This window comes from Eleutherodactylus coqui, chromosome 13, assembly GCF_035609145.1.
Source record: "Eleutherodactylus coqui strain aEleCoq1 chromosome 13, aEleCoq1.hap1, whole genome shotgun sequence".
Lineage (NCBI taxonomy): Eukaryota > Metazoa > Chordata > Amphibia > Anura > Eleutherodactylidae > Eleutherodactylus > Eleutherodactylus coqui.
Window position 1 is genome coordinate 2,905,055 of NC_089849.1, and position 70,614 is coordinate 2,975,668.

The 70,614-nt window shown below is 50.5% G+C and overlaps 2 protein-coding genes across 5 annotated transcripts; both read left to right on the forward strand.

Moving 5' to 3' along the window:
- Window positions 1-9,411: 9,411 nt before the first annotated feature.
- On the forward strand, window positions 9,412-38,527 carry LOC136587960 (signal-regulatory protein beta-1-like). The gene is made up of 7 exons (XM_066586816.1): window positions 9,412-9,762; window positions 9,837-10,178; window positions 11,336-11,656; window positions 12,650-12,754; window positions 16,870-17,229; window positions 26,778-27,086; window positions 37,229-38,527. Exons 1-7 carry the CDS (start codon window positions 9,720-9,722, stop codon window positions 37,561-37,563), a joined length of 1,815 nt encoding a protein of 604 aa, XP_066442913.1. The 5' UTR covers window positions 9,412-9,719; the 3' UTR covers window positions 37,564-38,527.
- Window positions 38,528-45,776: 7,249 nt separating this feature from the next.
- LOC136588464 (oocyte zinc finger protein XlCOF28-like) lies at window positions 45,777-59,533 on the forward strand. 4 transcript variants are annotated; one of them, XM_066587690.1, is made up of 15 exons: window positions 45,777-45,922; window positions 46,110-46,446; window positions 46,588-46,663; window positions 46,988-47,152; window positions 48,971-49,104; window positions 49,443-49,563; window positions 49,822-49,971; window positions 50,232-50,386; window positions 50,768-51,109; window positions 51,183-51,285; window positions 53,714-53,847; window positions 54,129-54,249; window positions 55,140-55,289; window positions 57,277-57,446; window positions 58,206-59,533. In XM_066587690.1, the coding sequence occupies exons 2-15, from the start codon at window positions 46,111-46,113 to the stop codon at window positions 58,476-58,478; spliced, it is 2,430 nt and encodes an 809-aa protein (XP_066443787.1). In that variant the 5' UTR covers window positions 45,777-45,922; window position 46,110; the 3' UTR covers window positions 58,479-59,533. The 4 variants fall into 4 exon arrangements, with proteins under 4 accessions (XP_066443787.1, XP_066443784.1, XP_066443786.1 ...); XM_066587687.1 differs by having other exon boundaries at window positions 45,778-45,965; XM_066587689.1 differs by having other exon boundaries at window positions 45,778-45,965; window positions 46,591-46,663.
- Window positions 59,534-70,614: the final 11,081 nt, after the last annotated feature.

Consider the following 70,614-nt stretch of genomic DNA (forward strand, 5'->3'; position numbering starts at 1 on the left):
TGCTGACAGGACCTGTCGGCGGCCGCGTCCCTGAGACGCTACAAGGGTGGCTCTCTTGGCAGCTTATCCCCTCTAAGTGCGCCAGGTATGGCGTCGAATCATACAGCGTCAGCTCTACGGGCGCGCCGGCAACTTCTTCATAGACGAAGGCATTAAGGGGAAGCCTGGGAGCTCATGGGGCCGTGTTTACACAAGGGGTACCATGTATACACGGACAATTACTACACTGGGGCCCCTCCACGACACATACAGGGGCCTGCGGGATTCCCACAACCCTGGGTGGACAGGGGGCGTCATACACACTGGCAAGTGACCCACCGCTCACAGGGAAGGGGCACAGCAAAAAGGATATCTACACCCAGACCCCTCTAGTAGTAGTAAGGGAGAGGGGCTGCCACGGGCAAGAGAACCTGTCTGCGTCAGACTACAGCATGTAGACCCGTCCGACCGGGTGCTTCAGCCGTACCTGGCGAAGCGAAAGCCTGGGCCGGGCACCAAAAGGTAATGATCCGCTTTATTCAGACCGCTACCGGTAATTTACAAGAAGCCCCGGGAGCGCCCGCCTTCCTGCAGCCCCGGGAGCAGCTTGTTGGGACCGCAGCAAGCTTACGGAGCCTCAGAGCGACGCTTTACACCCCATCCCGGCCGCTGGGGTCAAGGAATACCCCCCAAAAATGTGTCACGGAGGAGGAGTTATTGCCCCATGTGCCCATCCCAGCCAGCCCCCGTGGTTACCCGTCTGCGGACCACACAGCTTACATCATTACTTTTATCTAACATTTACGGAGCGCCAATAAGGGTGCGGAGAGGGGGAGGGGATTATATTTGGGGAGTCATTTTTTTCTGCACTAGTGACAGTGGGGCCGGAATGTATTCAGTTGTGTCCTGAAACCAGCGGGCGTCCCTCCATTACAGGCCGAGCCGTGCGTCCTGTAAGCATTAGGGCCACAACGGGACGGGACACGGGGTCCATCTTGGGGTGTAAATCCTCATTTTCATGTAAACTATAGAAAAAACTGCCTCTAAAATAAAATTGTATTTTTGTCTCCTCTAAACTCCATAAATCCTCCGGCCCCCCGCAGTGAGTGCATTAGGGGGTGTCTCTGAACCTGCCGGCGTGTCTGACGTGGCCGCCCCTGCTGTCTTATAACGACCCGCAGCTCTCATACCCCGAGGCGGAGGAGTGTAAGGAAGAGAGACCCAAAAACAAGGCGGCTTCAACCAAAACGTCCGGTTATAGAGCGGACCTCACGCTGCCCACCACCACTACCCTTCCTCTACCGCTAGGGGGCTCTGTTCCTTATGCCTTTAACACCGCTTGGAGCTCCAACCTCTCCTCGCAGACAGATGAGACACTGAGTAGTTGCTCGTCTCCCCCCATAATGCACCTACCAGGTCATCCCCCCTGTACCCTCACTCCCTTTCCCATCATTTGAGGTACATACGCTACGGCTTTTCCGCCCGCTGTCCATGCGAGTAGCAGTTATCTATCGCCCCCCAGGTGCTCCTCGCCTGTTTCTGGACCACTTTGCCGCCTGGCTCCCCCACTTCCTATCCTGCGAAATCCCAACCCTCGTCCTAGGAGACTTTAACATCCCCACTAATGACCCCAACTCCCCATCTGCCCCCCAGCTTCTATCGCTCACCTCCTCCCTCGGTCTCTCCCGCTCACAGGGATGGAAACTCTCTTGATCTGGTCTTCCTCCACTTCACTAACTCCCCTCTCCCGCTCTCGGACCATAACCTCCTCTCTTTCTCTGTCACGCTCCCTAACATCTCTCCAGACCCACCTACCTACCGTACCTACAGGAAGCTTCAGGCCTTTGCTGAGTCCCTATAGTCCTCTCTGTCCCCTATCTCTCTCCTCTCCTGTGTGTGTGTGTGTGTGTATATATATATATAATTACAAGTTCACAGGTCCCACTATTAAGCCACAATAGCGGCAAGAGTGCCCCCCCCCCTCCCAACAATTTTTACTTTGGACAAACCCTCATTAGCATGGCATACCTTAGCTAAGCACCACACTACCTCCAACAAAGCACAATCACTGCCTGCATGACACTCCGCTGCTGCTTCTCCTGGGTTACATGCTGACCAACCGCCCCCCCCCCCTGCACGACCCAGTGTCCACAGTGCACACCAAATTGTCCCTGCCCAGCCTTCAGCTGCCCTCATGCCACACCACCCTCATGTCTATTTATGAGTGCGTCTGCCATGAGGAGGAACCGCAGGCACACACTGCAGAGGGTTGGCACGGCTAGGCAGCGACCCTCTTTTAATAGATTGACTTTCGATCTTCATTCCAATCCTGTGCCACCTCCGTCAGGAGCTGCAAACGTGGGCATAAAGGGGAGCCCGCTGCCAGCCCAGCACTTCTACACATCTCCACAATGCAGCAATACTCGGTGTGGGTTGTATGTGGCGGGCCCTGGGTCAGCCTCTGTCCCAGCAAACACCTTGTGTGGCCCAAGGTGCTGCGAGTGACATAGCAATGGGAACTCCATGTGTTCACACACTACTCAATCTGTTTGGGTGTCGGATACCTCATCAACAACGCGAGGGGTAAACCATCTGCACTCTGCACCCTACCCAAGTCACTCCGTGTTTTGGGGACAAACAGGTAAAACACCTCAATGGCAAGTCTCTGTGCACCCACAGCATGGGTGGGTCCAAGGAACCCAGAGAAGGTACATAAAGAAATCCTATTGCAGTGCCCCAGATAGCTGTAGTAACGTGAGAGAAAATACATGTTGGCCTCGGCCCACACGGCATGCCCTAGTCAGTCTGGGTTTTATTGGGGCCAGATAGGTAGAACACCGCGATGGGAAGACTTAGTGCACCCATAATATACACAGACCCCTGTAATATTCCTGTAGCAAAGGTAGAAGCTGACCCCAGTAACATTTCTGTAGCAGAAGTATAGGCAGACCCCTGTAACATTTCCGTGGCAGCAGTATAGGCGGACCCCTGTAACATTTTTGTAGCAGAAGTATACGCAGACCCCTGTAACATTTATGTAGCAGCAGTATAGGCAGACCCCAGCACCATTTCTGTAGTAGAAGTATAGGCAGACCCCTGTAAAATGTACGTGGCAGCAGTATAGGCAGACCCCAGTAACATTTTTGTAGCAGAAGTATACGCAGACCCCTGTAACATTTCTGTAGTAACACTATAGACAGATCCCAGTAACATTTCTGTAGCAGACGTATAGGCAGACCCCTGTAACATTAACGTGGCAGCAGTATTGGCAGACCCCTGTAACATCCTTCTGGCAGCAGTATAGGCAAACCCCTGGATAATTAACAGGGCAGCAGTATAGGCAGACCCCAGTAACATCCTTGTGGCAGCAGTATAGGAAGACCCCTGTAACATTTACGTGCCAGAAGTATAGGCAGATCCCTGTAACATTCAAGTGGCAGTAGTATTGCAGACCCCTGTAACATGTAAGTGGCAGAAGTATAGGCAGACCCCTGTAACTTTCTTGTAGCAGAAGTATAGGCAGACAGGCAGACCCCAGTAAAATGTCTCTAGTAATAGTATAGGCCTACCTCTGAAACATTGGGATACCATGAGCGTAGGTGAAGGCCGGAAAAATTAGTTGGATAAGAGTGTAGGCGAGGGCCAGAAAAATAAGTGTACGAAGAGTACAAGTGTACCTCTGAAAAATTTATCAACCGAGAGGGCAGGTGAAACCCATAAACCTTTTTTTTTTTAAAGATACAGCTCGCTGTTGCTTAATTTGTAACAGAGCCTGGAGGCAGCCCTGGTGAAAAAATTGGTTCATGTTACAGTCTCAATACTTTTGAAACTTAGCAAAATTGTAAAAACATTGGTAGATGTAGAGGAGCCTTTTGGGCCACAGAAAAATTGGCCGTTCAGCGCGATGACATGTTGTTTCTGGAGGGGGAGTAGCAGGAGGAGGACTAATGTCAGAGACAGATTGACAAAGAGAAATGCCGTTTTCCCGGTGACATAGAAGAGTGCTTTTATCTGCGGTTGCAGCGAAAAGAATCTTTAGGTTCCGCTGCTCTCTGCTGGTGGAGAAGAGAAGTCTGGGGAAATCCAGGCTTTGTTCATCTTTATAAGCATGTCGGCACTGGCAGTTGACAGGCGGGTACGCTTATCCGTGATGATTCCCCCAGCTGCACTAAACACCCTCTCTGACAAAACACTAGCAGCAGGGCAAGCCAGCACCTGCAGGGCATACAGCGCAGGTTCGTGCCACTTGTCCAGCTTTGACACCCAATAGTTGTATGGAGCAGAGGCGTCACAGAGGACGGTGGTACGATCGACTGCGTACTCCCTCACCATCTTTTTACAGTGCACCCTCCGACTCAGCCTTGACTGGGGAGTGGTGACGCAGTCTTGCTGGGGAGCCATAAAGCTGGCAAAGGCCTTGGAGAGTGTTCCCCTGCCTGCGCTGAAAATGCTGCCTGATCTCCGCGCCTCCCCTGCTACTTGGCCCTCGGAACTGCGCCTTCTGCCGCTAGCGCTGTCAGATGGGAAGTTTACCATCAGTTTGTCCACCAGGGCCCTGTCATATTACATCACTCTCGAACCCCTTTCCTCTTCGGGAATGAGAGCGGAAAGGTTCTCCTTATACCGTGGGTCGAGAAGGGTGTACACCCAGTAATCCGTAGTGGCCAGAATGCGTGTAACGCAAGGGTCACGAGAAAGGCAGCCTAACATGAAGTCAGCCATGTGTGCCAGGGTACCAGTACGCAACACATCGCTGTCCTCACTAGGAAGATTACTTTCAGGATCCTCCTCCCCCTCGTCCACAGGCCATACACGCTGAACAGATGGGAGGCAAGCAGCATGGGTACCCTCTGCAGTGTGCCCAGCTGTCTCTTCCCCCTCTTCCTCCTCCTCCTCCTCCTCCTCCTCCTCCCCCAAAACCCGCTGAGATATAGACATGAGGGTGCTCTGACTATCAAGCGACATACTCTCTTCCCCCGTCTCCTGTTCCGACCGCAAAGCATCAGCCTTTATGCTTTGCAGCGAACTTCTCAGCAGGCATAGCAGAGGAATGGTGACGCTAATAATTGCAGCATCGCCGCTCACCATCTGGGTAGACTCCTCAAAGTTTCCAAGGACCTGGCAGATATCTGCCTTGCATGCCCACTCCTCAGTAAAGAATTGGGGAGGCTGACTACCACTACGCCGCCCATGTTGGAGTTAGTATTCCTCTAATGCTCTACGCTGCTCATAGAGCCTGGCCAACATGTGGAGCGTAGAATTCCACCGTGTGGGTACGTCGCACAGCGGTCGGTGCTCTGGCAGATTAAACCGATGTTGCAGGGTCCGCAGGGTGGCAGCGTCCGTGGTGGACTTGCGGAAATGTACGCAGACGTGGCACACCTTCTGAGCAGGTCTGACAAGTGCGGGTAGTTTTTCAGAAACCGCTGAACCACCAGATTGAAGACGTGGGCCAGGCATGGCACGTGTGTGAGGCTTCCGAGCTGCAGAGCCGCTACCAGGTTACGGCCGTTGCCACACACGACCATGCCCGGTTGGAGGCTCAGAGGAGAAAGCCATGAGGTCGGTCTGCTCAGTTAGACCCTGCAACAGCTTGGGGGCCGTGTGCCTCTTGTCACCTAGGCTGAGTAGTTTCAGCACGGCCTGCTGACGCTTTCCCACCGCTGTGCTGCCGTGCCGCGCGACACCGACTGCTGGCGACGTGCTGCTCACTTTTCTTAATTGAGAGGTAGAGGTTGCGTAGGAAGAGGAGGAGGGGGAGGGTTTAGAGGAGGTGGCATAGACCGCAGCAGATACCAGAACCAAGGAAGGACCCGCAATTCTGGGTGTGGGTAGGACGTATGCGGTCCCAGGCTCTGACTCGGTCCCAGCCTCCACCAAATTCACGCAATGTGCCGTCAGGGAGATATAGTGGCCCTGCCCGCCTGTGCTTGTCCACATGTCCATGGTTAAGTTGACCTTCCCAGTAACCGCGTTGGTGAGGGCACGATTGATGTTGCGGGAGACGTGCTGGTGTAGGGCTGGGACGACACACCAGGAGAAATAGTGGCGACTGGGGACCGAGTAGCGTGGGACCGCCGCCGCCATCATGTTTTTGAAAGCCTCCGTTTCCACAAGCCTATACGGCAGCATCTCCAGGCTGATAAATTTGGCAATGTGCATGTTTAATGCTTGAGCGTGCAGATGCGTGGCGGCGTATTTGCGCTTGCACTAGCGACAGCTGGACGCTGTGCTGTGAGGCATTGCTGGATGGGGCCGAGGACAGCGGAGGTGAGGCTGTGGGTGCAGGCCGGGAGGCGCTCGTGCCTGTGTCCTGAGCGGCGGGTTGGATCTCAGTGGCAGGTTGGGGCACAGGGAGAGAGGCAATGGTGCAGCCTGGAGGCGGTGAACGTCCTTCGTCCCACCTTGTGGGGTGCTTGGCCATCATATGCCTGCGCATGCTGGTGGTGGTGAGGCTGGTACTGGTGGCTCCCCGGCTGATCTTGGCGCGACACAGGTTGCACACCACTGTTCGTCGGTCGTCCGCGCTCTCACTGAAAAACATCCACACCTTTGAACACCTAGCCCTCTGCACGGTGGCTTGCCGCGATGGGGTGCTTTGGGAAACAGCTGGGGGATTATTCGCTCTGGCCCTGCATCTACCCCTGGCCTCCCCACTGCCTCTTCCAACCTGTCCTGCTGCTGCACTTGCCTCCCCCTCTGAAGCCCTGTCCTCAGTTGGCTTAGCGAACCAGGTGGGGTCAGTCACCTCATCGTCCAGCTGCTCTTCCTCCGAATCCTCTGTGCGCTCCTCCCTCGGACTTACTCCAATTACTACTACCTCACTGATAGACAACTGTGTCTCATCATCAGCCTCACCCACTGGAAGCTCTTTAGACAGTTGCCGGAAGTCCCCAGCCTCATCCCCCGGACCCCGGGAACTTTCCAAAGGTTGGGCATCGGTCACGACAAACTCCTCAGCTGAGAGAGGAACCATTTTTTCCCAATCTGGGCAGGGGCCCGAGAACAGTTCCTGGGAGTCTGCCTGCTCCTCAGAATGTGTCATTGTAATGGAGTGAGGAGGCTGGGAGGAAGGAGGAGCAGCAGCCAGAGGATTCAGAGTTGCAGCAGTGGACGGCGTAGAAGACTGGGTGGTCGATACATTGCTGGACACGTTTTGTGCCATCCATGACAGGACCTGCTCACACTGCTCTGCTTGTAATAAAGGTCTACCACGTGTATGCAAAAATTGGGATATGAAGCTGGGGAGCCCAGAAACTATCCTCTCTCCTAATCCCGCAGCAGCCGGCTGCGATTCACCTGGAGCAGGAACTCGGCCTGTGCCCACACCCTCACTTGGCCCTCCGCGTCCTCGCCCGTGTTCACGTCCACGTCCTTTAGGCCTACCCCTACCCCTAAGCATGGTGGATTACGAATAGAGCAGAGACAGAGCGGTCTGAATAATTATGCAATTAGTGGCGTGCACTTGGAGGCTGACAGCGGTTATGTTACGCACACTGCAGTCCCCAAAAAATTATACGCTAGGCTGCAGAAAGCCTAGCTGGGTAATAGTGAGCCACTACAACTCCCAGCGGCCACGCAGTAAAATGCACACGGTCACAGGTAGCCCTAAGAAGGAGTTTTTTTGGGGTACTTGTTGACAGGATTCTACACTAGCACTGTCCCTGCCTGACCAGTACTGCCCCTATACTCTGTAGAATTGGCTGCAGACTGAGAACGCAAAATTGTGCAAAACTGCTCCCAGCTGCCACAACAATAATGCACACGGTCAGATGTGGCCCTAAGAAGGACCGTTGGGGTTCTTGAAGATGCTAACAGTAGCCCAACACTCTCCCTATAGCAGGAACAGCACCTTCCCTAATCTCTGCCAGCGTGTGTCTGAGGCGAGCCATGGGCGGGACCGCTTTAAATACTCAGCGGTCACCTGATCTCGCCAGCCACTCACTGCAGGGGGGTGGGATAGGGCTGGCACGTCACAGGAGGAAGTGGTAATGCCTTCCCCGCATGTCTATTGGCCAGAAAATGGAGCGAAACATGCGGGGAAGGAAATGGAATTGACTCGAGTACCGCGTGGTGCTCGTCTCGATTAACGAGCATCTCGAGTACCCTAATACTCGAGCGAGCATCAAGCTCGGACGAATACGCTCGCTCATCTCTAATTGTAAACCTTTTTTGTGCACTTTCTCCTCTTTGATTAAAAGCACCACATTTGGTAACATTGCGTCCACACCGACCCGTACAATAAGCGAACATTAAAAAAAAGAAAATTATAAAATGGAGTCGAGCTTTTTTTGCGCACTTCAGCTCCTAAAAAACTGAATGTAAGGCTCCTTCAGACTCGCGGCTTTTTACCCACAAGCGGTTTTTTTTTCGCTGCCATTTTCCCCCCCAAATGTCAGTAGGATTCTCTAATGTTAAAATCACACGTTTGCGCTTCTGCGATATTTGTGCGATGCGAGTTTAACATTAGAGAGTCCTAGTGATATTTGGGAAAAACGCAGCGAAATCGCAGTGAAAAAAAATCTAGTGGGTAAAAACGTGACGCGAGAGTGAAAACACAGAGTTATGAAGAATCATTTTAATGGTTTCATTCCCAATTGCGACGTTTTCAGTCACGCGGCGGAGCGCTGAGATTCGGCGTGTCCTATCTTTCTGCGTTTAGCGATTTATTATTTTTCCTCCTCGCCCGTGTTTTCCCATGGCGCCTCCTTTTTTCTATCGCATCGCACGAACTTGTGATTTTTGTGCAATGAGTTTTTAACATTAGAGACCCCGAGAAAATTGTGGGCAGCAGCGATGCGATGCGATGCGCCATTCTTCTGATGCTCCAAAATCACCTAAACAAAACTGCAATTTTCTCGTAGCGATATCGCGATCGCCAGTGCGGAGGAGCCCAAAAAGTGATCCGAAAAGCCATCTGTCACCAGAAATGGTACCAATAAAGATGCAGCTTGTGACGCACGACACGGTCTGTCCTCGCGGAGCTCCGCCCACGGCAAAAGAAAAACTTATGGGACTTTCAATGCAGCAGTTCAAAAAAATATATATATTTTCCCAAAAAGTGTTTTGATTGTGCAAAAGTTGGAAAAACTTTAAGACTGCTATATAATTCTGGTATTGTTGGGCGGTGGCGGCCGAGCGAAGGGGCGGAGCTCAGGTCATCTATGCTGCATCATTAACGCTAGCAAAAAAAACAGCGGTAGAATTGATGATTTTTCTCCCCGTCTACAAAAAAAATAATAAATATATGTTATATGAACCCAAAAACAGAGCCAATAGAAACTGCAGCTCGCCGCGCAAAAACCTCCCTCTTACGGCCCCAAATATTGTTGCATCCTTTGCATCACTAAGGGGTTAATATACGGGCACTGCAGCCAGAGGGTCTGATCCCGATGCAACGCCTGTGTGGGGAGTTCTGGAGCTGGGAGGGCACTGTCCTCATGTAGCTCAGGCAGTAGAGCTGCCGCCTCCCATCCTCCTGCTCTGAGTTCGAGTCCCACATGCAGCTGAGCAAGACGTCCTAGCGCTGCAGGCTCCCCGTGTCTGCTGTGTATTTACACGCTTGCTAGAGCAACGCTTGGATCTAGTGCCGCGCTCTTCGCCTGTGGGGCTGCGGTTCCACCGGTCCATGGACAATTTTACACGTCCAGCGCCGTGGACTATCCTGGTGCTATATGTACCTGCAGTACTTCCGGTCTCCTCCCCAGTGATCAGAGTCCAGCACACACACCTGGAGGCTCATGGCGAGGATCGTTGTCCTGGGCGCTCTGTGTGCGCTGACAGGTACAGGCTGTAGTCATGGCCGCCAGGTGAGTCTACCTGTAGCGAGAAGCACTCACACCTGTATCTCTCTCCAGAATGCCTGGAAGTGAGGACGTCCGCACCGCAGCTTCTGGCCCTCGTGGACGAGGATGCTTTACTTCACTGCTATTTCACCTCTCTAGCCCCGATCAGAACTGAAGATGTCGCAGTGAAGTGGTCAGTGAGGCGCGGCGGCACGGTGCGCTCTGTGTGCACGTTTGATGGCGTTCATATTGATTCCCTGCGACAAGAGAGCTCCATCGATCAGCAGCTCCTGCAGATCGGCAACGCCTCCTTATACCTGCCCAGCCTGACGCTGGAGGATGAGGGCGACTACACCTGCACTGTGCTGATATCACCAGAGGCGGGGGAAGCTACGCTGGCGCTCAGACTCACAGGTGAGCACTTGGAATACTAACAGGAGATCCATCTGTCCTGACCTGCTTATCTCCAGCAGAGAGAGGGTAAATGTGTACCCTGCCGTCCTGCCCTAACATGGGTTGTGGTACCACCTGAGTGCAGGGTGCCCCTTGCCATTATACTGTCTGAGGAGAAGTGTGAAATAGCGCCCCCCAGGTACTGAGAGCGCCAATACACAAAATTAGAAGCACTGAGACTGGTGTGAAATGACAAAGTAATAGTGACCCCATAGTAAAAGTGACCCCAATAGTTATACTGCCCCCAATAGTAAGTGTCACGCTTAGTGACCCCTATAGTAATAGTGACCCCATAGTAATAGGGATCCCAATAGAAAGTGTCCTGCATAGTGACCCCGGACCTCCAGCTGGGCAGCAACCTGATAGGCATTTCAGTCATTCAGCTGCTGCTCCGGCTCTGAGTGGTTGTGCGGCTGCTGCTTCAGCTCTGAGTGGTTGTGCAGCTGCTGCTTCGGCTCTCAGTGGTTGTGCGGCTGCTGCTTCGGCTCTGAGTGGTTGTGCGGCTGCTGCTTCGGCTCTGAGTGGTTATGCGGCTGCTGCTCCGGCTCTGAGTGGTTGTGCGGCTGCTGCTCCGGCTCTGAGTGGTTGTGCGGCTGCTGCTCCGGCTCTGAGTGGTTGTGCGGCTGCTGCTCCGGCTCTGAGTGGTTGTGCGGCTGCTGCTCCGGCTCTGAGTGGTTGTGCGGCTGCTGCTCCGGCTCTGAGTGGTTGTGCGGCTGCTGCTCTCTGCTCTTGGCTGGCAATTATTTTCTACTGGTCAATAATATAGCCAGTAAAACATAATTATCGGACGAGGGGAACCCGCCACCCTTCTGGGGTTCCCCAGACCACCACTGGAGTCGCAGGTTGCCTCGTGGTAGGGAAATTGGGTGGGGGATTTTCAATATTTCTGGGAAATTGCAGCTCTGAAGCCTGCAGAATTGTGACTGCAGCTATGTACTACGGCAGTGGCTGTCATTCCGGATGCCACTGAGTGGCTCTCGTTGTACCACCTGCCTCCATTCACTAGCTACACATATGGGGCCGCCGGAGAGCTCCGTGGATGCAGCTCTGGATGTGACTGGAGTATTAGACGTAGATGTAACGCTTAGCACCAATGTAACCTCCGGTATTGTGTACAGCGCAGCCCGCCATCTACCTGCTCCCGGAGAACCCGCACCTGAGCCTCGGGGAGATGAAGACCTTTATTTGTAAGCTCCGCCATTTCTACCCGCAAGAACTTGATATAAAGTGGATAATGAAGAAGGAGAAAAGAGAAGCGGTGCTGATGAAGGAGATCTGCACGGGCGTCCCGTACCGCGGCGAGAACGGGACCTTCACCGCCGACAGTCAGGTGTCCATCGTGTTCGCCGATGAGGATGACGGCAGCGAGATCCTGTGTGAGGTCAGACACCAGTCCCTGCCACAGCCGCTGCGGAGGGGTACCAGCATCCACCTCACCGGTAAGTGAGCGCTCATACGGCCATGTGACCAGACGCAGCGCTGACTCAGTAGGCTGCTTTCACACGCCCGAGAAAATTTCGCAAGGTTTATGTGTTGCGAGATGCACGAATACGAACCTCATTCTTTTGTCTAATATCTTTTCTATATACTTGAGAGATGCATTTTTTTCTCTGCATCACATGGCGCTGCAGGCGGAGTCGCAGCACGTCCTGTCTTTGAGCGTTCCCTCGGAACGCCTCGCCCATTGGGGCCATGCGGCGTGCGTGCGATGCGCTGTCTCCCCCTGAAAACAATGGGAAACACTTGCTGCCCCTCCGCCGCGGCTGGAAGCCTCCCTGCAGCATCGCAACTGTTTGACACACAACCGGCTGGCATCCGCAGGGACATTGCACGTTCCTGGTTGCACGGCCTGACATGGCGCTCGGCTGTGTGAAACTCCTCTGCCCCTCAAGGACCGTCTTTTTTTTTTTTTTCCTCCTCTTGTTTTTTCTCTCCACTTATTTATTCACCGCCATCTAAACGCTGTTATGAGAACTGACCGTGGCATTTAAAAGGTTAATAGCATCGATCAGTGTGATCACTAATCGCAGCTGTTGTGGTCGGACGTCAGCCACCCCATACAGACCCCGCACCCCAAGACGTAAATGTACATCCTGAGTGTGAAGGGCTGGCAGGGGTATAAAGTAGTATGAAGCCGCACCCCTCTTGCCCTCAATGCAGCGTCGCCATTCTGGTCCATGCCGCTCAGATCTGAAAGCCGTTCTTTGCCCATGTGACTGCTTAGCCAATCACCAGCCCCCGTGGTCACCCATCACACGTGTAATCTACTGCGGATTGTGATGTTCTGTGCCAGGAAAGAAATCGTTCAGAGACGGAGCCGATAATGCGACTGGCACTGTACAGAATGGCGCCAATGTGAGATTCCCTAAGAATGCCCTGGAGCGCTGACGTGGCGATGCGTTGATGACGTGTTGTTCTCTCTCCATTGGCAGTTGTGCAGGCGCCCAGCAGTGTGGCGGTCATCCTCAGCACGCTAGTCATGGTGATGGCGCTGATCTTCGCAATTGCGCTGTTATCCTGGAAGTTTCTGGCATCAGGTAACTTTCCTTCTCTCATCCTCGACCTGCTAAATCTATCAGGAGAAGGGGGAAGGGCAACATGAGCAAACCTGGCGCGAGAGGAGGAGTCACCCGTACAACCAATCAGCTGTCAGTGTGCTAAAAGCCCTAAGCTACAGCCTGACTGTGAACATACCTGATATCAGCCGCACCTCTTATAACGCTCCAGTACTGATATAACCCCCAGAGACATCATATATATGATATCGGTCACACCCCCAGAGACATCATACAGTGGTTCCCCGAAAATAAGCCCTACCCTGATAATAAGCCCTACCCCTAAATAAGCCCTAGCTACACAGGTTAAAAAAAAGCAATAGTCACCTAGCTACCGGCATCAGTATCCCTCGCACTGGTCCCCAGTGCTGCGGAAGTCTGCAGTTCTTAGTGCTGACAGGGTTCTCTTTTGGTAACTGGGCTTTGAATAGCCCACCTCCGGTAAGCGCTGTGATTGGATTGAGCACCAGCCAATCAGAGCCGGCATTCGATGAACCAATTACAACACTGACTGGAGGTGGGTTATTCAAAGCCCAGGAGAAGAGAATCCTATCAGCGCTCAGAACTGCAGTAGTGCAGGGACCAGCGTGAGGGACACAGACACCGGCGGCTGGATAAGTATAAGACACCCCCCGAAAATAAGACACTGTGCCTCTTTTGAGAGAAAAAATTAATATAAGCCAGTGTCTTATTTTCGGGGAAACACAGTATGTTTGATATCAGCCCCTCTTCTTATAACATTCCAGTACTGCTATAACCTCCAAACATCGTATATGGGATATCAGCCGCTCCTCTTTTCCTAGAACCATAGAATGGCAGCAATGGAAGGGTCCTCCAAGGTCATCGGGTCCAACCCCCTGCTCTGCAGGATGACTATATCATCCCAGACAGATGTCTGCCCAGCCTTTGTTTGAAGACTTCCATTGTAGGAGAACTCCCCACCTGGCGTGGCAACCTGTTCCACTCATTGATCCCCCTCACTGTCTAATATCTAATCTGTGTCTCCTCCCTTTCAGTTTCATCCCATTGCTTCTAGTCTTTCCTTGTACAGATGAGAATAGGGCTGATCCCTCTGCACTGTGACGGCCCTTCAGATATTTGTAGGCAGCTATTAAGTCTCCTCTCAGCCTTCTCTTCTGCTAAACATTCCCAGATCCTTTAACCGTTCCTCATAGGACATGATTTGCAGACCGCTCACCATCTTGGTAACTCTTCCCTGAACTTGCTCCAGTTTGTCTATGTCTGTTATAAAGTGGGGTGCCCAGAACTGGACCCAGTATTCCAGATGAGGTCTGACTAAGGAAGAGTAGAGGGGATAATGACCTCACGTGATCTAGACTCTCTGCTTCTCTTAATACATCCCAGAATTGTGTTTGCCTTTTTGGCTGCTGCATCACACTGTTGACTCATGTTCAGTCTGTGATCTATTAGTATACCCAAGTCTTTTCCACATGTGCTGCTGCTTAGCCCAATTCCTCCCATTCTGTATGTGCTTTTTTCATTTTTCTTGCCCAGATGTGGGACTTTGCATTTCCCCTTGTTAAATACCATTCTGTTAGTCGCCGACCACTGTGCAAGCTTTTCTAGATCTCTTTGAATCCTCCCTCTCTCTTCCCTAGTGTTAGCTATCCCTCCTAGATTTGTGTCTGCAAATTTGATTAGTTTCCCATCAATTCCCTCCTCCAGATCATTTATAACAATGTTGGCCAACACTGGGCCCAGGACAGAGCCTTATGGTCCCCACTTGATACATTCTTCCACTTGGATGTGCAGCCATTTATGACCACTCTTGGAGTACGATCACTCAGCCAGTTGTGAATCCACCTAACAGCTGCCTTGTCAATCACAGATTTGGTCATTTTTTCAATAAGTATGGTATGAGATACTTTGTCAAATGCTTTACTAAAGCCAAGATATACTATATCCACCGCATTTCACTGACCAACCCAGTCAGTGATACTATCCTAGAAGGAAATTAGATTCGCCTGGCATGACTTGTTTGTTACAAACCCATGCTGGCTCTGGTTAATTACTCCATTCTCATCCAAGTACTTGCATACATGCTGTTTAATAATCTGTTCAAAGATCTTTCCCGGTATAGAAGTCAGGCTCACAGGCCTGTAGTTTCCTGGATCCACCTTCTTCCCTTTTTTGAATATAGGGACAACATTTGCACTTTTCAATCTTCTGGGACTTCTCCTGTTCTCCAGGAATTGTCAATGATTATGGCGAGTGGTTCAGCAATTACCTCTGCTGCTTCCTTTAGTATCCTAGGATGTAATTCATCTTGAATTCATGTAAGTTAGCTAAGTGTTCCCTCACCATCTCTCTGCTTACAGATAGCCTGCATTCTTTTATTCCCCCACTAACACAGGGAAGATCAGTTGATGTTCCATCTACTTTCTGAGAGAAAACAGATACATTATAGGAATTTAAAAGTTCTTCCTTCTCAACATCATTCTTAACCAATTCACTATTTTCATCCTGTAAGCATCTAATAGCATCTTTGACTTTTCTTTTGACCCCCCCAAATCCTTTTTATTGCTTTTGGCCTCTGTTACAAGCCTCAATTCATTATCAGCTTTACCTTTTCTGACCCTTGCCCTACAGTTTCTGCAGACCCCATTATGTTCTTCTTTAGATATTTCCCCCTCTTTCCATTTGATAAACATATCTTTCTTCCTCTTTAACATGGGTACAAGTTCTGTGTTCATCCATCCTGGTCTCTTTAAACTCTTCCCGTTCTTCCTTCTTTTAGGGATTGGTAACGATTGTGTTTTGAGAATCTCATTTCACAATATTTCCCAACCTTCTTGGACATTTCTGTCCTTAAGAACATCCAGCCATTGGATTCTTCCTCTCCTCCTTCTGAGTTAATTAAAATCTGCCTTTCTGAAATCCAACCTTGAGGTCTGAGTTTTCTCAGGTCTTCCTCCCCTTGTTATCCAACATCCAAGGATATCATGATCACTGCCTCCTAAGGTCCCAGCCACCCTTACTTCCTCAACCATTCCCTCCAGTACTGATATAACCTCCAGATACATCATATATGTAATATCAGCCTCTCCTCTTATAACACTCCAGTACAGATATAATCTACAGACATCATATATGTGATATCAACACTCCAGTACTGATGCAACAACCAAGACACGAGGCACATCACTGAGGAGATGGTGGGGGTAGTTGTTAGGAGTGTCACGGTGGCACTACCAAACTCCTCCCCTGAGGGACGCATGTAACCCTGGCCAAGGCGCCGCCAGGCCTCTTCCAGACAATGCTGAGGCAGCGGTTACCTGAATAGGTGGTGTAGTGGACTTGAAGAAATGTCACAGGTGACGCCACCATTCCTTACTCTGTAGGATGTCCAACAGGAAAAGTAAGAGAGTCCACACACAAGTAACTTGACAACTTCAGTCACTGGGAACAGTCAGTGACTGGACTTGACTTGCAGGATGACACCGGGCCCACAGTCTGAGTTATCTGTATGACTCCGCTCCTGGACACACACACCAGCGGAGGACACGACACTCCACTGACACTCACTTTTGGGCGGGTTTCTGAACACTGCACGGTGGATTCTTTCTCTCTCTTCCCTCTCTCCTAGGATAGGGGTCCTGTAATTAGGTCATCAGGGTACCTTCCTTCCTCTTCCATTCTTCACTACGAGGGTTGAAGGTACCCGCATGTGGCCGGCACTCTCTCTCCACACTCAGTTATTGAAGCAATGAAACCCCTTGCTCTCCTCTTGCACTCACATATATATTGCATACCCACGTGACAACATAAATTGTTACAATTTCCAGACATATCCCAGACATTCACAGACATTAACCTCTTACATGCTGCAGCTGTATAATACACATACCTAGAGACAAGACAATTTGCACAGTGCATCCACACTGAAGACCTGACATGTACGACAGTTATGGAGGGGCCAGATATATAGACTTCGGGCCACTGCACCGGTATAACCTCCAGAGTCATCATATATGTGATATCAGCCGCTCTCATTATAACGCTCCAGTAGTGATATAAGCTCTGTGGCTGCAGATTATGTTGGGTTGTGTATAATCTTCTGCTTTTCTCTCCTGCAGTTCCTCCTCGGGTGTCATCGCTGATTCTGCCAGAGATGAACATGGCGGGTGAGGAGCTGGTTGCCATATGTAACCTCAACGGCTTCAGACCTAGAGCAGTAGATGTGTGCTGGTACATTGGTAAGAGCGGGCAGCAGCAGGCAGGCAGCAGTCACTGCGGAGATGACCCTCTATTGCAAGCTACCGATATAACCAGCTACGCCAAGCACCCGGTCAGCAAACATGGCAACCTGTTTAATGCCACCTCCCAGCTGTCATACACTCCCTCGGTGCAGGATGATGGCGCCATGCTGGTGTGTGTGGTGCGACACAAGGCCCTGAGTGCTGCTGCCAGGCGGGAGAGTCACATCAATGTAGCGGGTAAGTGCGGGTGATCAACACTGCAGCAGTGGACGGAAGCTCTTGCAGGAGCTGTTAACCCTGTTAGGGGCGTCACAAGGGGACCCATCAGCTGATGCTGTCTGCTTCCGGATTAGTCTTAGATGTGAGTACTCAGACGATGCAAATGGACAGCCACATGCACCATGGGATTGTCATAAGCGAAGCGAAGGTTTATTCAGCAGAGGTTACAGTTATAGAAGAAATTTGCTTACGTAGTTATTTAATTACTGCGCATGCCCAAGGTCGCTGGACATCTGCAGATTTTAATGAACAATATTTCTTTCAAAGACGTCTCCTACATAAACAATATATCAACGCTCGGTGACAGTTGTATCAAAGCAGACTATGTCCTTGGATAAGATTCTCGGAACATGAATAGGGAAACAGGATATCATATGTGAAAGGACAGATAAGGTAAGTTTCACGGTCACCTAGCGGGAACAGGACAGATAAGGAGTAAGTTTGGAAGAGAAATTAAATGTATTTTCCGTATTTATTCTGAGACAGGGAAAAATCTAGAATTAACCCCTCACATTCCCCCATTTGGACATAGGGTCCACCATCGTGCTATGTACGTTCACCCGAGTGGTGCCAGCTCCTGCCAGATTCCCTAGAGTCATGTGGTGGTCCCAAAGTCCATCTGGGTTAATAGTTTAGCAAAAGCCTTTTTACTACAACGTGTGGTACAATACATGATTAACTTTAAAGCAATATATATGACAAGCAAAATCATTACTACTTGAAGCATACTTTATAAAATTCCCATGAACCACCCTCCTAAACCAGAGAACCAATTGGCAGGGTTCAAAGAACTAAATGTGTTACCCCACCAGCTATCTCTGGTTTCCGAGTTTTCATTTGTCCATGCAAGCAGTTCTTTTGACGGAACAGGAACAGCCAAGAAAGGAAAACTAGTGGCATCAGGTGTGGAGGCGTGGGTACAAGTCCAACAGTCTTTCACCTGTGAGGTGTTCAGTCCATCTACCAGTATTTGGTGGTGTCTAACAAAGTGGTTCTGGGCATTGTCTTTTTGCACCCTCTCATAAGGGTGAAGCATGGAGTGAGGAGTCCAAAAGTCCATCAATAAGCAAAATGTCTTTAGTGAGGAGTCCAAAAGTCCATCGATAAACAAAGTGTCCTTCTCATGGGGGGGAGGGGGGGGCAAAGTAGGGCGTGAAAAGTCCCATTAGTCTCAAGACAAGCAACAGTTCCTTCAACTTTACTGAAGTAGGTGTGGTCAGCAGGACTTGATAGGGCCCCTTGAATCTGGGCCCTAGGGATTTCCAGACACGCCTCTTTACGACCACCCAGTCTACAGGTTGTAGGGAGTGAGATCCCTTTAAGTTGTCTGGGTCTACATATCTGCAGATTACCTCATTCATGAGCTCCTGTGTGATTACCTGCTTATTTACTTTGGTAACGGGGTAGGTGTCCGACCTGAAAAGAAATCAACAAGCACGTATTCATACTTCCCAACAAGTGGGAGCTGAATGTAGTCAATTTGCAATCCCTGAAATGGGTAGAATGGTCTAGGCAAGTGTGATGTGGCAAATTTACTTCTGCCCTGTTGCTTACGGCAAAGATCATGCAAAATTGGACAAATGATGATGCAGCAGCTACAGAAAACCCAGGAGCTACCTGTCCTCGTTCAAGCGTCGACATCTTATTTACTTTGAGGGGTGCGTCTTTCCGTGCATCAGCTGGGCCATTACAGGGCACAGGGACTGTGGTAGGCAAGTTCTGTTGACTGTTCGCCATACACCGTCCTGTTTCTGCTGCTCCCATATTTAGTCCATTTGTCTTTTTCTTCCTTGCTGGCTTGTAACTGTAAAGTCTTTAGCATATCAAAGTCCAAGTTTTTATCAAAGTCCAAGTTTTTATCAAAGTCCAAGTTTTTATCAAAGTCTAAGTTTTTATCAAAGTCCAAGTTTTTATCAAAGTCCAAGTTTTTATCAAAGTCCAAGTTTTTATCAAAGTCCAAGTTTTTATCAAAGTCCAAGTTTTTATCAAAGTCCAAGTTTTTATCAAAGTCCAAGTTTTTATCAAAGTCCAAGTTTTTATCAAAGTCCAAAGTTTAGTCAAAGTCCAAAGTTATTGTTAAATTCTTCTTTTCTTCAATGGCTTGAGGGCCGCTGCTTTTGCTGTGTGGTCTGTGATGGCGTTGCCTCTTGCTTCTCTGGTGTAGGAATTGATGTGAGCTCTCCACTTTGTCAGGTAGGAGTAGGGCTTCCAAGAGACTCTGCACCGCTGCACCATTCTTAATTGACTGTCCTACTGAGATAACAAGCTGTCTGGCCTTCCATATTGGGCCATAATCATGATCTATGACAAATGCATACCGAGAGTCAGTGTAAAGGGTTGCCGCCTTACCTTCTGCCACTCTACACGTCTCAGTGAGGGCCTCCAGTTCCGCTTCTTGTGCTGAGACATGCGGAGGCATTCTGCTTTTTAGGACATTTTGTTGTGTGATCACTGCATATCCAGTGTGGAGTTGTCCATCACCTTGGTACCATCTATTAAAAAAAACAACTCAAAATATGCATTTGTTAACAGGGGCTTCAGTAACCTTTATTATGGCCACCTGTTCTGGCAACATGATGGCTTCCATTAATAAACTTACAGCTTTTCTATTCTTGATGGAGGAAACACAAAAGGCTTAGTGATGCATTGAGGTAACTATTTGGGTCAGGAGTACATTAAAAAAAAGTAAATCATCAACATATTACAAGAGGGTGGTGCCCTCGGGAATTGGCCAGGCATCTAATATCAGCTTCATGCATCTGGTGAAATGGTTTTGGGCTATTCTGAGCCCCTTTGTGGCAGCACTATCCAACAGTACTGCTTTCCTCTGAAAATAAATGCAAACAAATACTGACAGTCTGACTGGCCCTTTAAACTCTTTCTCTTTAACGGGGAACAAAAGGGGTATTGGCTGGGAAGACACATTCCTTAAGGGCTTTAAATTAACATAAAGAAGAGACAGTGTCTGCAATTGCATCTTCCTGGACATGTGCCAGGGGGTACTGACGGACCAAGGGGGCTAAGAGCTTGTTCCTCTGCGTGCGTAAGAGTGAGGACAGGGAGAGGTGTCGTTTGGTCTGCTGCCATCCGACAGAAGGTCGGGTGACTTTCAGACTTGGGGTGTATACGAGCCTCACCGGACGGGTGAAGTTTGATACAACATCCCAAGGGTCCCATCACGTCAGTTCCCAATATGCTTTCAGGACCTTCCAGCACAAGGAAGTGCGTGAGGTATCGTGACCCTTTAAACATTACCTCAAGCGGTTCAGTTTCTGCCAGCTGAATTGGCACTTCTGAAACCTCTTGTACCGATTACCGCTAGACAATCAGGCTAGTATTCTATTTAAAATAGATTAGAACCTTATTAAAAAAAAAACATTTTAAAAATAGCTGACCTGCAATACCTAGATCACCTATGTCTTCTCCTCCCCCCCTTTGAACTAGGGTACTTAATTGGACGAGTAGCCGGGTTCAAGGTAGTAGCAACATTGAAAAGAATGACAAGAGCACATTGTAGCTGGATTTGACGGGCCTGAAATAAGTGCTTGGGTTGCACTTGCGTGTATATGCTCCGGGTGTCATGAGGGGGGTGAGGACCACTAGGGGTAGTTCAATACCAACTCCGAAGATTTGTCAACCATTGCCTGTACTGCTGCCACCGCACAAACACATGAGGGAGCTCCTCGAGCCACTGGATCCAGCCTCATGGAGTAGTATCCAAGTGGCCGTGGTTGTCCTCCGTGCTTTTGTGTCAACACTGTCGTCATAGGGCCAGAAAATTCAGTACAGAAAAGAATAAAGAATAAAGTGTAAAAGGGTGAGAAATGAGTAGTTGCATAAGAGAGGAAACAGAGTGGATCCATGGGCGGCAGTATGAAACAAGGCCCAGAAAGGTGCGGAGTTTGGCAGCAGGTGTAAGTACAGGTATGGCCGTTTGCGCGTTTCTTCTACAGAACATTCTCTCAGAGACAGTATAATTGTGGCTTGTTGGCAGGCTTCCAGATTATCAGCACACAGCGCCTACATGCGGTGGGTGGCTGACTAACACCTCATCAGCACACAACAGCCCTACATCACACATTTTACATTCATTACAGTCTGAACACGGGTCATTAACTCTCATCCGTTCATGCGGTCAAGTCTCATTCAAATGTTAGTAAGAGTTCACACAGGACGTAACGCGTATGATGCAACTGTCCTCATCTTGCAAACAAATGCATTCAATCACTCCCACCTCCCCCTGAAATCAGTCAAACTTTAACTGTTTGTAACACTAGAGAAGTATACCAGATTCCACAACAACCACTTCACTGATATTTTCCAAAAAAAAAAGAACACACATTTTGCAATCATGCACATGTCCAACCAATCACAGAACTGACATTTACATAAAAAGCAAAAATATACCTTAAAATCCCTATATATATTCTATTTTTAAAACCATATAATTCACGTAATTCATTCAACGTCTTTCTTTCTTCTATGACCTTAAATTTTATATCTCTATGAAACAGAACAACAACTAAGATTTTTGGAAAACAGCCAGAACATTCAGACTTCAAACAACACCAATCATTAGCAACAACAAAGGTATATTTCTCTGCACAGACTATCAAACCCGGACGGCAGAGGAATAGTTAAACACATAGAAGAAAAAAAAACCAACATGCTAAGCGCTTCTAACAGCGCAACATTCTCCGCATTTTTAACCCTTGTATTCTTAAAAGCTCCCACAGATATGAGTGGGGTATAACTTTCTTACACTTTCTTACACTTTGTTGTAGAAGACTAAGACGTACAACAAAGATTAGATTACATAACATAAAGACATACGAGACAAACAATATTGGTTATTTGTCACGTAATTATCCACAGATTCTGCATGAACTTGCTTTATGTCCCAAAGGAACACAGACTATAAAGGATTCCCTTTCTCTGATAACTGCCGTATCTACACTTGCCTCAATCCATCTGTCTAACATACTTTTATTCAACCTTTGACTATCTCTGAATCTTTCCCAAACTTGCTAGTTGAAGACTCCCAGAATTCTAAAACACCTGCTTTTCTCAACAATTCGCTACATTCTTTCCCCACAGCTGACTTGCTTTGTCTGACCTTTGCTATTTCTCTAGCTGTTTCCATATTGTCTGTTCCTTCTTCTAAACCGGCATCTCTGATATCTTTCATGCTTTTTTTCCCCCTCGTACTGTTGCCAGAACTCATAGTTAAAGGTTCCTGTCGTTTTACCTGTCTGTTTATATATTTCATAGGCTTGCCTACAGATGTCCTTCCCTTCCCCCAATCTTATTATTTCAATGGGTGTCAGGAAAGCCTGAGACCCCATTCTGACTATGGACTTATCTCCTACAGATGTCCCTATTGCCGAGTCCGCAACTGGCAGGATACTATGGACTTTTCAGTCCCTTCCGCCACGTCCGCAACGGGCAGGATATTTGTTTAGGGCCCTCCTGCCAAGTATTGGCAGGATATTCTCTTCTGCGAGTCCGCAACTGCAGAAATACTTTGGACTTTTCAGTCCCTTCCGCCACGTCCACAACAGGCAGGATATTTTGGACTTTTCAGTCCTTTCCACCACGTCCGCAACGGGCAGGATATTTATTCGCAATATATTACGAATATCTTACTACTATACTTACGGGGATAGAGGAAGGACCACGGCTTGCCTTGCTGGGCGGCTTTTAGTAATCTTATTACAAATTACAGCTAACATTATGAGTCCGGCAAAAAGCAATACTTTCTACAGCACAGAGCAGACAGCATGGCAATATACACACAAGGGTTCTTCCGTCTAGCACGGTTACTAAGAACACCGTAAATAACAGGCAGAAGTGTCCTATAAACATGCAGCGACTCACCTTCCCGTCGACACGTGACTGAAGTCAGGGGAGCCCAGAGCTGAAGTGGCAAGTCAAGGGCTTACCTTACACCGGTGTTTTGTAGATCTAGGGTCCCGTGGCCTCTGGTCCGGCTGGTCGGCAGGTAGGGTCGTCAGGTATCGGCTGCAGGTAAGGAGTTAGCCTCTGTCCCTCGTTGGTGCGCCAAGTATTGTTAGGGGGGTCACAAGGGGACCCATCAGCTGATGCTGTCTGCTTCCGAATTAGTCTTAGATGTGAGTACTCAGACGATGCAAATGGACAGCCACATGCACCATGGGATTATCATAAGCGAAGCGAAGGTTTATTCAGCAGAGGTTACAGTTATAGAAGAAATTTGCTTACGTAGTTATTTAATTACTGCGCATGCCCAAGGTCGCTGGACATCTGCAGATTTTAATGAACAATATGTCTTTCAAAGACGTCTCCTACATAAACAATATATCAACGCTCGGTGACAGTTGTATCAAAGCAGACTATGTCCTTGGATAAGATTCTCGGAACATGAATAGGGAATCAGGATATCATATGTGAAAGGACAGATGAGGCAAGTTTCAGGGTCACCTAGCGGGAACAGGACAGATAAGGAGTAAGTTTGGAAGAGAAATTAAATGTATTTTCTTTATTTATTCTGAGACGGGAAAATCTAGAATTAACCCCTCACAACCCCTTAATGATGTGGCCCTTTTTTATTTTTCATCTTTCCACCCCATTTTGAAAAAATGGTAACTCTTATTTATCCGTCGCGGCCTGGTGGTTGTTTGCGGGGCGAGTTGTTGTATTTCTCCGTGTTACTATGTAATGTACCAGAAGATGCACTGAAAAACTTTCTAAGCGGAGTGAAATTGAAAAAAACCGCGATTCTGCCATCTTTGGGGGTCTTGTTTCTATGGCGCACAAGCTGCGGGTCGCTATGGTTACTACAACACCACATTGTTTTTCGCTGTTCTACTTTTAGACAATAAAATATTTTTGGAAAAACCTAAAACTATTTTCTGCCGCCATCGCGTTTATGGGATGCCCTCGGATACACTCGTGGCTCTTATGTAGTCGTATTGATCCCATTTTGGTTTACGCACGTTTTTGATAGTTTTTTGATTGTATTTTCCTTGGAGACGGGGTGATCAAAAAAGCGCAACTATTGTTTTTTTTTCGGACGACGTTCACCGTGCGGGTAAAAAATGCGTTCCTTGATAGATCGGACTTTTATGGACGCAGCGATACCAGATATGAGCTTTTTATTATAAATATGTGAAAAGGTTGTTTTTAAAAACTTCTATTAGTTTTAATTTTTTTTAATAATGACTAAACCTTTTCCCACTCATTCGTACATTTCCTTTTAGTCTCCGCGGGGACAGAAGCTTGTGGTTGTCTGATCTCCTGCAGTGTAATGTATTGCAGCATAGCGCTCTCTAACTGGTGGTCTATAGACAATCAGCCATGGCCACCGAACGGCACCTCATCGCGCCGAGCCGTTTAGGACCCCCATATAGAATTGACAGAAGCTCTTACAGGTGAGCAGTGACAATCGGTGTTCACGCTGGTCGTGACTTTTACGGGCGGTTGTCAGCAAGGACAGCCAGCACCCGCCGTGATCCGCTCCTGATCCCTCTCCATCCCGAGGTGTTAAAGGGACGCTGCTGCCTTGTCATATACGGCGGTGCAGCTGGATGCACACAACTTCGCAGCTCTCTATTACACCCTCCTATATCGGCTTCTCACAATTTTGAAGATCTCTGCTTCCTGTCAGTGTATGGAAGCATGGAGAGTCCCGCCCTGACTCGTCCTGCTCACACAGCTGAGGGTTTGTTACAGTCCTCTGGGATGTAGGCAGCAGGATGCCTTTTACTGACACTGATACATTGTAGCAAACTCTTCGCTGCAGATTTGCTTGTGGATGTGAACGTCAATTTAGCCTCAGTCATTTGTGCAAGTCTGTGTGTCGCTCCCGAGGGCAGAAGCTGCGCCACATGGATCTGCGCTATATGGGCTACGCTGTGCGTTTCCATAGTGTACGGTTGAAGGCTAAAATGGCGCGGATTCGGACAAGGAATCTACAGTCTTATCAGTGGATTCAAGAGCGGATGTTATTGGGCGCCTCTGGGACAGAATCGGCAAATAGCGCAATCTGCCCTGTTTCATCCAGGAGATTTTTCGCAGGCGCCCCAGAAGCCGGGTAGCCGCTCTTATAGTGAACGGGTTTCGTCTGGCGCCGCTCTGGCATTTTTGTTGTTTGGCTGCGAGGATGGAACTGAAGCGCAGAATAACGGATCTGTTAAATGTCTCTTCTGCTTTGACAATAATGTAAAGAGAACGCGAGGCGACTTCCATCTGGTTTTAGTTGTTTCATCAATAATGGAGGGATTGTCCGGGACTTGACTCTGGATGGTCTGTCCTTGGGATCGCCACCAATCAGCTGATTGCTGGACCCGCTGTCGCTGTGGTCAGCACAGAAAGCAGAGAGCGCTGACCGTAGCGCCGCGGCCCGGGTTGGTATTCCAGGCGCGGCTCCCGTTGAATTCCATGTAGTACCAACCCGGACCGCGGCACTACCTGCGCTGACAGTGTCTCTGGTAACCGCTCATCAGTAGAAATCCCAAGCAGCTATCCATGACCGAACCCGAGCGCAGACCCTCAGTAGTGACGCCTGGAAGACCCCTTAATGACACCACCTATTTTGCTCCTACGGACTCGACGATTTCTTGGGGATTTTCATCTCCACTTTTTAAAAGCCATAGCTTTCTATTTTTCCATTGACCGGGCCGGATGAGGGATGGTTTATTGGTACCATTTTGGGGTATATACGGCTTTTTTGATCACTTTGTTTTGAAACTGTATTTTTTTGGGAGACAAAATGAACAAAAATAAGCATTTTGGCTTTTTTTTCTCTATTTGCCTGCTAAAAAAAGTGTCAAGTTACGTCTCTGGATGTGACAACAGCAAAAATGGGTTTATGTTTTTACAATTTTTTTTCTCCTAAACAAGAGGGGAAAATGCTCAAAAGATACTTTTTTAGGTCCCTGTAAGGTACTTGAACTTGTGATGCTGTGAACACTCTGATAATATACTGCAGTACTGCAATGCATTATCACAGCAATCATAAGCTATTGCAGACTTGTCCACCATTGACTGGTGTCTGGTTGCCATGGCAACCCATGAGCCCTCCATGATTGCATGGCGGTGGGCCTGTGATGTTACTGGAAGAGCGCCCTCACTCTGTGAACGTTTTACATGCCACGATTCACATAGATTGCAGCATGTAAGGGGTCAACAGCCGGCTTCTCACCAATGCAGACTGTTGCAGTGGAAGGCTGGCTGCCAATCGTAGCTGGTTCCCACTGCAGATGGCGCGGGTTAGCTTCTGAGCCCATGCCATCCATAGGACGTAACAGTGCGACCAATAAACCGGAACCTATTCTCATCCAGAACGTATATTTTGCCCTGGCACAGGAAGGGGTTAAAAATTGTTTTCCATTTTGTTGTGACGGAGCACAAGAACGGAAACTATAAATATGACCAGAGCCTCAGTGATAATTGTTCTCACATACTGTCAGCAAGCAGAGATCTTGAAAATGGTGAAGAATTTCTTGTTATCACTTTGTTCTTCGCAGTGCGCCCCAAGAAAAGTTACATAAGCAGCTGGCCGCCGGACCCGCGAGCAGGAGACACGGTGACCCTGAGCTGCGTCGTGGAGCGGTTCTATCCCAAGCCCATAGCGGTAACGTGGCTGCGGAACGGTCAGGCGCAGAGCAGCGTCACGCAGTTCGGGCCGTTCTCCTGTGATAACGATTGTTACAGCGTCTGGAGCCAGATCGATCTGCCGCTGACGGAGGAGGAGGACGGCGCGGTCTACACCTGCCAGATCAGCCACCTCAGCCTGCGCAGCGTGGAGGAGCTGTCCTACGAGATCAACGCGCAAGGTAACTAATTGCCGTCAGTGGGAGAGGTGGCGGACCCTTAGGTGGTCGTAGTCCAGGCTATAACGGCGCAGCAGTGCGTTCTCCTCAGTGTCCTGGTTACTGTCTCATGAAACTACCCTCTGAGCACTGGACAGCCGCCTTTCTGGATTATCAGATGCCAGATTAAAGGACTACAGATGCAGAATGGAAAAAAGGGGAGGAGCAAATCCTGTAGGAAATGAGTGGCCCAAAATAAAGGCGGTGAAGGTCAGGAATGTGCAGGAGGTTCTGGAGGTGCTGCGGACCAGTGGATGTGAGTGTATGGAGGGGTGCAAAAACAGAACACTGGCGGCGCTCCAAAAATTACTACAATAATCAGAACAGCTGGATGGAAATGATTCCTTTAAAGGGCTTGTGTCATTAAAAAAACAAATTGTATACTCATGCAGCATCCGAGGAGCGGGCCCAAGTCTAGGAGACAGCGGGGATGAGTTGCAGGTCTTGTCACAATTGCTCTACCGTCTCCCACCAGGAGGGTAGCCAGGGGCCCGTCCAACAGGGCCGTGGGTAGGCTATTAAAGTGTGGGTAACCGGGGACTTGGTTACCTGGTTCCTTCTGCTGCATTGTCACAGGTGACGCCAGCTTTACTTCCTCTGCGGTGATGCTGGGTTATAGAAATATAGTCCACACACAGAGTAGCTGAAAACAACCTGGGAACAGTCGGCAATGTTCCTTTACTCCAACTCCAATAATAAACAGTTCAAAAGTAGACAAGTCCAATACAGCACGGCTATAGACGGAATTAGTGGGCGGACAGGGAGGCAGAACACAGGATGAATATCGAGCCCACAGTCCTAGTTATCTCTGCACTCCTTCCTCTCCGGACTCTCAACCTGTCAGCACTCACTTGTCAGACGCTTCTCAAAGCTGCATGGTAAACTCCTCTTGCTCACAGGGGCTTGTAGTTATCCTGCGGTCTCCTGAGATCAGATAAATCCAAGGGAGACGGGTGATTCCTTTCGACCTCCTCCAATCCTAGTAGCTTAGGCCAGACTACTTGCAGACGAACTCGCTCACACTGACATTCACTGCTGACTCTTTCTCCACATCCCTCTTTCTCTCTTTCTCCTCCACTCACACTGTACAAACATTCATATCAAGCATGGTCAGGTGACTGCAGACTCACAACACAAAAAGATACATTTCCAGACAGAGACGGCTCATGCAGACATTATCTCTTTCAGTGCTGCAGAGGTGCACCATACATACTCCATGCACACAGAAGTTGCAGACAATACAAAGGCATAAGACAAATATAAAAGGCATTCCTCCCCAGACAGAATACTTACCGCATCTTCTCCTCACTGATCTTCTCCAGTCCCCCGGGTCACCTCACCTTCAGCCGTCTGGATCCTCCTCTTCTTGCTATGAAGCGTGCATTCATCGCATTCTTCTTCCTGCCCGGCAATGTATGCTACGTACCTGTGACGTAGCGTTCACTGGCTAGGAAGGGATGCCGATCTATTGCAGAGAGACAGCGCATGCGCAGTCTCTGAAATAGTTCAGCACTCCCTGCTGGGCTATGACAGCTACATCACTAGTGGTGTAGCATACATTGCCGGGCAGGAAGAAGAATACAAGAAATGTATGCTTCATAGCAAGAAGAAGAAATGTCACTGGGGACCGAACTGATTGGTCCCCGGGCCCGTGATTACCGCTATCCAATGGATAACGGCAATCACAGAAAAGTTCAAAAAAAGTTAAATAAAGTTAAAGTTTCTCCTCCCCTCATTCTATACTCACGCAGTGTCCGAGGAGCGGGCCCTAACCTAGGAGATGAGTTGCAGATCTTGTCATGGTGGCTCTACCGTCTCCCATGAGGAGGGTAGCCAGGGAACTGTCCTACAGGGCCGCGGGCAGGCTATTAAAGTGTGGGTAACTGGGGACTTGGTTACCTGGTTTCCTGTGCTGGATTGTCATCATTCATACTGAAAATTTCATACTTTCCTCTTTCTCTTCTGCTCTTTGTGGGTAGAGTCATTTCTTGCTGTACCTCTTTCTCCTCTGTTCTTTGTGGGTAGAGTCATTTCTTGTTGTACCTCTTTCTCCTCTCCTCTTTGTGGGTAGAGTCATTTCTTGCTGTGCCTCTTTCTCCTCTGATCTGGTCTTTGTCGGTAGAGTCATTTCTTGCTCTACCTCTTTCTTCTCTGTTCTTTGTGGGTAGAGTCATGTCTTGCTGTACCTCTTTCTCCTCTGCTCTGTTCTTTGTGGGTAGAGTCATTTCTTGCTGGACCTCTTTCTCCTCTGCTCTTTGTGGGTAGAGTCATTTCTTGCTGCACCTCTTTCTTCTCTGTTCTTTGTGGGTAGAGTCATTTCTTGCTGGACCTCTTTCTCCTCTGCTCTTTGTGGGTAGAGACATTTCTTGCTGTACCTCTTTCTCCTCTCCTCTGTTCTTTGTGGGTGGAGTCATTTCTTGCTCTACCTCTTTCTCCTCTGCTCTGTTCTTTGTGGGTAGAGTCATTTCTTGCTGCACCTCTTTCTCCTCTGTTCTTTAAGGGTAGAGTCACTTCTTGCTGCACCTCTTTCTCCTCTGTTCTTTAAGGGTAGAGTCATTTCTTGCTGCACCTCTTTCTCCTCTGCTCTGTTCTTTGTGGGTAGAGTCATTTCTTGCTGTACCTCTTTCTCCTCTGTTCTTTAAGGGTAGAGTCACTTCTTGCTGCACCTCTTTCTCCTCTGTTCTTTAAGGGTAGAGTCACTTCTTGCTGCACCTCTTTCTCCTCTGTTCTGTTCTTTGTGGGTAGAGTCATTTCTTGCTGTACCTCTTTCTCCTCTGTTCTTTGTGGGTAGAGTCATTTCTTGCTGTACCTCTTTCTCCTCTGTTCTTTGTGGGTAGAGTCATTTCTTGCTGTACCTCTTTCTCCTCTGTTTTTTGTGGGTAGAGTCATTTCTTGCTGTACCTCTTTCTCCTCTGTTCTTTGTGGGTAGAGTCATTTCTTGCTGTACCTCTTTCTCCTCTGCTCTTTGTGGGTAGAGTCATTTCTTGCTGTACCTCTTTCTCCTCTGTTCTGTTCTTTGTGGGTAGAGTCATTTCTTGCTGTACCTCTTTCTCCTCTGTTCTTTGTGGGTAGAGTCATTTCTTGCTGTACCTCTTTCTCCTCTGTTCTTTGTGGGTAGAGTCATTTCTTGCTGTACCTCTTTCTCCTCTGTTCTTTGTGGGTAGAGTCATTTCTTGCTGTACCTCTTTCTCCTCTGTTTTTTGTGGGTAGAGTCATTTCTTGCTGTACCTCTTTCTCCTCTGTTCTTTGTGGGTAGAGTCATTTCTTGCTGTACCTCTTTCTCCTCTGCTCTTTGTGGGTAGAGTCATTTCTTGCTGTACCTCTTTCTCCTCTGTTCTGTTCTTTGTGGGTAGAGTCATTTCTTGCTGTACCTCTTTCTCCTCTGTTCTTTGTGGGTAGAGTCATTTCTTGCTGTACCTCTTTCTCCTCTGTTTTTTGTGGGTAGAGTCATTTCTTGCTGTACCTCTTTCTCCTCTGTTCTTTGTGGGTAGAGTCATTTCTTGCTGTACCTCTTTCTCCTCTGTTCTTTGTGGGTAGAGTCATTTCTTGCTGTACCTATTTCTCCTCTGCTCTGTTCTCTGTGGGTAGAGTCATTTCTTGCTGTACCTCTTTCTCCTCTGCTCTTTGTGGGTAGAGTCATTTCTTGTTGTACATCTTTCTCCACTGCTCTTTGTGGGTGGAGTCATTTCTTGCTGTACCTCTTTCTCCTCTGTTCTTTGTGGGTAGAGTCATTACTTGTTGTACCTCTTTCTCCTCTGCTCTGTTCTTTGTGGGTAGAGTCATTTCTTGCTCTACCTCTTTCTCCTCTGCTCTGTTCTTTGTGGGTAGAGTCATTTCTTGCTGCACCTCTTTCTCCTCTGTTCTTTAAGGGTAGAGTCATTTCTTGCTGCACCTCTTTCTCCTCTGTTCTTTAAGGGTAGAGTCACTTCTTGCTGCACCTTTTTCTCCTCTGCTCTGTTCTTTGTGGGTAGAGTCATTTCTTGCTCTACCTCTTTCTCCTCTGCTCTGTTCTTTGTGGGTAGAGTCATTTCTTGCTGCACCTCTTTCTCCTCTGTTCTTTAAGGGTAGAGTCATTTCTTGCTGCACCTCTTTCTCCTCTGTTCTTTAAGGGTAGAGTCACTTCTTGCTGCACCTCTTTCTCCTCTGCTCTGTTCTTTGTGGGTAGAGTCATTTCTTGCTGTACCTCTTTCTCCTCTGTTCTTTAAGGGTAGAGTCATTTCTTGCTGCACCTCTTTCTCCTATGTTCTTTAAGGGTAGAGTCACTTCTTGCTGCACCTCTTTCTCCTCTGCTCTGTTCTTTGTGGGTAGAGTCATTTCTTGCTGTACCTCTTTCTCCTCTGTTCTTTGTGGGTAGAGTTATTTCTTGCTGTATCTCTTTCTCCTCTGTTCTTTGTGGGTAGAGTCATTTCTTGCTGTACCTCTTTCTCCTCTGTTCTTTGTGGGTAGAGTCATTTCTTGCTGTACCTCTTTCTCCTCTGTTCTTTGTGGGTAGAGTCATTTCTTGCTGTACCTCTTTCTCCTCTGTTCTTTGTGGGTAGAGTCATTTCTTGCTGTACCTCTTTCTCCTCTGTTCTTTGTGGGTAGAGTCATTTCTTGCTGTACCTCTTTCTCCTCTGTTTTTTGTGGGTAGAGTCATTTCTTGCTGTACCTCTTTCTCCTCTGTTCTTTGTGGGTAGAGTCATTTCTTGCTGTACCTCTTTCTCCTCTGTTCTTTGTGGGTAGAGTCATTTCTTGCTGTACCTCTTTCTCCTCTGCTCTGTTCTCTGTGGGTAGAGTCATTTCTTGCTGTACCTCTTTCTCCTCTGCTCTTTGTGGGTAGAGTCATTTCTTGTTGTACATCTTTCTCCACTGCTCTTTGTGGGTGGAGTCATTTCTTGCTGTACCTCTTTCTCCTCTCCTCTGTTCTTTGTGGGTAGAGTCATTACTTGTTGTACCTCTTTCTCCTCTGCTCTGTTCTTTGTGGGTAGAGTCATTTCTTGCTCTACCTCTTTCTCCTCTGCTCTGTTCTTTGTGGGTAGAGTCATTTCTTGCTGCACCTCTTTCTCCTCTGTTCTTTAAGGGTAGAGTCATTTCTTGCTGCACCTCTTTCTCCTCTGTTCTTTAAGGGTAGAGTCACTTCTTGCTGCACCTTTTTCTCCTCTGCTCTGTTCTTTGTGGGTAGAGTCATTTCTTGCTCTACCTCTTTCTCCTCTGCTCTGTTCTTTGTGGGTAGAGTCATTTCTTGCTGCACCTCTTTCTCCTCTGTTCTTTAAGGGTAGAGTCATTTCTTGCTGCACCTCTTTCTCCTCTGTTCTTTAAGGGTAGAGTCACTTCTTGCTGCACCTCTTTCTCCTCTGCTCTGTTCTTTGTGGGTAGAGTCATTTCTTGCTGTACCTCTTTCTCCTCTGTTCTTTGTGGGTAGAGTCATTTCTTGCTGCACCTCTTTCTCCTATGTTCTTTAAGGGTAGAGTCACTTCTTGCTGCACCTCTTTCTCCTCTGCTCTGTTCTTTGTGGGTAGAGTCATTTCTTGCTGTACCTCTTTCTCCTCTGTTCTTTGTGGGTAGAGTTATTTCTTGCTGTATCTCTTTCTCCTCTGCTCTTTGTGGGTAGAGTCATTTCTTGCTGCACCTCTTTGTCCTCTCCTCTGTTCTTTGTAGGTAGAGTCATTTCTTGCTGTACCTCTTTCTCCTCTGTTCTTTGTGGGTAGAGTCATTTCTTGCTGTACCTCTTTCTCCTCTGTTCTTTGTGGGTAGAGTCATTTCTTGCTGTACCTCTTTCTCCTCTGTTCTTTGTGGGTAGAGTCATTTCTTGCTGTACCTCTTTCTCCTCTGTTCTTTGTGGGTAGAGTCATTTCTTGCTGTACCTCTTTCTCCTCTGTTCTTTGTGGGTAGAGTCATTTCTTGCTGTACCTCTTTCTCCTCTGTTCTTTGTGGGTAGAGTCATTTCTTGCTGGACCTCTTTCTCCTCTGTTCTTTGTGGGTAGAGTCATTTTTTGCTGTACCTCTTTCTCCTCTGTTCTTTGTGGGTAGAGTCATTTCTTGCTATACCTCTTTCTCCTCTGTTCTTTGTGGGTAGAGTCATTTCTTGCTGTACCTCTTTCTCCTCTGCTCTTTGTGGGTAGAGTCATTTCTTGCTGGACCTCTTTCTCCTCTGCTCTTTGTGGGTAGAGTCATTTCTTGCTGTATCTCTTTCTCCTCTGCTCTTTGTGGGTAGAGTCATTTCTTGCTCTGCCTCTTTCTCCTCTGCTCTGTTCTTTGTGGGTAGAGTCATTACTTGTTGTACCTCTTTCTCCTCTGCTCTGTTCTTTGTCGATAGAGTTGTTTCTTGTTGTACCCCTTTCTCCTCTGTTCTGTTCTTTGTGGGTGGAGTGATTTCTTGTTGTACCTCTTTCTCCTCTGCTCTGTTCTTTGTGGGTAGAGTCATTTCTTGCTGTACCTCTTTCTCCTCAGCTCTTTGTGAGTAGAGTCATTTCTTCTGTACCTCTTTCTCCTCTCCTCTGCTCTTTGTGGGTAGAATCATTTCTTGCTGTACCTCTTTCTCCTCTCCTCTGCTCTTTGTGGATAGAGTCATTTCTTGCTCAACCTCTTTCTCCTCTCCTCTGCTCTTTGTGGGTAGAGTCATTTCTTGCTGGACGTCTTTCTCCTCTGTTCTTTGTGGGTAGAGTCATTTCTTGCTGTACCTCTTTCTCCTCTCCTCTTTGTGGGTAGAGTCATTTCTTGCTGTACCTCTTTCTCCTCTGTTCTTTATGGGTAGAGTCACTTCTTGCTGGACCTCTTTCTCCTCTGTTCTTTGTGGGTAGAGTCATTTCTTGCTGTACCTCTTTCTCCTCTCCTCTGCTCTTTGTGGGTAGAGTCATTTCTCGCTGTACCTCTTTCTCCTCTCCTCTGCTCTTTGTGGGTAGAGTCATTTCTTGCTGTACCTCTTTCTCCTCTCCTCTGCTCTTTGTGGGTAGAGTCATTTCTTGCTCTACCTCTTTCTCCTCTGCTCTGTTCTTTGTGGGTAGAGTCATTTCTTCCTGGATGTCTTTCTCCTCTGTTCTTTGTGGGTAGAGTCACTTATTGCTGGACGTTTCTCCTCTGCTCTGTTCTTTGTGGGTAGAGTCATTTCTTGCTGTACCTCTTTCTCCTCTCCTCTTTGTGGGTAGAGTCATTTCTTGCTGTACCTCTTTCTCCTCTGTTTTTTGTGGGTAGAATCATTTCTTGTTGTACCTCTTTTTCCTCTGCTCTGTTCTTTGTGGGTGGAGTCATTTCTTGCTGTACCTCTTTCTCCTCTCCTCTGTTCTTTGTGGGTAGAATCATTTCTTGTTGTACCTCTTTTTCCTCTCCTCTGTTCTTTGCCGATAGAGTCATTTCTTGTTGTACCTCTTTCTCCTCTGCTCTTTTCTTTGTGGGTGGAGTCATTTCTTGTTGTACCTCTTTCTTCTGTGTTCTGTTCTTTGTGGGTAGAGTCATTTCTTGCTGTACCTCTCTCTAGTCTGCTCTGCTCTTTGTGGGTAGAGTCATTTCTTGCTGTACCTCTTTCTCCTCTGTTCTTTGTGGGTGGAGTCATTTCTTGCTGTACCTCTTTCTCCTCCGCTCTTTGTGGGTAGAGTCATTACTTGCTGTACCTCTTTCTCCTCTGCTCTTTGTAGGTAGAGTCATTTCTTGCTGTACCTCTTTCTCCTCTGCTCTTTGTGGGTAGAGTCATTTCTTGCTGTAGCTCTTTCTCCTCCGCTCTTTGTGGGTAGAGTCATTTCTTGCTGTACCTCTTTCTCCTCTGCTCTTTGTAGGTAGAGTAATTTCTTGCTGGACCTCTTTCTCCTCTGCTCTTTGTGGGTAGAGTCATTTCTTGCTGTACCTCTTTCTCCTCTGCTCTTTGTGGGTAGAGTCATTTCTTGCTGTACCTCTTCCTCCTCTGCTCTTTGTGGGTAGAGTCATTTCTTGCTGGACCTCTTTCTCCTCTGCTCTGCTCTTTGTGGGTAGAGTCATTTCTTGCTGTACCTCTTTCTCCTCTGTTCTTTGTGGGTAGAGTCATTTCTTGCTGTACCTCTCTCCTCTGCTCTGTACTTTGTGGGTAGAGTCATTTCTTGCTGTACCTATTTCTCCTCTGCTCTTTGTGGGTAGAGTCATTTCTTGCTGGACCTCTTTCTCCTCTCCTCTTTGTGGGTAGAGTCATTTCTTGCTGTACCTCTTTCTCCTCTCCTCTTTGTGGGTAGAGTCATTTCTTGCTGTACCTCTTTCTCCTCTGTTTTTTGTGGGTAGAATCATTTCTTGTTGTACCTCTTTTTCCTCTGCTCTGTTCTTTGTGGGTGGAGTCATTTCTTGCTGTACCTCTTTCTCCTCTCCTCTGCTCTTTGTGGGTAGAATCATTTCTTGTTGTACCTCTTTTTCCTCTCCTCTGTTCTTTGCCGATAGAGTCATTTCTTGTTGTACCTCTTTCTCCTCTGCTCTTTTCTTTGTGGGTGGAGTCATTTCTTGTTGTACCTCTTTCTTCTGTGTTCTGTTCTTTGTGGGTAGAGTCATTTCTTGCTGTACCTCTCTCTAGTCTGCTCTGCTCTTTGTGGGTAGAGTCATTTCTTGCTGTACCTCTTTCTCCTCTGTTGTTTGTGGGTGGAGTCATTTCTTGCTGTACCTCTTTCTCCTCCGCTCTTTGTGGGTAGAGTCATTACTTGCTGTACCTCTTTCTCCTCTGCTCTTTGTAGGTAGAGTCATTTCTTGCTGTACCTCTTTCTCCTCTGCTCTTTGTGGGTAGAGTCATTTCTTGCTGTAGCTCTTTCTCCTCCGCTCTTTGTGGGTAGAGTCATTTCTTGCTGTACCTCTTTCTCCTCTGCTCTTTGTAGGTAGAGTAATTTCTTGCTGGACCTCTTTCTCCTCTGCTCTTTGTGGGTAGAGTCATTTCTTGCTGTACCTCTTTCTCCTCTGCTCTTTGTGGGTAGAGTCATTTCTTGCTGTACCTCTTCCTCCTCTGCTCTTTGTGGGTAGAGTCATTTCTTGCTGGACCTCTTTCTCCTCTGTTCTTTGTGGGTAGAGTCATTTCTTGCTGTTCCTCTTTCTCCTCTCCTCTGTTCTTTGTGGGTAGAGTCATTTCTTGCTGTACCTCTTTCTCCTCTGCTCTTTGTGGGTAGAGTCATTTCTTGCTGTACCTCTTTCTCCTCTGTTCTTTGTGGGTAGAGTCATTTATGGCTTACTTTCGGCAATTTGAACGAATTTTGAGTGATAATCATTGCGTGTAAAAGGGCCTTTGCCCGTCTTATTCAGGAAGAATAAGCTTCCCTAGGGGGGTCTTTATTAGAGATGAGCGAACGTGTCCGTAACGGACACATCCGCACCCGGACACCGGCTTTAGCGAACACTGGAGTGTTCGCGCGTAAGTGTCCGGGTGCCGCCGGGGGGCGGGGAGATGCGCGGCGGCGCGGGCGGCAGTAGCGGGGAACAGGGGGGAGCCCTCTCTCTCTCCCTCTCCCCCCCGCTCCCCGCCGCACCCCCCCGCGCTGCCACGGCGGCCCCCGAACTTTTTCGCCCGAACACCGAGGTGTTCGCAAAGTTCGGTGTTCGGGCGAAAAAGGGGCGGGGCCGAACGTGTTCGCTCATCTCTAGTCTTTATCATATCTATCTGATGTAACTATAGAGCGGCGTCTACACTAGACTGGGTTCAGTATGTATACAATGTGTCGCTACGGACTATGAGGACACTGAGGTTGGGGCTCAGATCTGCACCTTGGTGTCGTCAGCCTGCTGTCACATGACCGACAGGTGATGATTTCTGTGAATTATCACTTCGCCGGCAGTGAAATGAGTGCTACATTATAAACCTCTGTGTGGCAACCAAATGTCTCAGAACCCCAAGGAGTACAAGCCATCACCATCTGCCCACAAATAGGGGTCATTGTTTGTGGCGCCTCATTGGTAAATCAGGCTGTGGTGTTATACAGAGGACCGCTCTATGACTCGGCGGCCGTGGTCGTCGTTTGGACTTTCTGCTCCGTTAATAATCATCATATAATAAAGGAATTGGTTGTAGATTCTGTCCTGTGACGGTTTTTGAAGCGCCGCCGCTGTTCTGTTTCCGCAGATTGCAGGCCTGTCACCGTAATAATCATTTCCTGTTCCCGCGGCCTCCTTTAGTGTTGTCCTTTTGTCCTCTGCAGGAACGCCCCCTGAGGTGCAGTTTATCACCGCGGACCCCGTGACACCCGTCATCGGACAGGAAATGCTCCTCAGCTGCAGGATTAGTAACTTCTTCCCCAGGGAGATAGCGGTGGACTGGTCCAAAGATGGCGTCAGGCTGGACACGGGGATCTGCCGTTCTCTGTGCGTTACAAACACCAACGGTGTCCATTCCATGTGGAGCTCCTTTAAGTTTACACCCGCCGCTGAGGATGATGGGAGTATCTTCACCTGTTCGGTGCAACACGCGGCTCTGAAGAACCGCGAGGAACGGACTTACACGCTGAGCGTCGCTGCAGAGAAGCCCTTCAAGTAGAGAGTGCCACGTCTATTGGTCACATCGCGTTTCCACCGTCCGTCGAGTGTTTGTTTGAACTTAAAGAATATATAAAGGGTGCGTTCACACGTGGCGGAGGTGCTGCGGAATTACTGCAGTCACAAGAGCGCAGCGCACACCCAGCTTTCCCTTCGGCATTCCCTAATCAGCATTGCTGGGTGACGGCGGGCGCTTCGCTCTTGGGACCGGCAGCACGCGGTATTGAAGGTGAGCGGAGTGCGGGTACGTGCGAGCTGGAATCAGCTGCGGATCCATCGACGGTGCGGATTCTGATGCGGTAGATGCGGCAGGTTTTGCAGTGGCGTTTTCCCTGATACGTATGATTGTGCCTATAGGGAACTTGTCGCCACCAAACCGCAATGTAAACTAAGTTATGGCGCTGCTCCGAGAGGTGCCACAGAGTCGGGGATGTCTTTTCTCACCGGCGGCCTCTGTTCCTGCACTGCCCCCTCTCTTTCCAGACTGCTGTGAGTGCTTCACCGGGGCGCACACCGCGGGAACCGGGGAGCAGGTGAATATAAGAAAGACCCCATGGCCTCCTGGGACAGCGCCATAACCTAGTGGTGACACGTCGCTCACCATTGCCGTAGCCTGCAGCCGGTCCGACGGGTCAGTAATGGAGGGTTTTGGATGTTACATTTCTGTACACTTTTTTGTGGCTAGATACGTTCAACGGGCTCTTTTGTCTGTCAGAAAAACGGATGATCGCCAATATTTTTTTACACTACGATCAGTAGGAGACGTCCGGAAACGCGTCGTGTGCTTTTTTTCTTGTTCAACAACTATTCACCTACAAAATAAAAAAAAAACAAACATCCGGAGCGCTGAAGGACTTCTCAGTAAAACGCACCGTTATCTATGCGGACGCGAGCGCCGAGGAAGAGGTCTGTGTACTGCGAAGCGCGTTTACATGCTGCTTTTATCAATAAACTGTCGGCAATCATCCAGGTTCGGTCATTTATGTCTGACGTTTGTGCCACATTCCCCCCTCTGCCCTGATAGAAGGGTTTCTTCTCATTCTTGTCCAATAGCGATGTGGGTGGAATCGCACGTGAAAAAACACATTAATTTACACTTGGTTATTCAGATGAGTATTTGTCCTCGCAGCGATGGTCCGACAAACATGGCAGCGCGTCGCGTTTTGGGGATTCTTGTTAAAAAAAATCAGCCATTATTTCCTATGGGAGCAAAAAAATAAATTGCATTCGCATGATTTGCGTGTAAGTGAGCTGCGATTTCACCATCCTGACTATTGGGAGCGCAGGCAGTTTCTTTCCCGTGTGCAGAGGTACAATGTGTTTTTTCTGCAAAACATATTTTTTTGCAACTACAATGTATCGCAGGTGTGGGGGGTCCTGGAGTCGGGCAGTTTGGGGGGCGCTGCGTTCTAAGTGGCAGTGAAATGAAGCCAGTGTGCCGCGGTGACGTGCTGGGCCTTATGCTCCTGCGGATGCTGTGCAGCGTGGCTGCAGGACATAAAGTCGCCATCTGGCACTGCGGGCGCTCCTATCCTCAGCAGGTGGGTGACAGGACGGTCAGCGCATTATGTACAGGATACAAAGCCAGCGCCGGAGCTTCTACACACTGCTGCTGTTTTCTGCGGTGGATTCTGATATCCGCAATGTCTCTGTGGTTTCTGTAGGTTTTCGGTGCGGATTTCACCATTTAGGGTGGTGGAGTATTTCTTTACATTTGAAGCCAGCAATAAGGCTTCCAGGATCGGAGTTCTCATGTGTCCAAATAATTAACAATGATCATCGGAGAAAGAACAAGAGGCATAAACGGTGTGAGGTCACCACTGTGCCCTCTCTGAGGGGCCCAGCCCAGCGTTAGTTGTATTAATAGCACAAAACAGAACAAAGAAGGGCATAGCGTCCAATCACAGGAGACAACTCCTTACAAAGTCAAGCACTGACTAATGAGTACATAGTGTGACGTTACTTAGATAAGAGTGCAGGAATGCAGATACAACGACTATAGTCTCCAGGAAGCGCTCATCCCCCACCACCACACATTATAGCATAAGAACAGCGGCTTCAGTCTCATAGGTAGGAGATACATAAAGTGATATCACACTCAGCTGGCGCACGGTGGGAATCCCCACATGCAGTATCCAAGTTCACTTATCACAGATTCCCCGTCCGGTATTGGGATTCACTGGGGAGAGCTGTAAATGTGGAGCCAAATATAGAGAAGCTCGGGGCCCGATGGTTCTAGTGACCAGTGTTTACTATACAGCGCGGCTCGGTGCAGTAATCACTATATAACATGTCCACAATATTAGCTTACCGTTCCTTCATCATAAACACATGGCTTTAACTCATTCCAGACTCATCGGTTGTGGTCGCAGCGGGATTACAGGAACATGTTTGTGTAATTACATAAGTCCGGAGCTTTATACTGAATATCCTGATAGCGGGGCTCTAGATTTTTCCAGAACCTCATTAGGACCATTCAGAACGAGCGGTTTTAATTGGTGACTCCAGGCCCTCCTGTTTTGCGCTCAGTGACGGGTTGTATAGATACACGCGGTGTGACTTGCCGTCGGCCGCCGCGGTGTCTGGCGGTATTGGTAATGTTTGCTCTGTGTCTCGCCCTTCTTGTTCTTCATGTATGTCGGCCCCCTCGGACATCCTAGAGCTTTTGTCTCATCCTTTGTTTTATAGGATCCGGATTGTTTCCCAGAAGTCACTTTCCTTCTAGGGTTCCTGTATCCTGGAGATGGTGCGCCTGCTAGATGTTTCCCCTGGACACGATGCAGCTAAAGTGTTTTGTAAGGTTTTGTTTTTTCTGTAAGCGACTCCAGGGTTACTGTAACCGTCGGGTGGTATTAGCTGTAAGCCCCGATCCCCGAAGCGCAGGGCTTTTTCCTTTTCTGTATTTTGCTATCCTCCACTAAGGGAAACTTCAGTCCAGCAGACTTTGCTTCATCTTTTTTCCCCAAACTAGGTTCCTGGGCTAGTCCCACAGGGAAGCCTTCAGTGCTCCACCTTCCTGGCGCTCCTGAGGACTCGTCTCCACTCTGCTCCCCAGTTTGTGAGCTCCTCAGGGTTAGAGAGAGCCGGACGAGGCGGATTATAGTTGTGACAGGTGATCATCATCTGGATTGCCCATTTGCCAGGATGCCTGAGCGCGACCCCCACTGTGCCACCTTTGTCCCTTGGACATTTGACTCATCCCATACGAGCTGCAGCTGCTTTACGTTTCCCCAAACTATCAATACTAACAAAATTTTCCCAAAATCTTTTAATTTTTTTAGTTCAGAATTCGGCTAATGTGTAATCTGCAGCAATGTCATTCACTGAGCGCCTGCCTGGAGGACTCTTTAATCCGTTAGTCCAGAGAACAAGACTACCAGCAATATGGCATTGGGGTAATCATTAGGGTGAATAAACAGAAAGCTACCAGTAGGAGGCAGAAACGTCCATCCAACAGCGATCTCACAACGCGTCACCTTCACTTCTACAAGCTATTCTAATACCTCACATGCTCGCCTCCAGGACTTCTCCAGAGCAGCACCAGTCCTCTGGAACGCTCTACCCCAGGGCATCCGGACAATGGCCGACCCACAGAACTTCAGACGCCCTGAAAACCCACCTCTTCATAGAAGCATACCAAACTACCTGAAGTAACCCCCCCCCCCCCCTTCCTTCACCCCCTACAACATCCCCCCTGCTCCCTATGGCTCCCTACTCTGCCTACTGCATACATCTCCTGCACCCGGGCTCTTTCCAAATAACAGCACACCACATGTAATTATCATATTGTCTGTGTTCTCCCGTTGTTGGACAGCGCTGCGGAGTAAGTTGGCGCTATACAAATAAAGATTATATTATTACATGCTCTATGATCATACACAAGGCCAGTTATCCTGCCTGCAGCCCGGGCTCTACGTCTTATGGCCCGATCACCAGACCAGAGGTTTCTCCCTATTCCAGCACTCTGTCTTTGGACCCCTTTGACTAAAGCGGGGTCTGTTTGCTTTCCGCTTCCAGTGTTTTGTGCGGGATCGTGTCCGCCTGTGGGCCTTCTAACACCCGATGGGAGGTTATAATCACTAGAGCGCCTCTGACCGCCTCCACCGTAATGGAGGAACATAGACGAGACATTCGATTCATACATCAGATGCATCCGTTAAACAGACTGTGAATGGCGCCATGACAGCAGCTAAAGCAGTAAATGGTGATCCTTACCGCAGCTTCTGCTGGCGTTTAGCCTGCGCCCGTATTTGGCATTTCACTGGAATTCTTAGTCTGCCCGCATTCTCCACCAAAAACTATTGGCGTAACCCTTTAAATTTAGAATCGGCAATAAGGTTCCCGGGATCATTAGACCAATTAAGGATGATCATCGGAGAAAGAACAAGAGACATCACGGTGTGAAGTGACGGCTGTGCTCTGCGTCAGGAGCCCCGCCAGCGTTAGCGTTAGTAACAGCACAGACAGAACCAAGAAGGGTGTGTCCGTCCAATCACAAGGGGCCCCTGGGAAGTAGCCACCCACTACAAGGCCGACGGCCGTGCTCACGCAGCCGCCTTCTTACACCGTGTTAATGAGCTTCTCAAACGAGCATTTTAGCGAAGCGTTTTTAACACCCGCTAAAACCACCACATGTTCTGCCGCTGGGCGCTTCTGACTGATCGGAGGCCTTGAAAACGTTATAAAAGTGCTGCTCTAAAACGCTGTAAAACAGCGGTGAGCGCGGCCGCACGCTGGTGAGCCCGTAATGTCAGCGCGGCTCCGGAGGGGTGGGACAGTGCGGGTACAAGGTGCCCCCCGGCGCGGCTCCTGAGCCTCTGACTAGTCTACATTAACCCTTCAGTGACACGTCTTACAGGATACTTCCACGCGTTCGTACAGGCGGCGGCGGTGAGTTCATACAGGCGGCAGCGGTGAGTTCGTACAGGCGGCGGCGGTGAGTTCGTACAGGCGGCGGCGGTGAGTTCGTACAGACGGCGGCGGTGAGTTCGTACAGGCGGCGGCGGTGAGTTCGTACAGGCGGCGGCGGTGAGTTCGTACAGGCGGCGGCGGTGAGTGCGTACAGGCGGCGGCGGTGAGTTCGTACAGACGGCGGTGAGTTCGTACAGGCGGCGGCGGTGAGTTCGTACAGGCGGCGGCGGTGAGTTCGTACAGGCGGCGGCGGTGAGTGCGTACAGACGGCGGCGGTGAGTTCGTACAGGCGGCGGCGGTGAGTTCGTACAGGCGGCGGCGGTGAGTTCGTACAGACGGCGGTGAGTTCGTACAGGCGGCGGCGGTGAGTTCGTACAGGCGGCGGCGGTGAGTTCGTACAGGCGGCGGCGGTGAGTGCGTACAGATGGCGGCGGTGAGTTCGTACAGGCGGCGGCGGTGAGTTTGTACAGGCGGCGGCGGTGAGTTCGTACAGGCGGCGGTGAGTGCGTACAGGCGGCGGCGGCGGTGAGTGCGTACAGGCGGCGGCGGCGGTGAGTGCGTACAGGCGGCGGTGAGTTCGTACAGACGGCGGCGGGGAGTTCGTACAGACGGCGGCGGGGAGTTCGTACAGACGGCGGCGGGGAGTTCGTACAGGCGGCGGCGGTGAGTTCGTACAGACGGCGTCGGTGAGTTCGTACAGACGGCGGCGGTGAGTTCGTACAGGCGGCGGCGGTGAGTTCGTACAGACGGCGGCGGTGAGTTCGTACAGACAGCGGCGGTGAGTTCGTACAGACGGCGGCGGTGAGTTTGTACAGGCGGCGGCGGTGAGTGCGTACAGGCGGCGGTGAGTTCGTACAGGCGGCGGCGGTGAGTTCGTACAGGCGGCGGCGGTGAGTGCGTACAGATGGCGGCGGTGAGTTCGTACAGACGGCGGCGGTGAGTTCGTACAGGCGGCGGCGGTGAGTTCGTACAGACGGCGGCGGTGAGTTCGTACAGACGGCGGCGGTGAGTTCGTACAGGCGGCGGCGGTGAGTTTGTACAGGCGGCGGCGGTGAGTGCGTACAGGCGGCGGTGAGTTCGTACAGGCGGCGGCGGTGAGTGCGTACAGATGGCGGCGGTGAGTTCGTACAGGCGGCGGCGGTGAGTTCGTACAGGCGGCGGTGAGTTCATACAGGCGGCGGCGGTGAGTTCGTACAGGCGGCGGCGGTGAGTTCGTACAGGCGGCGGCGGGGAGTTCGTACAGGCGGCGGCGGTGAGTTCGTACAGACGGCGTCGGTGAGTTCGTACAGACGGCGGCGGTGAGTTCGTACAGGCGGCGGCGGTGAGTTCGTACAGACGGCGGCGGTGAGTTCGTACAGACGGCGGCGGTGAGTTCGTACAGACGGCGGCGGTGAGTTTGTACAGGCGGCGGCGGTGAGTGCGTACAGGCGGCGGTGAGTTCGTACAGGCGGCGGCGGTGAGTTCGTACAGGCGGCGGCGGTGAGTGCGTACAGATGGCGGCGGTGAGTTCGTACAGGCGGCGGCGGTGAGTTCGTACAGGCGGCGGCGGTGAGTTCGTACAGGCGGCGGTGAGTTCGTACAGGCGGCGGCGGTGAGTTCGTACAGGCGGCGGCGGTGAGTTCGTACAGGCGGCGGCGGTGAGTTCGTACAGGCGGCGGCGGTGAGTGCGTACAGGCGGCGGTGAGTTCGTACAGGCGGCGGCGGTGAGTTCATACAGGCGGCGGCGGTGAGTGCGTACAGATTGCGGCGGTGAGTTCGTACAGGCGGCGGCGGTGAGTTCGTACAGGCGGCGGTGAGTTCGTACAGGCGGCGGCGGTGAGTTCGTACAGGCGGCGGCGGTGAGTTCGTACAGGCGGCGGCGGTGAGTTCGTACAGACGGCGGCGGTGAGTTTGTACAGGCGGCGGCGGTGAGTGCGTACAGGCGGCGGCGGTGAGTGCGTACAGGCGGCGGCGGTGAGTTCGTACAGGCGGCGGCGGTGAGTGCGTACAGATGGCGGCGGTGAGTTCGTACAGGCGGCGGCGGTGAGTTCGTACAGACGGCGGCTGTGAGTTTGTACAGATGGCGGTGAGTTCGTACAGGCGGCGGCGGTGAGTGCGTACAGATGGCGGCGGTGAGTTCGTACAGGCGGCGGTGGTGAGTTCGTACAGGCGGCGGCGGTGAGTTCGTACAGGCGGCGGCGGTGAGTTCGTACAGGCGGCGGTGAGTTTGTACAGGCGGCGGCGGTGAGTTCGTACAGACGGCGGCGGTGAGTTCGTACAGGCGGCGGCGATGAGTTCGTACAGGCGGTGGCGGTGAGTTCGTACAGGCGGCGGTGAGTTCGTACAGGCGGCGGCGGTGAGTTCGTACAGGCGGCGGTGAGTTTGTACAGGCGGCGGCGGTGAGTTCGTACAGACGGCGGCGGTGAGTGCGTACAGATGGCGGCGGTGAGTTCGTACAGGCGGCGGCGATGAGTTCGTACAGGCGGCGGCGGTGAGTTCGTACAGGCGGCGGCGGTGAGTTCGTACAGACGGCGGCGGGGAGTTCGTACAGACGGCGGCGGGGAGTTCGTACAGGCGGCGGTGGTGAGTTCGTACAGACGGCGGCGGTGAGTTCGTACAGGCGGCGGTGAGTTCGTACAGACGGCGGCGGGGAGTTCGTACAGGCGGCGGCGGTGAGTTCGTACAGGCGGCGGCGGTGAGTTCGTACAGGCGGCGGTGAGTTCGTACAGATGGCGGCGGTCCCCGTGGGGTTGTTCCTCTAACGTCGGGTTAACATCCGCGTCTTTCTGCAAGTTTTTGCACAAATTTAATTGTAGAATTCCAGCGCAGAACATCGTTACACATCTTACAATTCTGCAGACATTTCGGCGTCGCTCCTCACTGGGGCGATGCGTCGGCAGCAGAATGGCGCGGATTTAGTTATGGTTTTTAGAGGCGGTTTTCACGTGAAGAATTCTGCGGTGTGAACACGACCATCGGGTAACAGCGATGAAATCCACCGGTGAGCCCACCGCAGAGCGTACCATTATGAGCAGGGGGGAGATGCACGGGAACTACTGCAAAGGGAAGGTGGAGGAGCCGCCCATAGCCGGCCGCCAGGTCTCCGCGCTGCTCACCACCCTACGTCTGACAAGGATGCTCCGGTTACTATGGAAACAAGAAGGCGCCGTCTCCTGTCACGTGACTCAGTGTTACGCCCCGCTCGCAAGAGGCTGATAACGTGACAAACGGCGCCACGCATGCGCTCTACCTCAGCCCAGCAGTGATTTGCAGACTGCTGTGTCACGTGACGCAGTCTTCCGGTGACGTCAGCGGTCCACTGACAGGAAGTCGCGGATACTTCCGGTATGCGGATTGGAGTGCCCGCTCAGTTTACATGTGAGCAGCTGGCTGTAGTTACCCAGAGGGTTCAGGACAGAAGACCCGCGGTGTCCCGGTGTGGGGAGGAGCTAACAACCGCTGCTGAATCCGTGTGTGCTGTACAAACATGGGGGAACGTGAGGGTGTACAAGAGTAGGTGCCAGGGGGGAGGCACAGGATGTATGGGGAGGAGGGCGAGGGGTAAATGGGTGGGGGGTATGTGGGGAGGCGGAGGGCGAGGGTTGTGGGGTCTGGTGGTGCGCCGGCTGTAATTGAGTCCTCATGTTTCTCCTGCAGGATGGCGGCTCACGGCCCGGAGATCAGCGGCGATGGACATGAGGCGGCGGTTGTTGTGCAGACCACCACGACCCGCGACGACGCGGAGCTGGCCCTCAGGGTCTACAGGATGCTGGACGGGCACGAGGCCTTCTCCAACATGTCGGAGTTCCATGTGACGCCCGTGCAGGGAGAGGACGGTGCGATCGTGGGGGTCCAGGTGACCGGCATCCAGCCGGACGCCGACAGCGGGGCTCTGCACACACAGCTGTTTGACATCCGGGAGTTGGGGGACAGTCTGCAGCTGGAGAGTGAACCCCCCAACCCGGAGGAGCCCTGCGGGGACGTGATGGAGGAGGTGAGCGTGAGAGGGGCGGAGTCACCCGCTGTACTTGGGTCATTGGCCACTCCCTCTGCTTTCCCCCTGGGGCTCCGGACCCTCTTAGTGCAGCGGCCCCTCGCTCGCCGCCATCACGTAACTCTGGCTGTTTCCTTCTAGAAGACAAACGCCTCGGAGATCCCAAGTGCCGAACCCCAAGAAGCAGCCGTGCCGGAGCCGCCCGCCCAGACCGCCGGTAGGGGTTACCGCTTGTTGTGGGTCAGCAGGGCCGAGAATACCCGCCTTACAGTCCGCTGCGCTCACCGTTGTGCATCTCCCGCCGGCGCACTATAAGGCGGCCGCCTGGCCAGTTACCGCGCCGCAGAGTCCATCTTAGGACTTGTACAAGGCTCGGTCTGGCAGCAGTGATGAGTTCGGCGCTGCGGTCCGTTCTCTGGTTCATAGACTCCTCCGCTAACAAGGAGCGCCGCTCATCACTGCTGTCTCTTTGTGTCAGTGTGTCGTGTCTGAGCGCTCTTTTACTCCCGCCCCTTGCTGTCTGATCTTCCTTGTGTTCCAGCGGCGGCCATGCTCTACAGCTGCACGGACTGTAAGTTCAGCTCCGGTAACCTGGCGGCGCTGAGGCGACATCTGCGGAGACACTCGGACAAGTACAAGTGCAAGTTGTGTGAGAAGCCGTTTGCTTGTGCCACGGAGCTGCGGATTCACATGAACGTCCACCTGGGTGAGTCGGTCCGTCCGTCCGTCCGTGGTTATGAGCTTCAGGGACTCTGTCACTAGTGTCAGGCTGTGCGGCCCTGGAGTGGCAAGGGGGGGGGGGGATGTCTTATTCTAGAACCCGACGCGTTTCAGACATTAACAAGCCGCTGCAGGAACAGGGATCAGTACGGGATCGGTCCCCGCTGCCACGACTGCCAGGTCTCTCGAGGTCAGAGCGCCGCCTGGCTGCAGTGAAGCTCGGAACACGTTGAAGGGACCCTGCTGTGAACGGGGAGCCCCATAAATGACATTATGCGGTTCCAAGGTCGGGGAACGTTCCAGCACCGCCCCCCCCCCCCCCCTCTATTTTCTGGGTCAGTACAATTACTACCCAATGTATCTAGTTTGTGTTTTTCACAGATGTATCTATCCGGCCTTCTTTATTACTTTTTCTGACGACGTTCACCGTGGGGTAAATAATGCATTACTCTGATGGATCGGGCTACGGACGCGGCGATACCAAATATGGGCTTTTGTTTTATTGTTTAGAATCTTTTATTATAAATATGGCAAAAGGGATTAAACTTTTTTTTTAAATTTTTAAAAAAAAATAATTAGTAAAACTTTTTAAACCTTAAAACTTCTTTTTTCTTTTTTTTTAGTCCCCAGAGGGGACAAGTCCTTGTGATGCTTTCATCGCTCCTGCGGTATAATGTAACGTTATAGCGTTACATCATACGGCAATCTGACAGACGTTCTTTTAAGCCATGGCATTCTGCACTTACAGAAGGCTCCGTCTGTCATGAAAACCACACAACAACCCCCGAACATCGGTCGGGGCATTGAAATGCTGCTGTCAGAATGGACTGCGGCATTTAAAGGGTTAAGAGCTCCGATAAGCAGCCACATTATCGGAGCTGTTGCAGGCAGTAGTCAGCACCCGTGTTGTATGAAGCAAGATCGCCCCACAATCTCCCTTCATACACAACCAGAACCTACAGGACGTAACTGTACACCCTAGAGCAGGAAGGGGTTAAGTCCCATAATGTAGTTTGAGGTTCAGAGAAGTCATGACTGGTCCCCTTTAAGAATGTTCCTGGGAGCGTTCTTCCGTCCCATCGGGCCATGTGAAGGGGATTGTAGTCTTCATGTGACGCACCAAATGATGACTGTAAGCAGCAGCTCTCCTCATGTGACTAGTCGGGGGCACTGCCAAAACGGTGAGGCGCTATGGGGGGCGTAGAATTGTTCATCCTCTAATAGAGTATGAAGGCCCAGCGGACCAGCAGCTGATCTGGGCTCATCGTCAGCACATTGATCAGTGTACAAGGACCCTCAGTCCCATCTTCTGAAGTGCTGCTGTGTTGCTGGGGTGTGCCATCACTCACTGGTGTCAGTCAGACCTCTGCGGCCGCCATCAATCCTGAAAGCGATGGGACTGCAGTGCAGATTTAGAGCTGCCTCCTCCTTCAAGTCTTCCTAAAGAGCGGACCACCCGGTGGGGCAGGAACTGCAGTGGCCCTATTTAGCTGAATCTGTTCAGAGTGCAATTCCTTGCTGCACAGTGGAAAACAGGGAGGGCGCTGCAGCTCTAAATCAGCACTGCAGTCCCTTCTTTCTCGGGATTGGGGGTGGTCCCAGAGGTTGGACCCCCATCAGTTATGCTGATGATATACATTCACTGGAATAAGCCTTTAGGGTCATCTTGAAGGAAACCTGCCATTGTTCCTGATTGCATGCAGAGGCCCTAACCCTTTATTCTCCTCCATCGCTCGCTCTCTGTGTTCGTTACCGCTGTTGATGCGCCCAGTGATCTCAGTGTGACCGCTCCATCGTATTTCAGGGATCAAACCTCATAAGTGCAGTCAGTGTGACATGGCGTACAGCACGGCCGCGGATCTCCTGAGACACACCAGGTCTGTGCATAGTCTGGAGAAGCCTTTCCAGTGCTGCTACTGTGCTTACACCAGTGCCGAGGTGAGTGCCGCATCGCCTCCTGCCCGGCCGCTCTGGCTTTCCTCATGCATGTAATGTTGCCAGTCTGTCAGGCGACACTTTCCTTGCTGCAGGGTGGTACCGCGTGGCTGACGAACGCTCCATCCCTGCAATATTCTGTCTCCAGTAGGGGGCGCCACTTCACTCGAGCAGCAGAATGGTTAATAGTTGTGCCGTCAGCTTGAGTTTAGAGGGTGGGCTTACATGGGGGTCTCACAGAGCTGGGGTACTCTTCTAGGTTAGAACGCTGGTGCGGAGCTCTCTGTCGGACGCTTCCAGGTTCTCTTATCACTGACTGTTGTTTTCATGTCTGTCTTTAGGCAAGTAGGATGAAAATTCACATCCGCTCCCACACCGGCGAGCGCCCGTTCGTCTGCACCCAGTGTCCTTTTGCCTCAACTGATGCCTTCAAGCTGAGGAGACATATACAGACGCACACAGGTCCGTGAGAGTTTACTAGCAAGCTTGCTTAAGCCCGTACATTGCATGATGTGCCATCCCCCTACCATCATGTGGGCACCGCTGCCTATGAGATCTGACGTGCGCAGTAACCCTCAGGTGAAGACCATAGGGTGAGGCGGTCCGCTGGGGCCTGCAGAGTAATGGTGGTCGCATGTGATTAGTGTACGGCTTGTTGTTGCAGAGTAGTCAGACTGCAGGCAGGGTCTTCCTCTGCTTGACCATGTAGATGTGTTGCAGGTGAGAAGCCGTACTCCTGTACCGTCTGCCAGGCCAAGTTCACGCAGAGAAACAGTATGAAGATGCACATCCTGAGGAAACACACCGAGAACTTGCCCAAAGAGCACTGCCCCATCTGCAACGCCGCCCTGTTCGGGAAGCACGACGTACGTAAGTACGTTCCGCAGCCGCCGGCTTATGTTCTACTTTCTGACGACCAGTTACACAATAGATGCAGCCTGGTTCTCTCTAAGCGAGGCTGACACTGGGGAGTAATAGCATACAGAGCACTGTGGGCGCAGGGGGTGCCGTGAGAAGAGGGGGCATGGAATGGGTGGGGGTCTCAGTGGTGGGGATAAGTCCATTCTAGTAGAACCCCTTTAAGGATTATATTGTAGCCTGTTTGTCAGTCTTGTCATTGTGTTTCACAGAGGTTCACATCCGCAAGCAGCACGCTTACCTGGAGACCCCGATAAAGTGTCGCTTCTGCGCAGAGACCTTCCACGAGCGCTACATCTTCCGCCAGCATCAGCAGAGTCACAGATTGGAGAAGCAAGGTGGAAACAAACCTGCCAGGGCCAAGAAGGTGAGGCTGGTAAAGGGGCTTTCCACTAATTGCATCCCCCTATTCACAGGGTAAGGGGATAGATGTCTGACTGCTGGGACCCCTAGCCATCCTGAAGTGTGTGTGACCGTCGCTCCGTTCACTTCTATGGGACAGAAGGATTTTGAAGTGCGTTCTTCTCCCTCCGTCACTAAGAAGTGATTGAATCGGTGGTCACCCGTGTGCGCTGCAGAGGATTCGGAGTGGGCAAGATTGCTGGTGGTCCCAATGGTCGGGCTCCCGGTGATCAGATGTTTATTCCCTCTGGGGGGGGGGGTCGTTCTGTCTGCTATATTGATGCGTACTTTATTTTATGTCTGCGGTGGTTTGAATTGTGCATTTCTACATTTGGCTTTCCACTAGAGTGATGCGGCAAACCTCGATGGCCAAGACGCAGAGAGCGAGCCGAAAGAAAGTAGCTTAACCTGGAAAATCCTTCCCAGCAGCGAGGAGACGCAGCTGCTTCTCAACCTCCATGGCAGCGAGCAGCCTGGGGCTCTGACCGAGCTGCACAGCATCCCCATGCAAGCGGAGGACGGCAGCATCGTGCAGGCGTTGGTGGTGCAGAGCGCTGAGCAGGTGGATGCTGCAGAGCTGCTGAATCTGGGGGAGGTTCTGCAGCCGCTGATGCAGCAGCACTCTGCTTCGGGGCCCTTGGTCATTGCTGTGAACTGTAATCAGCCTGTACTCACTGACCCTGACCAGGTACGTTACTGAGGGAGCGGAGCCGCGGCGCGGGGTGTAGCTGTCATCATCTCTGTTCTTTGGACTTTTTAAGGCTGTGAACCCAAATGATGCTTCCCAGGAAATGGCGGCTCTTCCTGCATCCCAAATGAGGAGGCCGAGGAGGCTTCAGCTGATTAACCCTGAAGATCAAATCGGTAAGGATGGAGCCTTCGTACCCATCGGGGATCCTGGTCTGTTGTAAGAGATGGTTGCAATCACACCTAGCGGAAATGCTGCAGCTTATGGTTGGGATTGGGCTTCGGATCCGCAGCTGATCTCCGCATCAGAAAAGGGAACAAGTGAACTCTGGAGGTCTGTCGGAATGAATAGAGGACGGTGCTGCATTGGGATCGCTGCTCCCAGCTCTGCCCAGCGGATCCACAGCTGAATCCGAGTCACAATCTGCACCAATAGAGGGGTTTAGATGCAGAAATGCTGTGGAAAATCAGCGCAATGAACGGACCGTAATGCAGTAAATGTCCTGTAATCCGGCGTTCTCTACACCGCGGGTCTCCAACCTTTTGGCCTTCCTGGCTATATTGCTAGAGGAGGAGCTGTCTTGGGCCGCACATCATACATTAAATACACAGCCACTAACGGAGACTGATGAGCAAACAAAGGGTCTGTGCGGAATCCTCAAAAAGGTCCGTGCATAATAATCCTAATCCACGGTCGCCCGTCACCCCCATCCTACACTGGAGTCCGCACCTGCCTCTGCACACAGAAACCTGCCCAGGCTCACCTGTAGTTCGCGGCCATGGGCCCGTTTCTGACACCAGGGGAGGGGCACGCAGCATGGGCTGGCCACAATGAGACCACCATCTCTCATCCTCACCTTATTCCTGGATAGGAGCGGTCAGGATGGAGAATCGCTGCCGCACGCTGGACCTGGAGTCAGTCATAGTTCCGCCCGCTGCCTCGTCATCTGCATGAGACTGTGAGTGGAAGCGGCTGCTGCCAGGTACCCGCCCGTGCCCTCACCACCTCCAAAATCACCTGCGCCCCTCTGTGGAGGGCCACATTCATAGTCACCCGGGGCTGCATGTTGGACACCCATGCAAAGCAGTGGTTGGGCGAGTGCACCAACACTGTGGCACGGGCATCAGGGCGTTGCAGTCTGGGGGGCCTGGGTTCCCAGTGGTTGGATGCCCAGCGATCTGACATCACCCCCGCCCCCTTTCAATCCTGTAGTAAGGGGATGAATGTCTTTAGTGCTGAAGCCCCCTCTAAACCTTGAGCCCCTGCCAGCAGCACTGTGGCTCCCCGAGCTCCGGATTTACTTCTCGCACACCAGATGATATTGTCTGTGGACACTGAGGAACCATTTGGGGTCCAGTCGTTGTGATCCAAGTTCCCTTTTGGTGCCCGTACTCATGTGCCAAGCTGTAACATCCCACCCTATTTTACCACAAGTGACTCTTTGATGCAGTTGGGCGTGCGCCTCTTATAGATGGAACATATTACAGCCGTGTGCTTCACGTGTACAAGCCACATAGGAAGCCAGAGTAATGCTGCGTCTCCGGGCCCCTCGTACAGCACTGTTAGTGGGACCACCACCAATCACCACAACGGGGGTCCCTGTGACTGAGTGCTCAGCCAATTAAAATATCTTTTTCTGTCTTTTTTTATTTTATTGGGGGTTAAAAGTTTAAGAATAATAATTTTTTTACCATTTATAGTTTGTTCTTTACCTCCGTATACATGTTGGGGTCACGCGGCCGCGAGGTGTCAGCTTGTCATTTATTTCATTCTGTAATGTTGTTTTGCTTATTTCTGTAACTTTCCCATCTGTGATCCCCATGACGTCACATAGGACCTCCGGGGTCTGCGCATCCATAGGAGCCCCAGTAACAGGGAAACATCCCCTGCATTGACTAGTCACTGGCAGCGCTGATCCGGGTCTGCTGGCATCGGGTAATCCGGCGGTCACGTGATCACCGGGTCGTGTAGTGGAAGTAACAGTTGCAGCTTTTAGTACATAGCACTCACTGAGGGAAAGGAGGAGGTAAAGGCAGTTAAACCCCGCTCTGCCTTTTCCTCCGGCTCCTCGGCTGTGACTCACTTGGTTGCAGGCGCAGAGGCTTTAATCCCTCCCTGTATTTTTGCTATCGGCTGGGATTAAAGCCCAGGACCAAACGCTGTATGTTTACTGCACTTGGTCATTAAGGGGTTAAAGAACGATGTAAAACTCTGGGGGCCGAGGAGAGGGCATTATACGGGGCTTTTATCCAGGGTTTTAGTTTCTACTACAGAGGAGGCAGTTGTAGTCCGTCCGTGCGGGCTGCGGCTGCAAGTGCTCCGGAGGCGGGCCCTCTCCCAGATGTGCTCTCCATTGGGCTGATTGATAGCTGCATCATCCAATCAGGAGAGCGATACAGCTGAGCAGGAGCCCAATGGAAAGCACATCCGGGGAAGCCCCGCCTCCAGAGCGCTTGTGGCACGCGAGGGATTAAATGCCGTCTCTTCTATACAGCGGATACTAAAATAAGACGAGTCTAATTCCAACTCCCGCCCCCCCCTCACGCCGCTGGCGGCATGGCATCCGTAGGACTGACTGTTTAATGCGATTCCCCTTCCTCCCAGCAGAGGTGAAGCTTCATCGGTGTAAGGAGTGCGACAAGTCGTTTTCCACCGGCCTCGAGCTCTTGAGGCACAAAAAGTCCCACAAAGCAGAAAACACGTTTAAGTGCCCGTTCTGTGAACACGAGACCCCGGAGGTGAGTGACGTGCAGTAAGGGACCCCACGTAGAATTAGGGAGTCCCTGGCATCGCCCAGTCTGTGTGGGATATGGCTGCCTTATCGGAGGAGCGATGTATTATATATTGCAGACTCTCCCCACCCCCAACTGGTCCTCCCTCTGCCCGCTAGTACCGGGTGTGTCTGTATACCAGGACGGCCGGCTGCACATACCGGGTTCACACTGCTACTTGCCATAGCGGACCGCCTGCAGGCCGGCGACAGAATCTTCCCTCATCCTGTAATTGTTCTCGTCTTCAGGCTGAACAGCTGATCCTCCACATCCAGATCCACAGTGAAGACCGACCCTTCCATTGTGATGAGTGCAGCTACGCCACCACCGATGCCTTCAAGCTGAGCCGCCACAAGAGGACGCATACAGGTCAGCCAACCGCCCCGGGGTACAAGGATGGAAGCCTTGTAGGATGGCCGATTCCTCGGGCTTCCCTTCTGCGTGTCTTTGGGGGTGATGAATGTCTCGTTCACACTGCATTTTAGCCTGACGCATACCTCTGACGGAAGGCTGCGGTGTAGCTCATGGTATAGGTATACAGGGGTCTACTGAGCCCCCATCTCCCTGAAATGTCACCAGCATGGGAGGCACTGCACCCCCACCAGTCTCTGCCCCTAAGCAGATCTCTGTCCTCGGCTCCTGTGTTCTCAGCTTTCCCTTGGTTCCACTCTTCAGCAGCGCCATGGAGCGAGCAGCCGGCGGCCATACAGAACAGAGGACGGCCTGCCACGGAGAGCTCCTCTGAGAACTGTCCATATTTGGGCAGTGACCTCACTAGAGCCCCCGAGGGATCCGTTTAATAGAGGGCTGACGGATGCCACACAGTGGCTATTATGGCCTCCGCTGAACAGATCTGTTTTATTGGCTGGAGTAGCAGAGCCCACTGTTCCATCTTGGCCTCCATCTGGCAGGGAAAGGCTAGGGACCTGTTCAGCATGAATGCCAGACGCACAGCCTAAACTGTCCAACAATGCTGTACGCTCCCTGACCCTCGGCACGTGTGTGACCATCACTGCCATGGGATGGAGGCAAGTGCATCGATCCCTGCCGGCCCCATAGAGTGAACGCACCGCCGCTCCATTCTTGGGATCATTGAGGGTCTTGGTGGTCAGATGGTCGCCCCCCCCCCCTCCCCCCCCCTGTGGGTCGGGTATAAAGGTCTCTGATAAAACCCTTCCTCCTCCATAATGAGATCCTCTACTATCAGAGAAGAGTCAGGCTCCACCATTTCTCAGGTTCCAACTTTTTGCTCTCCCCAGGTGAGCGGCCGTACTCCTGCTCCGTGTGTCAGATCACCTTCACCCAGAAGTCCACTATGGAAATGCACGTTCTGCGGAAACACACAAAGGAGCTGCCCAAACTTCAGTGCCCCCTGTGTGACACCATCCTGACGGGGAAGGTCGGCCTGAGTGAGTACTGGCATAGATAATGGGAGGTAATGGTGAAAGGAATTGTTGGCATCATATGGGGAGGTGCCCCTACTGATCAGTGCCCGCTGCTGGGGTTGGCACCATCCACATAATGAAGGGCCTGCTAGGTAAACTCTGCTGCACAGTGACTCTCCCATCCACGTGGTGAATGCCCTTGGCAGTGCCAGGAGTGTTGCTGGGCAAGAGGATTGCTGTTATAGTCCATACCTGAGGGGCAGGGAGCCCCCATTAGGGTCCTTATAGAAATGCAAACCGCAGCAGACGACTTCAGTGCAAAAAAATGATTTCAGCTTTATTACTCCATTGCAGAATAAAAATGCCCACGCGCCGTTCCCACCGCCAGCCGGTCGGTTTGAAGCATGTATCACATTAAAACATCCCACTGCGGCCAATCCAATCATTAATTGTTACATCGTCAGGGCTGTGCGTATTACAGACATCCATATCCTCTCTATGGCCCGGGTTCATCCGATGTCCAGGGCGCGAATTGTTGCTTAAATGGAAAGATTAAGATGGATCCTCACGTTGGCCCCGCGGTGCCGAGGGGTTTACATCAGTCTCGTTATCTGCACCACATTCTATATTCTGTAAATCCATATGTAATATATGATGGGAGCGCTGCGCAGGCCTTCGCCTTTTCTTAACCCCTCCTCGGGACGCCAGGACTATTGCTGGATTTTCATCTCTACGTTAGAAGTCTCACATTTCCCATTGACACGGCCGTATGGGGGCTTTTTGTAAGCCGTCGTCATCATTGTTTTGGGTCCATATAATGTATTCTAGAGAATAAGTTGGCGCTATACAAATAAAGATTATTATTATTATTATTTATTATAAAAAGACCCTTTAATTCTGCTGTTTTTTACAGCTTTGATTATGACAGGATAGCTGACATTAATTGTAAGGGGTTAACATTAGGGTCTTCTCACCGCTCCCACTGCGGATGGGGTGAGCCCATGCCATCCATAGAACATAAGTGTACGTCCATTCATGGGAGCCACTTCTCGTCCGGAGTGTAAATATACATCACGGGGCAAGGAGGGGTTAAAAAGGGACCAGTCTGCGAATCGGGATGCTTGGAATATATAGTGGAATTGCGGTGCGAACGAGGGCCTTTAAAGAAGGTGGCCAGACGGGGGAGGGGGCATTACAGGCGCGGCAGGGAGGGTGTTCAGCCCCAACAACCCACCTCCACTGTAAGACCCCGGGAGGCGCTGTAAGCTGCTCCGCTCTCACCTTCACAGCCCAACTCTGACGCAGTAACAAACCGGAGGCGTTCAGGCAAGAACTGCAACACCTCCTCATCCGCCGCCGCCGGGCCCCGAGGCTCTCAGCGTCCTGCTGCGTTTTGTTGATGGGTTCAGAAAAACTTTTTTTTCTTTTTTTTTGTTTTGCTTTTTAAGGTTGCCATGGTTACATGCAAAAGAAATGGATTGCAATTGCATGAAATTAGTGAAATTGTTCTTTAAACGCACCCATAGAGTTCGAAAATAGAACATGCTGCAAAATTATTTTCCGGTTTGTCCCGTGACAGATCGCGCGGCTGCTCAGATGATTGTCCGATTTCATCGGATTAACCCATAAGGCTCCTGGTGATCATGTGCCCTCGGGGTAAGCGGCTCGCACTACTCGCTGCCGCCACGACCCGTCCTCCATACTCTGCAGGAGAGGAGTCATCGGGCGTCCCGTTAGCTGGGGGGATAGCGGATTCACAGACTGACCCCCCTACACCGAGCCCATAACTTACTGCCGAGGCGCGGAGGCAGAGCGGCTCACAAGTCCACTCACTCTTCTGCACACAGTGATTGCGGCAGATCCGCGCCTCTTCCTGCGGTGCCGCTACCATGCATGAGTCTAGCCGCCTGCAGGGGGGGGGGAACCGCAGGGCGCTGACATGGCGAATAAGTTAGATGAATCCAGCGGTCGATGTGAATGAGCCCTCACAGTGCAACCTCCTGTTCTGCAGAGATCCACATTCGCAAGCAGCACTCCCAGACCGAGAACGCGCTGAAGTGCCGCTTCTGCCCGGCTGTTTTTCACGAACGCTTTATGCTCCGTCAACACCTAAAGGTCCATCAGAAAGGGAAGATGGCGAAGGCTGTGTCCACGATGAAGAGGAAAGCCGTGATGCGGAATGTGAGTATGAAGAGGCGGTAGATTACTGCACTACTTGTGGGTACAATGACATCTGGAAAGGGGCCCCATGATACGAACAAAGCGCAAGTGACGTGCTCCACCAATCAGAAGAGCCCGCCAGACGCTCTGGAAGCCCTTCAGTCAAGTAGAGGCGAGTTGGGGTAAACAGGCGGCTCGGAGCCAGGAGGTAGAGCGGACAGCGTCGTCACCCACTCGCCTCTCCCTCCTGCGCTCCGTCTGTGTAGACGGTGCAGCGGCCAGTGAAATAGGTTTTGTTTTTTGAGTCAGTCCCCTTTTCCACGGGCCGCTAAATCATTTAGCTTCCCGCATACAGCGACAACCTGATCAATGGTCGATCCGTGTAAATGCACGCACCGACTAAAGGGCGAACGAGAACTTGTTCTCTTGTCGTTCAGTGTACGCATGCAGATAAACGAAGGGCGAGGGGCCCGTGTGAACATCTAGGCACTGCCCGCGGGCACAGCGATCCCCGGCCCGCTCCAGCGCCGTTCACCAGCAATGATTGTTCCTGTGTACAAGTACACAAACAACCATCGCAGGGACGGACTGCCACCATCCGCGCCTGACGGGTTGTCCCGTGTAAAAGAGCCAGTTACACCTGCATGAAACTATGAGGGCGAGTCGACTGCCGACCACCGCTGCCGGGCTCTAATGTCTGCCCTCCATACTACCGAACGGAGAGCTGCGCCACATTGATCGTTAGGTGAATGCTGATCGCTCTCCTTTATTTCCCATCAGAACGATAAACCCAGCGTGCTGGAGGAGGAGAGGAGCCCGGGGCCCCAGGAGGAGGCCTTCACCTGGCAGGTCGTCCCTGCAGAACAGGAGGCTGAAATCCATCTACTGATCAGTGGGTCGGAGGAGTTGGAGCCGCTGTCTGAGTACCACGTCCTTCCGCTGCAGACGGAGGATGGCAGTATCATTGGCATCCAGCTGGCAGGGCTGCAGGAGGTGGAGCAGCTGGACATGGACGCCATGCACACACAGGTGATTCTAGGAGACAACGTCTGAGGGCACAGGTGTCGCATCGGCCACAGGGCGCGGGTGCCTTGGGGGCACTTCTCTACCTCCTCCTGAGGGGCGGCGCCGGAGAGCAGGAAATCTTCTTTTGGTTCTTTTCCTACATAAAAGAATAAAGTTTAATAAGTTTGTAAATGAGAGCGGCTGCAGGGATGAGCCCTCCGCCTGCGGGCCGTGAGGGGTTAATGGATCAGACGAGGTTCAGTATAAACTGATTGTACGGAGTGTTATTCATGTGACGCCATACTGACTGTCTCATCATCGTACTTCCCAAACACGTTATGCTTCAGCTCCTCACTATTTCCAAGACCTCTGCTTGCTGTGAATGGCTCACCTCAGGGTTTGTTACAGTTGTGGATGAGGCTGGAGCCATTCCCTGCACCGATACATTGTAGCAGCTGGCAGAGGCGCTTGGGAGGGATTCTCCACCAGTGCATCTACATCAAACTGACAGCAGAGCTATTGAAAATGGTGAAGGATGGCAATAGTGGCAGAGAGCCCATAGTGCAGTGATGCGTGTCGGGGAGGTCAGACGCGATCGGCCGTCCAGCTGCGCCGCCATCTTCAATCAGTCACGTAGTGGCAGGTGTCCCCAGGGTAGAGGACGCTGGACGGGTTTGGTCGGTGCCTTATCGCGGTGTAACGGAGGAGCTGGACGTCCCGAGCGTCGCTTCCATCACTGCGTGCGAGCTCTGTGGTCACTGCGATGAATAACGGCATCAGGAGACGCGGCGTGAATTATCACGTGACCCGCGACATCAGACGACACCGAAGAACTGCGCTCCCCGGAGTCTCCAGACTGGGGGCTAAAAGCCTTTAATCCCAGCTTCCATCATGGATCGGCATGAACTCCTGGCTAGATGGCGCAGAGAGGAGGCTGTTTTGTTTGGGAAAATGCCAGAAGGACCCGGGAACCAAACAGTGGAAATATCAATGTGAAAGAGGCGAGCGCAGAGCTCCTCCCACCGCGCGGATGTCGCAGGGCGCCGCTTGTCTCTCTGCCATTGTTAAGCACACTTCTAATAAAAATTGCTAAATTTGTTGCAGCCCGTCCTTGTAAATTTGTACCACATATGTAAGTTTATAGAATGGGGGTGCGGCTTACAGAAAGGGTGTGGCTTACAGAGGGGGTGTGGTCACCCAGCCTCTCACATTTAAAGGAGATGTCTCGAGGAAGCAGTTAAATTTTTTTTTTGCCCAGTCCCCCCCATTAAGTACACATTACTAAGCCCCCCTGTAAATGACATTTCTAGCTGGTTCGTACTTACCGTTCCAGCGTTTCAGCAACTTATAAAAGTTTCCTCAAGATGGCCGCCGGCTCTTTCCCCGTCGCTCGCTGCAGCCCGACGTGCGCGCTCCCGAGACGCCGCCAGCTGTGTCTCCATGGCAACCGGACGCATCGCAGCCGCCGACCAGACGCCCACCGCCAGGCAGCAGGTAACCGGCGCTAGCCCCCGGCTCCCCAGCGCTAGACCCTCAGCCCAGGTGAAGGCCCCGGAGCCCAGCGCTAGGTTCCGGAGCCCAGCGCTAGTTCCCCCGGCCTAGCGGCAGCCCCCCCCCGGCCTAGCGACAGCCCCCCCATCGCAGCGACAGCCCCCCCCGGCCTAGCGACAGCCCCCCCCATCGCAGCGACAGCCCCCCCTATCGCAGCGACAGCCCCCCCCGGCCTAGCGACAGCCCCCCCATCGCAGCGACAGCCCCCCCCGGCCTAGCGCTAGTTCCCCCATCACAGCGGCAGCCCCCCCCCCCGGCGCAGCGGCAGCCCCCCCCCCCGGCGCAGCGGCAGCCCCCCCCCCGGTGCAGCGACAGCCCCCCCCCGGCGCAGCCCGGCGCAGCGGCAGCCCCCCCCCCGACAAATCACTTACCTGGGAGGCTTCTCGGGGCTGCTGGGCTGGGCTGGGCTTCTCCGCTGGGCAGCTCCAGTTTCTGCACCTTCCTCTAACAGAGGAAGGTACAGAATGGCCGCTGCAGCGCGCTCCCGAGCAGTGACAGCTTGTCTTCGCATGCGCAGAAGAGCTGTAGCGGGGAGCACACTGAAGCGGCTCGTGCTGAATGGAGAAGACCGGACTGCGCAAGCGCGTCTAAAAAAGCAAGCTGCCGGCGAATTTAGACGGAACCATGGAGACGAGGACGCTAGCAACGGAGCAGGTAAGTGAATAACTTCTGTATGGCTCATATTTAATGCACGATGTACATTACAAAGTGCATTAATATGGCCATACAGAAGTGTATACCCCCACTTGGTTTCGCGAGACAACCCCTTTAAGGTCAGAAACTGGTGTAAATTGCCCCAGAAATATTCTAGTTCGCAGCTGGCATAGATTTAGTTGAAGGCACGTGGACAGCCCGGGCGGTAAGAAGAGGCGCGCGGTTTAATAAATTCCTCCTTGTATCTTATTTCACAGAGGGTTTGTTACAATGTATCTGCTGTACATCATCCTCTGTGAGCTCCACCCAGCAGTAATCTCTCTCCTTCCATGTATCGGGCTGGAGTTCAGGCTCTTGTCCAGACTGATACATTGTAACGCAGCCTCAGCCGTGTGAGCAGAACTAAAGGCCCATTTAGGCACAATTATCGCTCTTAAGCCATCTTTGTTGTCTAATTGTGCCCGTCTTCTACAGTTCGGCCGCAGTAGTTTTCAGTTGGCCTTGAAAACAGGCCTTCAGCAGAACAGTTGATAAGCAGGACCTCATGCTGTGCTCTGCTGGGGGAGAGCGGATTACAGCTGATGCTGTATCTGCTGTCCATGGTGCTGAATTCTCCACAGGGAGCCCGCGGCTGAACAATGGAGCTAATTACAGAGCTCAGACCTCCTGCTGAGTTCCACAACCGCTCCCAGAAGCTCATTTGCATGCAAATTAAGCTAATAAAGTACTAATAGAAATTAGTGCCTATTAGTACTTTATGCAAAACAGTGGCTGATCTTTCAATCTTGTGTGTAAATGGGCCTTTAAGTGCCATTTAGGCACAAGGATTATCACTCACAATTCGCTCAAAAAAGCCATCTTTTGAGCGCTAATCGTGGTGTCTAACGCGCGGCCATCCTGCAGTTTTCGTTAACGATGAGCCCTTATCAGGGCCGTGCGCTGAATTCTCACCGGGATACCACGGATACTGTTTTAGCTGGTATCCCGCTCGGACAACAGCAGAAGTATGAAGACAGCAGACCAGCTGTGTGCCACATACCCCGCTCTGTATACAGCGTGAGCTTCATTTACATACTAATACATACTCTGAAGTAGCTAACTGGCTACTTAAGAGTTAATTGAAAGTGAACAGAGGCATATTAACTTTCTTCCCCACTTCTGCCTAAATTCAGCAATTCCAGCAACCTGATTGGTTGCTTGGGTTGGCTGATTCACCAGTCAGGTTGCTTGAATTGTTGAGTTAGGCAGAAGTGGAGAAGAAAAAGTTAATCTGCACAGGGGAGAACCGTGTGGCAGCCATATTGGTTGGGGTTACCGCAGGATTCTATATGTGAGCAGCAGGGGGCGCTCTGGTTCTAGTCTGCACTGCATATGAGCCTGATATTCAGGATAAGACCCCGCTCTCCTGCTGTAGCAAAAGATAAAGGATTGACCCTCAACTAGGATGATGAGATGTGGAGGGGCAGCAGAATGCCTATATACGCTATACACCCCACCGCTGCACCGTATAATGGGGGTCCTCCCCTATAATAGTACGGCTGCACGCTTCTAAATGGAAGTGGACACGGAAAAGGACAGTCTGTGGGAGCGGCCATCTATGAAGCGTGTATGTAGGATCACACAACGCCCTCCTGCAGGGCTGCGGCTGAGCCACGGGGTTTTACTTCGCACTTTGCCGTGTATTAATGGTAAAACCCGCGTGTGCCGTTCACAGCGCGGCGGAGTGCGAAACGCACTCGGATTTTGGCCATAGAGGAGGCGATAACCGCAGCAGATCCCACGAAGCGTTCCTATTCCATCCCACTGGGAGCCAACATGACGCAGCGCAAGAATCTTCCGATACCGCTCTCCAGGAAGGAGCACCATGATGGGCGGCAGCTTTATGGCCGCTGTGTGCCTCCACGTACCCCAGATGACAACATTTGCAGAGGAGGGGTATCCAATCCTATTGTGTGGGGCTCTCTGCCAAGTGGTGTATCTAATCCTGTCGTGTGTGATACCATCGGCCAAGCTCTGTATATAATCTAGGCTTTCAATTCCCAGGCATTGTTGCAAGGTTTGTATAAAGAGTCTAACCTTGACTTGCAGGAATGCTGCCTTCCAATAGGTGGCGCTGTAGAGGTATTGTTCCATCTCCCTTATTTGCATATTACCCAGAGGAGCATGGATAGCCTTACAAGTCTTCTCACTCACGGTCTAGGTGCTCTCCCTAAGGAGAAGAGATGTGTGTGATACTCCCTGCTGAGCTGTGTATCTAATCCTATAATGTGCGATACTGTGTGCTGAGCTCCTTTATGTAGGGGCCCATTTAAACACGATTATTGCTCCTCTTCCATCCTTGGAGCGATAATTGTGTGTATTTACACGGTAAGATGATCGCTCAAGCGGCGGTTTGAGTGACAGTTTTGAGCGATCACTTTACATAAGTGTGTAAATGAAACGCAGGCTGTACGCAGAAGACAAGCGGGACCGCTAGACGGGGGTATGCAGAACACAGCTGCAGCGCTGTCTTCATACTCCTGCTGTGTTCTCCGAGTGGGATACCAGCTAAAACAATAGTCTCGGCAGTATCCCGCTGCGCAGCACTGATGAGGCTCATCGTTTTTTTGGCTAGCTGAAAGACAACGATGAGCGAATCATTAACGAAAACTCCACGACGTCCGCGCGTCTGCGTACAACTATCGCTCTGAAGATGGCTTTGAGCGAGGATCGTTGGGTCTAAGTGGGCTTTAAGCCTATCATCAGGGCAGGCTGGCAGGAGCCCGCAGCAGATGGTTGGTGCTGCCCAGTGATGGCATCTTCTTGTGGCCAGCCGTTTCTTCTGTTGTCCGGCTCGCTTGCACTGTGACTGCTCTCCTCTGAGCAGCATAAATCAGCCTACAGAACAGAGACTTCCACCCGCTGGCCAGCAGGGGGCTCTGCGCCCGTTAGGTTTAGGTAAACATTACACACTTATTCCCGTAGAATGAGTATCCAGAAGCAAATGAGACTTTCTATGTAATGTATATAGGGCTGGAAGAAGGCAAGCGCCCCCACCCCATCCGTCCGGTCAGTCCCACCTATTACCCCCCAGTCTTGATCCAGTGGAAAGCAAAAGCCCCAATGAGATAGAAGCCAATTTTCCTTATTTAAGGGAACTTCGTTCCCGTCTCCAGTCTGGCAATCAGCATAATCCCCGGATCACCGACCCTCCGGAGTAACCAGTGATATAACATGTAATATTGGAACACTCAAGAAAGACGTCCAGAACCTCTTATATCACCATCACCGCGTCCTCAGGGGAGAGGTCCACAGGATCACTGCTCTTACAGTAAAGAACCCCCTTCTGTGTTGTAGAAACCTGCTATCCTCTAGATATAGAGGGCGCCCCCTTGTTACAATCCTGGATACAATAGATGATGGGAGAGATCTCTGTATTGACCCCTGATATATTATACATATTTATTAGAGCGCCCCCTTGTTACAGTCCTTGGTATAATAGATGATGGGCGAGATCTCTGTACTAACCCCTGATATATTATACATAGTTATTAGAGCGCCCCCTTGTTACAGTCCTGGGTATAATAGATGATGGGAGAGATCTCTGTACTGACCCCTGATATATTATACATAGTTATTAGAGCGCCCCCTTGTTACAGTCCTGGGTATAATAGATGATGGGAGAGATCTCTGTACTGACCCCTGATATATCTATACATAGTTATTAGAGCGCCCCCTTGTTACAATCCTGGATACAATAGATGATGGGAGAGATCTCTGTACTGACCCATAATATATCTATACATAGTTATTAGAGCGCCCCCTTGTTACAGTCCTGGGTATAATAGATGATGGGAGAGATCTCTGTACTGACCCCTGATCTATCTATACATAGTTATTAAAGCGCCCCCTTGTTACAGTCCTGGGTATAATAGATGATGGGAGAGATCCCTGTACTGACCCCTGATATATTATACATAGTTATTAGAGCGCCCCCTTGTTACAGTCCTTGGTATAATAGATGATGGGAGAGATCTCTGTACTGACCCCTGATATATTATACATAGTTATTAGAGCGCCCCCTTGTTACAGTCCTGGGTATAATAGATGATGGGAGAGATCTCTGTACTGACCCCTGATATATTATACATAGTTATTAGAGCGCCCCCTTGTTACAGTCCTGGGTATAATAGATGATGGGAGAGATCTCTGTACTGACCCCTGATCTATCTATACATAGTTATTAGAGTGCCCCCTTGTTACAGTCCTGGGTATAATAGATGATGAAGAGATCTCTGTACTGACCCCTGATCTATCTATACATAGTTATTAGAGCGCCCCCTTGTTACAGTCGTAGGTATAATAGATGATGGGAGAGATCTCTGTACTGACCCCTGATATATTATACATAGTTATTAGAGCGCCCCCTTGTTACAGTCCTGGGTATAATAGATGATGAAGAGATCGCTGTACTGACCTCTGATATATCTATACATAGTTATTAGAGCGCCCCCTTGTTACAGTCCTGGGTATAATAGATGATGGAGAGATCTCTGTACTGACCCCTGATCTATCTATACATAGTTATTAGAGCGCCCCCTTGTTACAGTCCGGGGTATAATAGATGATGGGAGAGATCTCTGTACTAACCCCTGATATATCTATACATAGTTATTAGAGCGCCCCCTTGTTACAGTCCGGGGTATAATAGATCATGTAGAGATCTCTGTACTGACCCCTGATATATTATACATAGTTTTTAGAGCGCCCCCTTGTTACAGTCCTGGGTATAATAGATGATGGGAGAGATCTCTGTACTGACCCCTGATATATCTATACATAGTTATTAGTGCGCTTCCTTGTTACAGTCCTGGGTATAATAGATGATGGGAGAGATCTCTGTACTGACCCCTGATATATCTATACATAGTTATTAGTGCGCTTCCTTGTTACAGTCCTGGGTATAATAGATGATGGGAGAGATCTCTGTACTGACCCCTGATATATCTATACATAGTTATTAGAGCGCCCCCTTGTTACAGTCCTGGGTATAATAGATGATGGGAGAGATCTCTGTACTGACCCCTGATATATTATACATAGTTATTAGAGCGCCCCCTTGTTACAGTCCTGGGTATAATAGATGATGGGAGAGATCTCTGTACTGACCCCTGATCTATCTATACATAGTTATTAGAGTGCCCCCTTGTTACAGTCCTGGGTATAATAGATGATGAAGAGATCTCTGTACTGACCCCTGATCTATCTATACATAGTTATTAGAGCGCCCCCTTGTTACAGTCGTAGGTATAATAGATGATGGGAGAGATCTCTGTACTGACCCCTGATATATTATACATAGTTATTAGAGCGCCCCCTTGTTACAGTCCTGGGTATAATAGATGATGAAGAGATCGCTGTACTGACCTCTGATATATCTATACATAGTTATTAGAGCGCCCCCTTGTTACAGTCCTGGGTATAATAGATGATGGAGAGATCTCTGTACTGACCCCTGATCTATCTATACATAGTTATTAGAGCGCCCCCTTGTTACAGTCCGGGGTATAATAGATGATGGGAGAGATCTCTGTACTAACCCCTGATATATCTATACATAGTTATTAGAGCGCCCCCTTGTTACAGTCCGGGGTATAATAGATCATGTAGAGATCTCTGTACTGACCCCTGATATATTATACATAGTTTTTAGAGCGCCCCCTTGTTACAGTCCTGGGTATAATAGATGATGGGAGAGATCTCTGTACTGACCCCTGATATATCTATACATAGTTATTAGTGCGCTTCCTTGTTACAGTCCTGGGTATAATAGATGATGGGAGAGATCTCTGTACTGACCCCTGATATATCTATACATAGTTATTAGTGCGCTTCCTTGTTACAGTCCTGGGTATAATAGATGATGGGAGAGATCTCTGTACTGACCCCTGATATATCTATACATAGTTATTAGAGCGCCCCCTTGTTACAGTCCTGGGTATAACAGATGATGGCAGAGATCTCTGTACTGACCCCTGATATATCTATACATAGTTATTAGAGCGCCCCCTTGTTACAGTCCTGGGTATAATAGATGATGGGAGAGATCTCTGTAATGACCCCTGATATATCTATACATAGTTATTAGAGCGCCCCCTTGTTACAGTCCTGGGTATAATAGATGATGAAGAGATCTCTGTACTGACCCCTGATCTATCTATACATAGTTATTAGAGCGCCCCCTTGTTACAGTCCTGGGTATAACAGATGATGGGAGAGATCTCTGTACTGACCCTTGATATATTATACATAGTTATTAGAGCGCCCTCTTGTTACAGTCCTGGGTATAATAGATGATGGAGAGATCTCTGTACTGACCCCTGATCTATCTATACATAGTTATTAGAGCGCCCCCTTGTTACAATCCTGGGTGTAATAGATGATGGGAGAGATCTCTGTACTGACCCCTGATATATCTATACATAGTTATTAGAGCGCCCCCTTGTTACAGTCCTTGGTATAATAGATGATGGGAGAGATCTCTGTACTGACCCCTGATCTATCTATACATAGTTATTAGAGCGCCCCCTTGTTACAGTCCTGGGTATAATAGATGATGGGAGAGATCTCTGTACTGACCCCTGATATATCTATACATAGTTATTAGAGCGCCCCCTTGTTACAGTCCTGGGTATAATAGATGATGGGAGAGATCTCTGTACTGACACCTGATATATCTATACATAGTTATTAGAGCGCCCCCTTGTTACAGTCCTGGGTATAATAGATGATGGGAGAGATCTCTGTACTGACCCCTGATATATTATACATAGTTATTAGAGCGCCCCCTTGTTACAGTCCTGGGTATAACAGATGATGGCAGAGATCTCTGTACTGACCCCTGATATACCTATACATAGTTATCAGAGCGCCCATCAGCTGTCTTTTTTTGTACACTAAATAACCCCATTTTTGATGACTTCTCTGGGTATTATAGTCCGCCCATTCCATTTATTACTTTAGTTGCCCCCTTTGTACCCGCTCAAGCTCTGATATGTCCTTCCTGAGTTTCGCTGCCAAGAACTGTCCACAATATTCCATGTGTGGTCTGACCAGTGACTTGTAAAGAGAACAATGTTCCCATCATGCGCCCCTAGATCTCTTCTGATGCCCCCAAGTTCCTATTGGCTTTGCAGCAGCTGCCCGACACTGGTTGCTCCAGTTAGGCTTACAGTTATAAACCCCTAAGTCCTTCTCCATGTTGGGGTCCTCAGTGGTTTCCCATGTAGTGTGTAATGGTGACATGTATTCCTTACATGTATCAGTGTTACCCCTCAGCTGCCCCCAATGTATCCAGATCTATGTGGACCCGTATCCAGATCTATGTGGACCCGTATCCAGATCTATGTGGACCCGTATCCAGATCGATCTATGTGGACCCGTATCCAGATCGATCTATGTGGACCCGTATCCAGATCGATCTATGTGGACCCGTATCCAGATCGATCTATGTGGACCCGTATCCAGATCGATCTATGTGGACCCGTATCCAGATCGATCTATGTGGACCCGTATCCAGATCTATGTGGACCCGTATCCAGATCGATCTATATGGACCCGCAGTCTCTCCTCTTCTGTTACTTTATAGTTTTGTATCATCTGCAAATAATTATACTTTTCTGCACAATCCTTCTACCAGAGTATCAATATATTAAAAAGAATAGGGCCCAATACTGCCCCCTGTGGTACCCCACTAGTAATGGTGACCGCTCCAATACTGCCCTCTGTGGTACCCCACTAGTCATAGTGACCCCCTCCAATACTACACCCTGTGGTACCCCACTAGTAATGGTGACCGCTCCAATACTGCACCCTGTGATACCCCACTAGTAACAGTGACTCCTCCAATACTGACCCCTTTGATACCTACTAGTAATGGTGACCCTCCTGCAATACTGACCCCTGTAATACCCTACTAATAACCTCTCCAATGCTGCCCCCTGTGGTACCCCACTAGTATCGGGGAACCCTTCAATACTGCCCCCCCTCTGATACTGCTCCCTGTGATACCCTACTCGTAACTCCTCCAATGCTGACTCCTGTGATACTCCGCTAGTCACAGTGATCCCTCCAATACTGACCCCTGTGGTATCCCACTAGTAACAGTAACCCCCTCCAATATTGACCCCTATGGTACCCTACTAGTAACCCCTCCAAAGCTGCCCCACGAGTAACGATGACCCCCTCCAATACTGCCCTTTGTGGTATTCCACTAGTATTGATGACCCATCCAATACTGTCCCCTGTGGTACCCCACTAGTAACAATGACCCCCTCCAATACTGCCCTCCTGTGGTACCCCACTATTAAGGGTGACCCCTCCAATACTGATCCCTGTGGTACCCCACTAGTAACAGTAAGCCCCTATAATACTGCCCCCTGTGGTACCCCACTAGTAATGGTGACCGCTCCAATACTGCCCTCTGTGGTACCCCACTAGTCATAGTGACCCCCTCCAATACTGATCCCTGTGGTACCCCACTAGTAACAGTAAGCCCCTATAATACTGCCCCCTGTGGTACCCCACTAGTAACAATGACCCCCTCCAATACTGCCCTCCTGTGGTACCCCACTATTAAGGGTGACCACTCCAATACTGATCCCTGTGGTACCCCACTAGTAACAGTAAGCCCCTATAATACTGACCCCTGTGGTACCCCACTAGTAACAGTAAGCCCCTATAATACTGACCCCTGTGGTACCCTACTAGTAAACCCCTCCAAAGCTGCCCCACTAGTAATGGTGACCCCCTCCAATACTGACCCCTATGATACCTACTAGTAATGGTGACCCTCCTCCAATACTGACCCCTGTAATACCCTACTAATAACCTCTCCAATGCTGCCCCCTGTGGTACCGCAATAGTATCGGGGAACCCATCAATACTTCCCCCCTCTGATACTGCTCCCTGTGATACCCTACTCGTAACCCCTCCAATGCTAGTATTGATGACCCGTCCAATACTGCCCTCCTGTGGTACCCCACTATTAAGGGTGACCCCTCCAATACTGATCCCTGTGGTACCCCACTAGTAGCAGTAAGCCCCTATAATACTGACCCCTATGGTACCCTACTAGTAAACCCCACCAAAGCTGCCCCACTAGTAATGGTGACCCCCTCCAATACTGCCCTCCTGTGTTGCCCCACTAGTAACTGACCCTTGTGGTATCCCACTATTAAGGGTGACCCCTCAAATACTGCCCCCTGTGGTACCCCACTAGTAACAATAACCCCCTCCAATACTGATCCCTGTGGTACCCCAGTATTAACAGTGACCCCCTCCAATACTGCCCTTTGTGGTATCCCACTAGTAACAGTGATCCCTCCAGTACTGCCCCCTGTGGTACACCACTAGTAACTGTGACCCCCCCCCCCTCCAATACTGCACCCTGTGGTACCACACTAGTAACTGTGACCCCTCTAGTGCTGCCCCCTCTGGTACCCCACTAGTAACGGTGACCCAATCAGAGTATGTCCCATTTATAACCCCCTCTGCTTTCTATCACTGACCAGTTACCCCCTTACACACATTCTCCCCAGACCAAGCATCTCATGTTATATACCAACCTTTCATGCGGCACAGCATCAAACACTTTGGGAGAGCCCAGATACACAAGATCCCGTGACTCCCCGGTCCTTCTAGAACTTACCTCCTCGTGGAAGCTGATCAGGTTGGTGTGACTGGAGCAATCTCTCATCAATCCGCTGATACAGAGTTATACTGATCTTGTCCTTGAGGTCCTCCAGGATGGCATCTCTTAGAAACCCCTCAAACATTTCACCCACAATAGAAGTCAGACTTACCGGCCTGTAGTTTCCTGGTTCACTTTTTGACCCATTTTGAATATCGGCACCATATTGGCAATGTGGCAATCCAGTGGAACAGACTCGCCACTATAGAATCCTTAAATATAAGTGAACAAGGGTCTATGTATCACATT

Excerpts from the sequence above, each read along its gene's own strand:
- LOC136587960 (XM_066586816.1), top strand. The coding sequence starts at position 9,720 with ATGGCGAGGATCGTTGTCCTGGGCGCTCTGTGTGCGCTGACAG. Across the intron at positions 11,657-12,649 it reads TACCAGCATCCACCTCACCG|TTGTGCAGGCGCCCAGCAGT; the intron begins GTAAGTGAGCGC and ends CTCCATTGGCAG. Across the intron at positions 27,087-37,228 it reads CTACGAGATCAACGCGCAAG|GAACGCCCCCTGAGGTGCAG; the intron begins GTAACTAATTGC and ends TGTCCTCTGCAG.
- LOC136588464 (XM_066587687.1), top strand. The coding sequence starts at position 45,940 with ATGGGGGAACGTGAGGGTGTACAAGA. Across the intron at positions 47,153-48,970 it reads TCACATGAACGTCCACCTGG|GGATCAAACCTCATAAGTGC; the intron begins GTGAGTCGGTCC and ends ATCGTATTTCAG. Across the intron at positions 51,110-51,182 it reads TACTCACTGACCCTGACCAG|GCTGTGAACCCAAATGATGC; the intron begins GTACGTTACTGA and ends GGACTTTTTAAG.